General features: G+C 35.2%; 2 protein-coding genes and 1 long non-coding RNA gene across 4 annotated transcripts; all 3 read right to left on the bottom strand.

Moving 5' to 3' along the window:
- Positions 1–7207: 7207 nt before the first annotated feature.
- On the bottom strand, positions 7208–9604 carry LOC128176799 (uncharacterized). The gene is made up of 7 exons (XM_052843347.1): positions 9581–9604; positions 8769–8822; positions 8609–8671; positions 8458–8520; positions 8188–8289; positions 7772–7861; positions 7208–7294 (listed from the first exon to the last, which is right to left on the bottom strand). The coding sequence occupies exons 1-7, from the start codon at positions 9602–9604 to the stop codon at positions 7208–7210; spliced, it is 483 nt and encodes a 160-aa protein (XP_052699307.1).
- A 56-nt stretch (positions 9605–9660) lies between these two features.
- On the bottom strand, positions 9661–10362 carry LOC128175201 (uncharacterized). The gene has a single exon (XM_052840651.1). The coding sequence runs from the start codon at positions 10302–10304 to the stop codon at positions 9837–9839; it is 468 nt and encodes a 155-aa protein (XP_052696611.1). The 5' UTR covers positions 10305–10362; the 3' UTR covers positions 9661–9836.
- Positions 10363–44445: 34083 nt separating this feature from the next.
- On the bottom strand, positions 44446–48053 carry LOC128177525 (uncharacterized). Of its 2 annotated transcripts, none has more exons than XR_008242843.1 (3): positions 47632–48053; positions 46344–46628; positions 44446–45627 (listed from the first exon to the last, which is right to left on the bottom strand). It is a non-coding gene; the product is annotated as an uncharacterized LOC128177525 (long non-coding RNA). The 2 variants fall into 2 exon arrangements; XR_008242844.1 differs by having other exon boundaries at positions 47851–48053.
- Between the last annotated feature and the right edge of the window lie 12895 nt (positions 48054–60948).

Raw genomic sequence — 60948 nt, 5'->3', positions numbered from 1 at the left:
AAAACTTTCAGACCTGCAATATGTTGTCTTACAAATTCTATGAAATGTAGACTCGTTGAATGAATTCATTACCATCTTCCGTTTGGGGTATTTGAATCACGCGTGTACGCTATCCATATAAATAGTCATATAGATAAACACTTTAGGTGTTGAAATTTTAAAGGTTTTGCATATATGCAAAGCAATGCAGTGTTAAGGCTATTAAATTCGAATAATGTATTTGGCGAGGGCCGGATTGATACTGGTTCTGCTTGTTCTACAAATAGCGAATGTAAGACGAAGTATAGAGATGTTATTTTCTAAACAAGTAAGAATAGCTTTTGTAAAATAAATAGATTTGATTATTTGAATTTCCCGCTTCTGATAAAGGGATGTTTTCTCGAACGTCCGCGTTAAAAGGGTATATAAGCGTCGCATCACCAACACAGAGGATCAGATTAGTTCTGACTTCAGAAGCAAACATACGTGTTACGTAAGGTTTGTATCCTGGTAAATTCCCATAAAAGAACGCGGAACTTTCCTTACTCTCGCGGGTTATGCCGAGCATACTTTCTTAGCTACACTGAGATTGAGTAACTGAGTACTCATTTGTTGAGCACTCACACCGTTTGGTCGAGAACTCATTTGTTGAGTACTCATTGAATTTGGTTTACTGATTAGTTAAGTACGCATTCCTTGGTGTTGGTTGATATTGATTTGTTGAATGCTGATTGATACTCATTAGTTGAGTATAGTTTGTTTTTATCATTTTAATAGTTCATAAGTTCAGTTAGAATTTACGTTTTGTAGTTTTTAGCTCACCTGAGCCAAAGGCTCAAGTAAGCTTTTCTGATCACAATTTGGCCGTTGTCTGTCGTCGTTGTCGTCGTCATTATTAAATTTTCACATTTTCATCTTCTTCTCAAGAACCACTGGGCAGATTTCAACCACATTTGGCACAAAGCACCACTAGGTGAAGGGGGTTCAAGTTTGTTCAAATGAAGGGCCACGCCCTCTTTAAAGGGGAGATAATGAGAATTATTGAAAATTTGTTGGTATTTTTCAAAAATCTTCTTCTCAAAAACTATTCGGCCTGAAAAGCTTAAAGTTGTGTGGAGGCATCCTCAGATAGTGTAGATTCAAGTTTATTCAAATCATGGTCCCCGGGGGTAGGGAGGGGACACAAGAGGGGGATCAAGTTTTACATAGGAATTTATAGAGAAAATCTTTAAAAATCTTCTTCTCAAAAACTATCAGGCCAGAAAAGCTCAAATAAAAATGGGAGCATCCTCAGATAGTGTAGAGTCAAGTTTGTTCAAATCATGGTCCCCGGTGGTAGGGTGGGGCCACAATTTGGGGATCAAGTTTTACATAGGAATATATAAGAGAAAATCTTTAAAAATCTTCTTTTCATAAACTATTAGGCCAGTAAAGCTCTAATTAAAATGGAAGCATCCTCAGGTAGTGTAGATTCAAGTTTGTTCAAATCATGGTAACCGGGGTAGGGTGGGGCCACACGAGGGGGATCAAGTTTTACATCGGAATATATAGAGAAAATCTTTAAAAATCTTCTTCTCAAAAACTATTAGGCCAGGAAAGCTCAAATTTGAGTGGAAGCATCCTCAGATAGTGTAGATTCAAGTTTGTTCAAATCATGGTCCCCGGGGTTAGGGTGGGACCACAATTGGTGGATCAAGTTTTACATAGGAGTATATAGAGATAATCTTTTTAAAAAATTCTTCTAAAATCAATTTGGCCAAGAAAGCTCAAATTGGCGTGTAACCATCCTCAGATAATGTAGATTCAAGTTTGTTCCAATCATGGTCCCTGGGGGTAGGGTGGGGCCACAATGGGGGATAAATTTTTATATATAGAGAAAGTCTTTAAAAATCTTCTTCTCAAAACTATTAGGCCAGGAAGCCCAAATTTGAGTGGAAGCATCCCCAGATCGTATAGATTCAAGTTTGTTTGAATAATGGTCCAGGGGTTATGGTGAGGCCACAATGGGGGATGACTTTTTACATAGGAATATATAGAGAGAATCTTTAAAAATCTTCTTTTTAAAGACTATTTGGCCAGAAAAAGCTTAAACTTGTGTAGAGGCATCCTCGGGTAGTGTAAATTCAAGTTTGCAAAATCACAGTCCCCAGTGGTAGGGCGAGGCCGTGATGGCGGTTTGAATTTTTACATAGGAATATATAGAGAAAATCTTTAAAAATATTCTGGGAAAGTTTTCGGTCCAAAACTCAGTACTTAGTGTGAAAGCACAGATTATGCAGATTAAAGTTTGATGAAACCATGATTCCCTAGAGAAAAGTGGGGCCACGAAATGGGGGGGGGGAGGGCACTATGGTTTCATCAATATTCGTTGAATACCAATTTTCGTGGATTTCGTTGTTAAGTTGATCCATGAAATTAATTGTTCATTGAAATTCACTTTCAACAAACATTTTGTATTGATAGGATCATTGGCCACGAAATTATGTATCCTTGAAACTTTGGTTTTCAGAAAATCCACGAAAATTGATACCCACGAAAAATAATGAATCCACAGTATATAAGAATAGAGAAAAATCTTCTTACAGGTACAACAACAAAAAGGGCTTGGTATTTACCAAAAAAAGAGGTGGATAAAAATTGGAAGATTTTCAACTCTTTTTTTAGCAAGATCTATTGTACTTAGTTGCCAAGATATATTGATACTGTAATGCTGATTTGATCAGAATTAAGGCAATTGTTGCTCAGGTGAGCGATGTGGCCCCTGGGCCTCTTGTTATAATTTTCATATTGTTAGTGATTTTATTAAGTGATTTTTGTTACTCAAACGAATCAGGATATAATTGATCAAATCTTGTACATATACAGGCGGAATTATTATTTTTGCGTTGTTAAATTGTTCTTAGTAGTTCGTAATTAAGGTATCCGATCCATATTGGGACCTAATTTTTCCCAACTTGAATATCCATCATGTATTAAATACTCTGATATTAATTCAAAGCATTTTAGAGAAGAAAAAGATTTACCGAGAGAAATTTTCAAAAATATTATTAACGAAGCAGTAATTAATTGATCAAAATTACATTATGGTCTATGGGAACAAGCACATTTTCTAAAATAAAAAAATAAATAATAGGAATATCAATAAATGCTTTGGTGGAAATATGTATTTTATCATTAGGAATGCAAAAACTATTGAAAATAATTTTTTTACCGTATAATTTTTTTTATATTTTATTTTTACAGATTAAAATCAAAGAGAGGCAACTCAACAAGAAAAGTAAAAGGTCATTAATTAGGACACATTCCACTTTTACATTATGATACTAACATATGAAAATTATGTCCAAGTATACTGAGTATTAAGCCCAAACATATGTGTTATGCACCCAGATTCATTGAATCTGGTGTTATTATGGGTCGGATACCTTAAGTTCTTCTATCTATAATATCTCAAACTCCGTTTAGTATCTGAGGGATCCCGCAAAACTCAGTGTTAAGGTAAACACGTTACTCTTTTTTAAAAACTTGCATGACTAAACAAAGTATTTCATCGGAAGCATGTATTACAGCTGCATATACATTGTATGTACACATGTAGCTATCCGATTGATAAAAAAATTCAGATTGACTACCATCCGAAATTTTCCAATCAGGGGGCTACAGACAGCTAACAGACAGCTAACATTACCTTTAAAAATACATTTTAGAATTTGCCGCTGTTCATAAATTTATTAAAAAACGCACAGATTCAAGTGGTGATATATCGTTTGATATGGGATTTATGGCGTCCATGTCTATTGTTTTCATTTATATTATTAAATTTGTTTAAGCTTGTCGGTGAAATGAAAACAGTTATACATGTTATATGACGTAAAAATAACAATATTCAATGCCTTTCCGTCATTTTCAAGCAATTAAAGGACTCTCAAAATAAGAAAATAAATGCAAAGTAAACTGCATACACGGTATGGCCCAGTGTTTTCACATTGTATGATGTGTCTCTCAAAAGTTTCCATTTTTGACTCGTCCACTATAACGGTGCGTAAAAAAATTATGAATGAGACATTCTGGTGCGAAGTCCTGTTTACCCTTTCGTATTGATGAAATTTCCGTTGCTCCGTGGGGGTCGGGATGGGTATAAAAACCAATTTAATCGTTCAAAGTACGACTATATACATGTATCAGATCAAATGTTTTAGAAACGGTTTAAAAATCCAAGACACAGTCATTTTTAATCGGTTGACGTGTGAGCATGTATATCTAATGACGTCATCATGTAGGTGAGAGAGGTGTTTGATTCCGACCTCTGCTAAAAATATTCTGTTTCGAGTGATATCTAGTGATTTCTACGAAGAATATGTGACCAATCGTTGTTGTTAGTTTCATATACAGCATACTAGCATTCTATATTGTGAAAGTCCTATTTACTTTCTGTGAATCTTGTGTAATTGTCTATTCGGCACGACCCAGGATGTCGGCCATTGTGAACTCCATCTCACCATATAAAGTTTTGTTTTGCTTTGTTGTGTTCTCCTCGACAATACTGACACAAACTATGTCAAATAGTAAACAAATGGCTGACCAACCACTGTCATCTGCAGTATCTGTAGAAGAAGAAATCGATCCACACAAAAGATTGAGAGAGGACAGTAGTCTCGAGCTCGTTCTCCAGAAAGATAACTTTAAAACAGCTCTCGCTCGTATATTGGTCCCAGAGATTGCTGGTCTAAGTTCGAAGATTCAGGAACTCTTAACTAGAAATAGAGCAACACTTCAGAAGAAATTGTTCAAAAATTTCCGGAATTCCCAAAGAAAAAAAATGAAAACACCGATACGCTTGTGCTGAATGTATTTAACAACATTATGTTCAAACAAAAGCAAGACAAAATAGCAGTGAGAGCATCTCCCGATCTCATCGAGTAGGAAAACCAATCTCTGGTCGCGGTCCACGTGATAATATTGTCAAATTCATCAAGAGTGGGGAGAGAGAGAGTGGGGAGGACGAGAGAGAGAAAGAGAGAGAGAGAAAGAGAGAGAGTGGGGTGGGTGAGAAAGATTATGGGGGCGGGAGAGAGAGAGGGGGGTGAGAGATTAGAGAGAGAGAGAGAGAGGGCCAAGGGGACGAAGCTGATGTAAATCACACGTGCACTACGTGTACCAACGATGAAAAGTAGGATAGCGCATTGAAGCTTGTTACCCTACCCTAGTTGAAAAATTTAAATATCGTTTATGTATTCTTATATTTAAATTATTATATTTAGAATTAGAAAATTTAAAACTAAGAATTTCTCCCTCTCTCTCTCTTAACTTAAATTAAACATTATATAACCGTTATATATGAGACAATATGACATTTATATGTAGGTAAGAACATTTACGTAGACGTTAATTTAATTAAAACAGTTGATGTCGCTAGGATACAGGTTTTCAGATCCTTGATTAGTGAATTTAGATATTGAATCTCGAATTTTACTAGTATTTTACTGTTTATTTCGATGGGAAGTACGTCACAATATGAGTGTTCAATACCAACTTGGAAAAACTTAAACGTACATTATAGGGTGCACAAGCCTTTATTATGGGCAGTATAGATATACAAAGAAATGGAACTTATAAACCTCTGAAAAAAATAAATAAACGGAAACTGAAAATTATAGGAATTCAATCAAGGTCTAAGGGGCACAACGCTTTCAAAACTTGCTCAATCGTACCACAAACCGAACTTGACCTACATATTCGTATGGTAGATATTATATCTTTCAATAATCTTCGAAGAGAGTGAACGGAAAATGTTGATGGACAGACCGACCGACAGGTTGATATCAGCAAAGCAATATACTCTGAATTGGAAGTATGGAAAACGGTAGAGATATTGACAAACGGCAATAAAGACTATAGCCCCCCCCCCCCCCTTTGTCTATATTACCAACCTGATCGACGAAGCTCCCCCTACTTTTTAGTAAAGTAAGACAAAACCATGACCAAAACTGATTCTGTCGTTTTGTATAAAGTTGCAATCTGTGCTGTTTTACTTGCATGTAATTTCATATTGGATTGGCAAACATGCTTCCTTATATGAACCTATGTAATAGCGAAAACGTTGAATCCTGTGAACTTTTTAATTACGTCACAATAATTACGCTTTTTTAAAATGACGCTTGATAAAAAATGATTAAGAGAAAAAACCAATGAGATTTCGTTTGCAAAACAATTCGGATTTTCCCGGTAAGGTCAATCGTGTCTCATTTCTTGAAAAGAACGTAATTAAAAACGTGTTTTGATTTTTTTTAATTTTACAGCGACTTGTTGATTGAATAATCAGACAAATCAACCGATTAATATAAAAGGACAACCGCTTGATTTTTCTGTGATATTATTAATGGACTACAGAGCCACAAACATCACGGTAACGTATAGCATGGCAAAACAGTATACAAAAGTCAACATGATAATAACAAGAGTGTTGTGTTGTGCAAATGAATGTTGGACAACTCACCCTTAAGACATCTCGCCCCCATGACAACTCGCCACCAGCTCTAGACAACTCGCCCCTAAATTAGGACAACTCGCCCTCAGTCAAGACAACTCGCCCCCAATGATATAATTTATACATGATATTGTTAAATACATCGTAAGATTCAGAGTTTGCATACATTAATAAGTCGTAAATTTAAAGAATCAAAATTATACGTGTACATGTCACTCTAATTATTTACAGCGTGGTTTTCATCATAGTTTTAACTAATAATCATTAGCACACGAATGATATAACGCGATTGTATGATCGCTGATTTCATACGTTGGTCATAATTAAGTTATTTTAAAACTTAAAATAATGTGCTCAATCTATAATAAATTGTCCCGATTTCTAAAATCATAATTGCCTAAGTACATTTAAATGTATTTGCCTGAGTTTATATCGGGAAAGAGAATTTATAAATAATAAAAGAAAACATTTTTTTTTAATCAGAATACATACAACCTTTGCTGATTATGGATGCTTTTGAATAAAACTGTTCAAGTAAAACTGTGATTGAAAGTTTTCAAAGTCTGTTAAATTTCAAATTAAAATCTATCAAAAATTGAAATAAAACATTCATTGCATGGTGGTATAAAAGGAAAAAAAATAAATTTTTTGTTATAGATTTTGTCGTAATACGAACAAAAATACTGGGAGCAAGTTGTCTTAATGTTGGGGGCGAGCTGTCTTGAGTTATGGCGAGTTGTCCTAAATTGGGGGCGAGTTGTCTTCTGTTTTACTGAGGGGTGACTTGTCTTGGGGGCGAGTTGTCCTGATTCCGTGCAAATGCCGTGCCTAAAAAGTAGTCAGGGGATTTATAAACAGTGCACACGCCCCCGGGTTTGTAATCTTTGATTACACATGCATGTTTAAAACACAGTTTGCACCAGCTACCCAAATAGTTGATATTCAAGGGGGAAACAATTATTTGTGGATTATATTTATAACATTCTATACATGTAGGTCCCGGACCATGATTTGATAAATAATATAAACGCATTTGCAAATGAAACAACGAAGATTTATTCATTTAAAAATATTAAAGCTGAACAAATGGAATTTTTGTGCAATGACCGAATTCTTTCATCATCATGGCCTCCATTAGTTTTAGTTTAGCGGAACCCGAAAATTTTCTTTATGCGACTCTTGAGTATGGGCTTAGTCTCTCTCTTATAAAAAAATACAAATACAGTCATGTAATAACTATGCAACTAAAATAAATGCAATCAAAATAATAAATATATTATTTCAAAAACTAAGATTGATATTAACCTTCAGCAGTGGTTGGGGTTGGTCTCCGTAGGAAAGGCTGCCACACGGTCCATCTTTCATTTCATAAATGACTCTGGGTGCAATCTCGAGCTTTAAGGAGGAAGAATCACTTGATGAGTACACATTATTACTTTTTGTTAAATGTACAGTATAACAAAGTCGTAACACAGCACCAGGGACGAGCGATATTGATTCGTTGTAAACGTAATTTGTTATGTCTAATGAATTTACAAACTAACTTCTCTGTATGCGTGATTTCGTTGTAGGCGACCTCGGCGTAACCAAGTTTTACTGTTTATAGTAAATATTGTGAAAACGATTTCTTGAAAATTTAAACTTATTGCGATGATTTAACATATTTAAAGTATCAATGTATCTGTTTAAACATATACTGTATACATGTATGTTATATAGACTTGTATCTTTGGGACGGTTTTTAATGTCTCTACACTGTTCAGGAATAATTTCCTTGGAATAAAGTGCGTATCTTCTTCGACAGCTCTCTCATGATGATAGCTCTGGAATAAAAATAACCAACATATTTATTTTCTCTTACATGTGAATGCAAGACAGAAGAAATAAAATGCCGCGACATTACAAATATGTAAGATTTTCAAGTTTCTTCAACAAACTGTCAAAATACCAAGTGAATTATGTTTTATAACGTACTAAGTATGACATCTTACCATCAATTCAGTTTGGAGCATTTTTAGTCTTCTCTTCATTTCTTCTTTCCTTTTTATTTCCATCTAAATATAAGGATCAAATAATATATGAAGTCTAAATGTAAATTCGATTAGATCGAATTTTCCAGTACCCATAAGTATTTTCACTTACAAGCAACTCTTCTTCAATGATTTTCTTGATTTGGTGCATCTTTGTTCTTTCCTCTACCATTTCCTGTAAAAAAAAATAAAACTTCTTTGAATACTTACGAGAATGTTTTCTATAAAGAAAAAGATTTCAATGATATTGGTTGGTTGACAGTAAGACTCACCATCAGTTCTTCCTGAAGATTTTTTAAAACTAAATGGCGGTCTTGAAATTCCTTCTAAAAACAAAAATAAAATTGTGAATTTAATGAATTTATTCTACTAAAATGTATAGACATAGTGATATGTTGGATACCGTTTTTAATGCACAATAAGGGAATTTTTGATAAAAATATCATAAATATATTGCAAGATGTATTTCAATATGTTGTAAGATTCTCAATGCTACAGATGTATATCTATAAAGACGCTGACCCAACCCCAGCATTAACCCACCAACTTGCCCCCCCCCCCCAAAAAAAACCAACAAAAACAAACAAACAAATAAAATACTAAGACCCCAGGGGGATAGATATAGAAAAAACCATAAACTTTGAAAAAGATATTCCCTCTTATATACTACATGTAAGTACAAAATTTTATTTAAATAATATGGCATCCATTTGTAATATCTGCATTGACCTAGCACCCCCTCCACCACATATAGACTCAAATGAATTTATTTATTTCGCAAATTCACTTTAAAGTGTAAAATCTAGTTTATTTAAAAATGAAGTGAATAATTGCTGTGAAAAGATGAACAAGGTATTTTAATCTTACACATGTCCATACATATTTCGAAAGGGGATTGGGGGGGGGGGTGTTTGAGAGTGGGTTGTTTTATGATGTTCAGTCATTTTATCACAGGGTGGTAGTGGTATGAGTACTCTGATTTTAGTGTGTTGGACGTAATAATTTGTAAACCAATTGACAATGAACAGCCTTGATAATCACACTGACAAGTGCAACAGACTTTTAGTATTTTATATTGTAATACACCTCTCTTGGATCCACCACCCATTATTCGGTAACTGCCCTTTGCGGAACTCTTTTGAGTGAAAAAACCCAAAAAGTCAATCATCTTTGGAGATGTGTGAATTATGTTCGATGTCTGTACAAGCTTTAATCAGAAACATTTATGTCTTAGCTTTTAAAAACACCTTTATTACCGAATGTTAAAAAGTTGAACTCTCAGAATTGTTTACTTTTACAATGTTTATTGTGCTTTTAAAGCAGAATCGGCAACTTTCACTTTACGGCGCATACAACTCTAAACAGTGTGTACGATGATTACCTGCAATTCGGCGGAATCCTTCCCTGACCTTACTGGCCATGTCACCCACCGGAAATTTAATCATGTGTGTGAACACCTCAATAATTGCCCTTGCCACAGATTTTACTACTCTTCCTGCAGAGGATTCTGACACATTCAAACTGTCCCCAACAAGTCGCAGGTGTGCCCCGGTGGCCACGAATCGTAGGAAAAGGAGCACCTGGATCAGCGGGGGAATGGGCCGATTCCTGGCAGTGTCTGTCTCTAGGATGTTGTTGACTCCATCCACGATAAACAGAATGGTTTCTGTAGAAAACCCGTATCTTTGATACACTTCTTCCTCATCAAGACTTTCCAGAGGATTACTTAGGTCTCGAAAAACACGAGGTCGCCTCACTGGAACCGCGTTCTGTCTTCTGCGACGCCGACGTCTGACAATGGCAGCCATTTTGTTTGCTTGAGAAAATTCTTAAGTCTACTTTTTTGTATACTCAAATATTTGAGAATAAAACAGAATTTGAGAATTTTTAATTTGCTCAACTTTTTTATGGCGGCGGCTGAGTCTGAGAATTGGGGAGTTGAGAATTTTTCAGACTTGAGAACATTCTCAGACTTAAGAATGTTTTATGGCGGCGGACCCAGTGCTTAATGGTTTCAAAAGGAAAAAATGGTCTCCCATTCCAAATCACCTAAATCATAATTCAGAAGACGGCTCCAACTTGTTTTGAATAATGGTTCGATTGAATTTTCTTTAAGAATTTTGTATAGATCTCTAGAATGTTTTTGCACTTAGCAGTGAACATATTTTTTGAGTAATACATAGCGTACACACTTTTGAAAGAGGAACCAGATTTTTATTTTTTAGCCATTCTCTTATAGCTGCATCAGCCCATTGTATTAATGAAAATTCACATCAATGCCATATATCAAACTAAAGTGATGCAGATTCATTAAGGAAACTACTTCTCTCAAAACACCATTAATAGAAACAATGATTTTCTTAAACAATTTTTTTTAAAATTACAAACGCGTAGAATTCACAATCTAAATCTTTCAGCTGTGAATCAGAAGGGTTAGGAAGTGATGCAAAAAATGTGATTTAAGGTTGGCAGTAAAAATGTTTTTTAAAAGATATATGCCCTTTATTCTTTTATCCGAATTTTTTTTGTTTATTAGATATTTATATTATGCATTTATTCACATTAAATTTTAAACTATGCAGTGCGTTGCTTGCAACCAAAACAGATTTTCCACCTTTTCGTAAAAAATACAAAAAAATTCGTATAAAAAATTAAAGGCATATATCTTTCTTTTTACAACGCAATGTTCCTTCAAAAATGGTACTCGAACGATAAATAAAATAAAATTTTGGTGTAGCATTCCACCTTAACTGTATTCCACCTGTATCTCAAACGACCGAGTATTTAGCGACGAGCGCACTAGGGTCCGTTCGTCATCGAAAGCAAAATTTTTGTCTTGCTTAGATGACCGAGGGGTTAGCGCAGTGGCCGCTCACTTCTAGGAAAGTGGGTTCCATAGTATGTAAGTTCAAGCTCCAACCGGGGCGGAGGTGTGGTTTAAATAAAGTGATCCCCCCTCCAAAATAGTTCCCAGTCGAAAGATACTAGTAGTCGAGTTGACAGATCGACAGTTGTAAAATTATTTAAACGTTTATCCTCTCTACCTGGACATCAGCTACCCTATATACATGTACATGTTATTTATCAACCCGTCAACCTATTGAAAACCCAACCACCAATTGGCCGGACGGACGAACTGTAATCACTTCAACTCGATAACCTCCCGATTTGATGTGTGAACTTGTATTGATATATAAATAATAATAATAATAATTTGTAGTGATAATTGATAATCGTAGAAGTAATGTTTAATATTTAAAGTTGTTTTAATACATATTTATATCAAATTTAAGAATAAACTGATACTAGTATACTGATTGTCATGTTAAGGGAACTATTTGTGTTTGATGGTGAATTTGACAATAAGCAACTATAATATCAACCTCCTTATTCACCCAAAATTCATTTTAGAAAGAATTGGATGCAGTTAGAGCAATTTGGAATTCCCATAGAATGGTTCGTCCAATCATAAACGAAAATGTACCACAAAGACGACCTACTTTTATGTTCTAAATGCCAGAGTTAATTTCATGAAGACTATTTTCAAGAGAGATTATTAATATATTGTTAATATTTGCACGTCAGAGTGTGTTTTAGAGGAAGATCTACATGTGATCCAGAAATGTTTGAACTGCTGCTAATATACTCTCCCAAAAAAGAAACGCAACTTGTAGTATCATTTTTGCAAAAGAAATTTTTGTATAAAAAATAACTGAAAGCAAGTTTTGTAATGATATGCTTAGGTTTCCATTTTACCAGGGATGAATTTAAATGGCAAAATTTGATGTGCGATCAGCCGTAACTGTTGCGAAATTAAAAATAGGAACATTGTTCGAATGGTTTGTTTTTTTGGTTTTTTTTTTTGTTAATTTTTATGTGTGATGTGTGTTAACCAAAAAAAAAGACTATCGCATGAATTAAATGTTTGCCCTTGTTCGCTGTAGGACGATTTTTACGTATGCCTAGATTAGACATAATTTCGCGCAATATCGCAATAGGGAGTCTCGAAGCTGGGGAGTCACAATATGTTGTTGCTCAACATTATAATGTCCACAGGAGTACAATCGCTTGTCTCTGGCAGAGATATTTACAGATTGGGACGTCAAATGATAGGCCGCGAACTGGTCGATAGCGTATTACAACTGTGCAACAGGATCGCTATATATGTACTCTCCATCTAAGCAACAGGATAGTTACAGCAACACAAACCGCTTCAAGCCGACTGGCCTTCGCAGAATATCCGCACAAACAGTGGGCAATCGCCTGCGAGAAGTTGGACTGCGAGCCAGACGACCTTTTTTTGGTCCCATCTTGGGGAGACAACATCGGCGTGCACGGGTCGGATGGTGCAACACAGTTAGGAACTGGACTCTAAGGAATTAGAGAAGAATCTGGTTTAGTGATGAAAGTAGATTTATGCTACAGTACCGAGATGGCAGAGTCCGTGTTTACAGGCGAAAAAATTAACGTTTTGCAAACAACTGTGTGGTAGAAGTTTACAGATTCGATGGGGCCAGTTTTATGATGTGGGCGCTATTTCTTACAATCAACGGACGCCACTGGTTCTTGTTCCTGGCAATTTAACGGTGCAAAGGTATCGCGACAAGATCCTCCAGCCTCACCTTCTTCCAGTCATCAACACACAGAGAGAGATTTTTCAACAAGACAACGCCAGACCGCACACAGCACGTGCTACTGTCGACTTTCTTGCTGACCACAACGTCACTGTGTTACCCTGGCCATCCAGGCCCTGGGGCCATAAAATTAAGATTAGCTCACTTTTGATCTCAGTCTCACTTTTACAAAAGGAACATATTGTGGAAAAGTGAGACTTGGGTCATAAGTGAGCTCGTCTAAGTTTTATGGCCCCAGGGCGAGATCCCCGGATTTGAATCCTATTGAGCACCTCTGGGATCAGTTGGATAAACGTGTGCGCATGCGTCAACCAGCCCCGAAAACTCTTCTGCAATCACAGCGGGCACTACACGAGCAATGGTAAAGAATACCCCAGGTCCAAATTCAACGTTTGATTCAATCAATGCGGAGACGAGTTACAACAGTTTTGCAAGCAAACGGTGGCCACACAAGATACTTATGTATTTGTGCAAATAAACATTCGTAAAACCTTTTGTTTTGAATTTTGTCGTTTAGATGATTACAACTAACACAACGGCTATCATTATGCTAATTATTAAACGGTTCACGCAATGTATTAAGTATTTAAAATTTATTTTTTTACCTGACAAAAGCTTGTAAAATAATACATGTTGCGTTTCTTTTTTGGGAGAGTATATATATGACGGAAAACAATTTAGCTCCACCGTGCGTGAAGGACTTGGATTGTATGAAAAACTAAGGACCTAGGTCCTTACTGATTTACATCCTAACATGTAAGCAGAGAAGTTAGAACTTTTGTCTTAACATGTCTACTTTTGAAGACTATATGTTTATGCATGTTTCTGATTCTTCTGATTAAAAACAATATGTAAACGAGAACTGTTTATTACGTATCAAGATCAATAAATTGGTATAAATAATGCATCAAAAATCAGTTGGTATGTGAGAAAACAAGTACACAACTTCTAATAGAAGGTCACTCTCGAAAGTTATCAATACAGCGTATGCAATATGGACGGTTCAGTGTCATTTCCTTTGACAAAAAATAATTAAAACAACCTGTCATCGAAACCAAACATGCATCGAGGTAAAGATTTGTAAAATGACATATTTATATTTAAAAGACACTATCAGACTCAAATAAAAAGATGGAATCATTGTTTTGAGCTTGTTGTCATTCAACTCGATATTATTAGATCAAATACTAATTATTTGCTTAAGAAACATCAAATACTAAAACTAGCGCAACAAATAATTTGAATTTAAACAACAAAGTCATCAAATAATGACGTATGCATAAAAACGATAAGTATAAAAACATGTATGCTTAAAACGAAATTCGCAATAACGCTGCTGACTTCTTTAAGTTTTGCTTAAAACTTCTAGAACATATTGTTTGAATGTTTTTGATTATTCTTATCACGTTATGGAAGGACTTTTTGATTATCATGTTATGGAAAAACTCTCTGATTAGACAAAGTCCATTTGCCAGTATCTATTCCTTAGAAGTGACTAAAAATCAGATTTGAATAAGACGTATGGATCCTGGGAATAGCTTTGAGAAACTTCTAAAACGCATCCGCATGTGTGAGACGGATGGGCAACGCACATATTATAATTACTGGATACTGGATGGCTTTCTTTACATCGTATTTTTCCAACGCATTATATATTTCATCCTTGTCAACAGCTTCAAAATCTTTAAGGGCACTCTCTATCACACTTCTGTCCATCGCTGAAACAAATTTGAGAAAGGAATCAATTAGATCCGACTCAGTGCAAGCACCGAAAATTGCTGCATGAAAAATAGGAAATAGTTTTATGGGAAATACTTTCTCCTGATAGAAACCCATTCTAATTACGAATGCAACTGACTTCCACTGTACATCTGTCATATCGTGCCTTAGTTCGGGTACTTTGTACGTATTTCCCTCTGTGTATTGTAAATAAAAAGTGTCACAAAATTCAGTAAGAGAATCCTGCATCAGCCCTCCGTTATCTTCAGCGGCATCTGGTGTACCATCTTCTTTCAGCATGTTTCTTTCGAAGACTGTTGAACCATGCGACGGAATAGTTTCCTGGGAGAAGAAATCTATCAAATCAAGAGTCACTCGTATTCTGTGAACCGTAACTTTACACACCAGTGGTAAGATTTCGTCTAGTTCGATACTATCTGCTGAAATTTGACCAAACTGAACCACGAACTGTCTGATTCGGGATCAATCGACGCTCCTCTCAAAAAGGCAGTCACACTTGCATCGACTGAACTAGAGTCAGGCAAAAAAGACAGATCAGGACATCCTCGGTACAAATGAAAAGTGTCTGATATGTTTCCTTCATGATTCACCGCTGATTTTATGTTTGAATAAAAAATACATCCACTTCCTTATGAATTCACCAAAATTAAAATATCTAGGTGATTTTTTAATAAAAGACCATGACACAGAATTAAATTCTTTTTCAAAATCCACCAAGAGGAGCAGACCAGGTATTTTTTCTTCCTCTGTATATTGCATAATATCATATGTAAGTCTTAAATTTCAGTTATAATTCCCCCTCGTATAAATCCTGTTTGGTCATCTTGGGATATCTTATCCAAACATTTTTAATTTTATTAGCAATTGAACCGGATGCAATTTTATAAACAGTATTTAAAAGTGAGATTGGTCTCCAATTTTTTTTTAGAGACGTTTGGGTTTGTCACTCTTTGGCAATCATGTAATTATTCCATGTCTTTGAGTTATACTTAACATGTTATGTTCATATGCATAGTTATTAATTAATTGATCGAATAACAAAAACATCTATATTTTTCAAAAATACTTAAAAAAAACTCTTATGTGAAAATATCAGAATCTGGTGATTTATTTGATTTCATTTTATAAAGTGTTTCTGCTGCTTCCTACAAAGATATATAACCTTCTAGCGATCCTTACTCTTCAAAAGAAAGCTTCTTGATATTTTGATAATTAAGATCCTCATGAAGGTCATATTCTTCACGGGAATTGTTTACATTTCTATACAAATTTTCAAAGTATCGTTTAATTGTTTTCAGGATATCCGATTGTTTACAAATAAAATCAACATTATCAAATTTTATACGAGATATTTTTTTAACTAAACCAATTTCTTGATTATAAGTAACAAAAATAATGTGCAGATTTTTCACCCTCTTTCACCCATCTTGCCCTTGACTTTATATAAACACCAGCCAATTTTTGTTCTCTAAAATCTTCCAATTCCCTTTTTCTTTCATCAAGGGTTTCTAAACTGGGCAAAAACTAATTTCCTGGATGATCTTGACCCTATATTACTTATGTAGCCATAGGAGATGAACTCGCATAAGGAGATGATAGTTATGTTACATGTGACGAAGGAGGCGTTTTAAGCGGCGATGAGAGCCAAACAGGTACATGTATATACATGTATTGGCTTTCATTAAAAGGATTGCTCCTGATCAATTTATTTATAGGTTTTTTTCTTAGATTTATAAAAAAGAATTAAAATCATATAATAATCATGTATATTTAGTAGCAGACAATGAAATCACACCATATGAGAGTGCTAGCGTCACCGTAAGTCAAGAACGTGGCATAATAAGCGATGGCAGTTGTGGAAACAATAATGAAATGGGGGCTAATGGCGGGGCAATACCGGTGAAGGGAATTCTGACGGTTAAATTGTCCAAACAGAAAATACAAAGCGCCATACCCGAAATTCATCCTGAAAATATCGGTGTGACCTCAAAGAAGAAAAACATCACCCTCAATGTCAGTGAGAAGGTAATGCAACACTCTAACAGTCACAATGATGACAAAGGCTAGTCAAAAGATTTGATTACTTCTTGGCACAAAAATAGTCTACACCAAATATTGATTGTGAGAGTAAACTATAGCTAATAAAGATCTTAAATTTGACTAGATATAAACTGATTAATGATATCAAGCTAGCCAAATACCGTTGTCATGTAGTATTTTGATACTGCAAAATGCTGAATCAAGGTTCAAAATATTATGCAATATTCTGAACCTATGTTCATAGTTACAGTATTTTGAAACACCCTCTCCAATAACAAATAAATTTAGGATAGTGCCTCAATATAGGCACGGGGTTCAATTTTTATGTGTGGGGATGTCAATGTTACGCGGGATTTAAAATATTGTATGAATCCGATATTACACCGATAAAGTTCATACATTTTAGTAAATGTCTCGAATAAGGTTTTGTTCAATTGTCTCCACTTTCTTAATATATGTATATTCACTTTATAAACTATCAAAAGGACTCAAAGAAGAAAGAGCCCCCCGAAAACCCAACACCGACTATGATCCACTGATGACTACAAGATTCTGCTTTAACTCTCAACTTAAGATAAAAACGAGAAGCCCGAAACTATCTCTCATGGAAGAGAGCATTGGGTGATATAGAGGGCAAGAAGATATCTTAATTTAAATCGATCACAACATTTTTTTTAAAGTTTTAAATATATAGTTTCAAATAGTTTAATAAATTAAATTCCTTCGTTGTCTTCCTTTCATAACTTGGTAGTCTAGTTGTGTTTTAATTTAATTTGTTTTCGGATTTCAATTTTTTTTTTACCCAAGTTTACTCCTAAAAGAGGCGATCAACACAGATCCTCTTTCAGACAAGCAAACTGTTTGCAGGATCACAGTATGATTCAGATTCAGACGATGTCAGATATGGTGTACATCGAACTTATTCTGATCTATCGCCACCAGATGAAGACCTGGTAAGTTTAAAATTTTCAAGAAATTATAAATGTTTAAAAATATATATACTACCACTATGTGTCAATTTAACTTTTTATAAGGCACTTAGCAAACAAGTGAACAGTTTCAAAATATTGTATGACTCCGGTATTACACTTATATAGTTCATATGTTTTAGTCATTGTCTCAAAGAGGTTTTCTTCACTTGTCTCCAAGAAAAAAAAGATCAAGTTGATAAAGTCCCCCGAAAACCCAACATCGACTATGATCCAATGATGACCCCAAGAGTCTACTTTGACTCTTTAAACGAAGACGATATAAACAAGGAGCAAGAAGCTACCTCTCGTGGGAAAGAGCTCTTAGAGGATATAGAGGACTTCAAGAGGATATCGTAAGTATCAATCACAACGGTCATTTTTTTATAGTTTGAATATATATCTTTTTAAATAGTTTAATCAATTAAATTCCATTATTGTCTTAAATTTATAGTTTAGTTGTCTAGTTTTGGGTTTTTTGTTTATTGTTTTTTTTTTTTTTTTTTAGTTTTTTTTTAAAAAGAAGTTCACATCTAAAAGAGGCGATCAACACAGGTCTTCTTTCCGACACCAGCAAACTGTTGGCAGGATCGCAGTATGTTTACATTGATTTTATACTACATGGATACATCTTAATTTGTTGATCTACTTTATTTGAAGAGGGATTAATAGCGCCTTTACCATTTTTTTCGCCTACACCTGTGTTTGTCTGGTAACAGGAAACCAGAAAGAGGCATTTGGATTTTTGGCATTTTGGCATTCAGATGATATCCGATATGGCGTCCATAGAACTCTGATTTACCGCCACCATATGAAGACCTGATTTGCATAAAATATATTCCCCATCATGTGTTAACTTAACATTTTATACGGAACTTAGCAGTCAAGAGCACATTTCTGTCTCAAGATAAGAAGTCGACATATATTAATTTGAGATAGAGTTTGAATTACTGCATACGGGATCATTGTCACCGTGTTATTTTCGCCTTTATAAATTGCAAACAGTTTCGGGGTTTTTTTTTTGCCCAGACACAGTTGTATTTAAAGGGAGATACTATAGGAAGTTTAAAATGGGCCAGTCTTAAATTCGCCAACCGATAAAGTGGGCAAAAATAAAACAGGAGTGAATATTTCCCGCTATTCAGTATCATGTCATTCCAGCAAAAAGTTCTCAGATATTTATAAGACAAAACTTGTTCTTATACTGAGTCATGTGACCAACCAGCTAATCAACGGTAGAACATACAGTTCATTTTCTCGTGCTCATCCTGTGGCACATACATGTAGGATCCATTGCCATGTGCTTATATTAAAGCACACAACTAAATCGATATCTTGTGCACTTCCTAGAGCACATAGAATACATATCCCTGTGCTCATCTTGGAGCACACAGCAAGGTACATATTGTTACGATTCCTGGGTTGAGACTATATCATCATTTGTGTTAAATATTTGTGTGTTGTTGTGACTTACTTGTTTTATTTACATTGTTATATAAATCCTTTTATTCCATTGGAATACAGACTTGTTTACTTTCGTTCGGACTAACCGCCATGCCTGCGGTATATTACGGACTTTGAGCCCGATGTTTAAAACTATTTAAACTCTTAATAACAAAATAATGACAATCGAAATGAACGATAATAATTGATGTTATTTAACTTTATGAATGGTAATTTTGTATTATAATGTAAAAATGTTAAATGTCATGTATTTTATGTCGGTACAACGTTATCATATAATTATTATGAGATAAAATGCGCCAAGTTAGTTGACGCTTATGACGTTGACGTTGTCAACGTCTCAGCATAAACATAACAAGTTAGGGCATAAAAAGACGGTGTTTTGAAAGCAAAGTCCAGTTGACGGTGAAGAGCAACTCGCTTGACAGTGGTATGTATTGACATTACCAAGTCTTTTAGCTATTACGGTAAAGTAATATAACTTTTGTATTAGGGCGTCCTGGATTGGTTCGTCGCTATACTTATAGGAGATAATAACGTTGTACCAACCGTACTGTATAATAGTAATAATTATACGTGTTTTTATATGGAACCATTCGTTCGTTGCAATAAATGGTAAAACTTTATACGGAGTATTTAATTTAGTTTCGGCAAGTTGAATATAATAAGTGAACCAACGATTTCTATAAACTGTGACCAAAGTTAATTCTTTTTGAACCTTGACGCAAGATAATAATTAAACAGCGGCCCATAATTAAGTTTAAGCGTTTACACGTACCCTCGGTTCGTTACATTGGTGGCAGCGGTGGGATCAACTGTTTAAAAACTGCAACACGTTTACAATTACGACGATGTCAAGGAACGAAGAAGAAGTTATGGAGGAAAACGATCATATTGAAGAACCTCACCAAGGACAATTTTGTTCTGGATTAAGAATGCATACTTGTCTCCATACTTTATTAGTAAAAAGCTACAAAAAACAAATGAATTGTTGTTACAATACACATACATTTACAAAGATAATAACTATGACAATAATGCGACTCCATACATTTCCGTATACAAATGTATTATTGACTGGAACTGCTTTCCATAGATTTAAGTTTCATCAGCAACCACGTGTTTTGCAAAACCTTCCAAAATTACAACATTAACATTTACTTATACATCGTAAATCTGCCAAGAACTTATACTGTATGATAAAATACAGACTTATATTGTATGCTTATACAATGAAACAATTGCATGCTATGCAAAATAATGCAGAAAGTAGGTCCTGTCGGCCGATAGACATTGGAGAGAAATACTCAACTATCATGAAAATGCAAGCTTATGCATACTAGAATTTCACTCAAAACTCTGGAAAGATACATATACAATGCGATAAACATACACTTACACTATGGCACTGCACACTTCATACAAAACGACATAATGCTCTGTAGCAAAACAGCTCGGCTCCAGCCGACATGTGAAACTCAAAATGTTTACTCAGTAAGTCGTACATAGAATGTTTCTTAAACATCACACTCCCCGCCTAATATCCCAAGGATATTACAATTATACAAAATTATAAATCATATACACAAAAATCTAAACAGTATGTAAGCTAACTAAAGCACACTAATAAACTGAACAAGTTAGTCAGTCAGTAGCACCAATTCCGTTATTGGTCGAATGTAGGTTGTGTCCTTGCCGTCTTTGATCACCCGAACTTCAACTGTTCTCACTTTCTGATCGTTGCCACTTTCGAAAGTCTTCACAATCAAACCCATCGGCCACTGTCCACGGTGCAACTCCTTGTCACGTAATAGAACCACGTCACCTTCCTTCACGTCAGGACGTTCCTCACACCATTTCCTTCTTGCTTGGAGATTCTGTAAGTATCCATCCTTCCAACGCTTCCAAAAGGTATCGGAAAGGTGTTGTACATGTTTCCACTGAGCTTTGTAGATTTCCTTTATGTCACCACAAATCTGTGGAGGAATGTCTGTGAAACCTTTCTGGGTAAGTAGCATTGACGGACTGATGACATAAGGACTGTCAGGATCACATGACAGTGAACAAATAGGACGGGAGTTCACGATTGCACACACTTCACACATGAATGTGCACAAGACTTCATGGGACAACTGTTTCGCATTTGGGTTCAACAACATGGCGTCTAGTATCTTGCGAGAGATCCCAATCATCCTCTCCCAAGATCCTCCTCTGTGTGATGCATGGGGTGGATTAAAGGTCCATGTTATCCTGTTGTTGCGAAGGTAATCTTTAATAGGTCGTTTCTCTGCATGCATGCGCTTGAATCGCGTCCAGGGCGCCTAAGAAGTTGGTCCCTCGGTCCGAACGCATCTCCTTCACTGGGCCACGTAGAGACACAAAACGTCGCAGTGCATTTATGAATGATGAAGAGCTCATCTCTTCTATGACTTCTATGTGAATGGCCCTTGAAGTCAAACATGTAAAAAGTACCGCCCATCTTTTGTTGTGAGATAATCCTCCTCTGGTCTTGCGCGCAGCTACAGTCCACGGGCCAAACACGTCGACACCTACTGCTGAGAAAGGAGGACCAGGCGTCAGTCTGTCTGCAGGTAAGTCACTCATGCGCTGGTGTTCCAGTTTTCCTCGGAGTTTCCTGCAGGTAACGCACTTGTGTATAACTGAGTTCACAAGTGTCTTACAGCCAGTGATCCAGAACCCACCGGACCTCACTGCACCTTCTGAGATAAGTCTTCCTTGGTGATAAACTTTGCTGTGGAAATGGGACACAAGAATTCTTGCAACATGAGATTTTCCAGGGATGATTATTGGGTTCTTCTCATCAACAGGAAGGTTAGATTGGTTGAGACGTCCGCCAACACGTACCGTGCCCCGTTTGTCCATAAATGGGTTCAAAGTCACAATGCAGCTTGAAGGGGGTACAGGTTTACCGTCTTTCAAAGATCTGATCTCTTCCTTATAAAAGAAAGCTTGTACTTCCTGCAGGATGAAATGCTCAGCTTCTTGCATGACCTCAACATCGAATGCTGCTGAATCTGCAGCTCCTCTTTTCAATCGGCAAATCTTCTTCAGATTATAAACAGCACGCACCAAACTTTTCCAAGTTGAAAAGTTTTCAAATCTTGCCACAAATGGTGTGTTTATTTCCGTTTTCTTTACTTTTACTTCTGGACGTACATTACTGTCTTCTTCAGGAGAGACCAAAGGAAAGGTAAGAACTTCTTCTTTACTATGAGGAGATCTGAGTAAAAGTGGTCCTCTAAGCCAGTCACTCTCTGCTAGCTCTTCTACCGATGTCAAACATCTAGTCCCTATGTCTGCTGGATTCTGCGCCGTTGGTACAAATTTCCACTGTAAAGGCTTAGAGCGTCTGTGGATGACAGCCACTCGGTTCGAGACATAGTTATAAAATCTGCGAGTTTGGTTGTTCAGGTAACCTAGTACTACCTTACTATCTGTGTAGTACGTCGCTGCATCTGGGTCAATATCCAAGTGTTTGAACACTGTCTGAGCCAACTCTGTGCCCAAGACTGCTGCACAAAGTTCAAGACGCGGGATAGTTGTAGTCTGAAGTGGGGCTATCTTAGATTTCCCAATGACGAATCCAACGTGGATATTACCAGAGTTGCTGATTGTACGCAGGTACACCACTGCTGAGATCGCTTTCTCAGAAGCGTCCGAGAATATATGTATTTCCCTCATGTGAGTACGGCTTAAGGAAAGCTGCGTAAACATTCTTGGAATGTGCAAGTCTTCTAGAGAGCTGAGGGAGTCCTTCCATCTTGTCCACTCTTCCTCTCGGTCACTAGGTAAAGGATTATCCCAACTACTGTTGCACTCACCCACTTCTCTATACAGAATTCTGCCATGTATCACTATGGGTGCAATAAAACCCAAAGGGTCGAACAAGCTGTTGACAACAGAAAGAAGTCCTCTCTTTGTGAAGGGTTTCTCTAGAATGCGTGTGCTGTATGTGAAGCTGTCCGAGTTAATGTCCCATGACAGGCCTAGACTGTGCTGGACAGGCAAATCATCAGATCCAATGTCCAGTGACATTAAGTTCTTTTCCAAGTCCTCAGATGGAAAAGCTTCCATGACTTCCACATCGTTTGACACAATCTTATGGAGTCTGATTCTTGCATTGTTCAACGCAACCTGAGTCTTCTTTAGCAATCTAATGGCTTCTGCACTAGAGGGCAAGGAGATAAGACCATCATCCACATAAAAGTTCTTCATCACGTAATTCCTTACATCACTATCTTCGTTCTCTACTGTTTTCCGTAGACCATAAGTGGCCACTGCCGGTGAAGGTGTGTTCCCAAACACGTGAACCTTCATTCGGTACTCAATAAGTTCTTCATCCGAGTCGTTATTCTTGTACCAGAAGAACCTCAAAAAGTCTCTGTCCTCTTCACTAACAAGGAATGAGTAAAACATCTGCTGGATGTCCGCCATGATGGCTACTTTGTCCATACGGAAACGTAACAGTATACCAAGCAAGTCATTCGTTAGATTAGGTCCTGACAGTAAGACACTATTGAGAGAGAGACCTTCATAACTCACTGATGAGTCGAAAACTCCACGTATTTTGTCTGGTTTTCGTGGATGATACACTCCAAAAAGAGGTAAAAACCAGCACTCTTTTCCTGGAGGAACAGGTGGTGCAATCTCTAAAGCGTCACTTTCCGTGATTGATTTCATAAACGTGATCATGTGCTCCCTCTTTATAGGGTTCCGCTTCAAATCCCTGTCTAGCATCAGCGCACGCTTTAACGCTTGACTTCTGTTGTTCCCTAACTGCGGTCTACGAAGCTTAAAAGGGAGTGGAGCTTTCCATCTCCCGTCTTCATCTTTCACAAACTCATTGTCCATAATCCTGAGGAATTGGCGATCTTCGACAGAGATCCCAACTTCGTCATCATCCCTGTTCCGCTCGAAAATGTGGAACCCAACATCGTCTCGACAGGATGCGATGTCCTCCTTTAGATGGAAACTGTTAGGACAGGGTTGAAAAATCGACTGACGTTCACAGGTAACTATGTTAGTCTTGAGCACATTGATAGTCGATGGTTTATGCGACTTGTTGATACATACATCTCCAATGACGACCCAACCTAGTTTCAGCTGCAACGCAAAGGGCGAGTTCTTAGGTCCAAGTCTCTGAGACAGCACATAATGGGCCTCCAGTAGGTCACGTCCTATGAGTAGTAGAATTTCCGCTTGTGGATTCATAGGAGCTAAAGGTAGGTCTTGAAGATGTGGGTGATGTTTCACTACATCAAGGGTCGGTATTTCATGTTTCTCATTGGGAATTTCATTACATTCTGTAATGGTAGGCAGTTCCATCACAACAGAACCATCAGTCGTTGCTACCATCAGACCTGATATCCTACGACCACTCGTCTGTATGCGGCCCGCACATGAGGTAAGTGTAAAGAAATGTGTCTGTGAGTGAGGCACATTCATAAAGTCAAACAGTTCTAATCTTGCGAGTGTTGTGTTGCTCTGGTCATCAATCAGAGCATAGATGCGTAAACGTTGTGAAGGGGTTCCTTTCGGATATACGTCCACAAGTACAGCCTTTGCACACGAACGTCCAGTAAACTGTTCACCACACACCGCCGTGCACTTAGAGAGGATGTTTGCTCCCTCCCCGCCATTCTGTCTCTGGCTTTCAGGTGGATGAAGAGCTGTAGGGTGCTGTGAACTTTCACATTCCTCGCATCTTATATCTGCGCGGCAGGTCTTGAACGTATGCGTGTCTGATCCGCAACATCTGTAACACAAGTTATGTTCTCTGAGGAATAATTTCCGGTCACGAACGGATTTCTTCCTGAAAGCCCTGCACTCATTCAAGGTATGCTCAGCATCGTGGATAGGGCATCTCTTCCCTGTGGTCTTAAAGTCTGTTCCTGAGTCTTTAAAATCAGTCTTCTTGACATTCACTGATTTTGCAGGTTTGAAGTTCTGCTGCTTGTATCTTGGTGTCTCTTTGACAAAAGCCTGAGTCACTGTAAGCCAGGGTCATTCATCATGGTTGACATTTCCTTCACAAATTCACAGAATATAGTAAATGGAGGGTAAGTAACTCCATGCGTCTGTTTGTACTTCGAGGCTTTAGAAGTCCACTTATTCTGCAAACCAGATGTTAACTTCTGAACAATGGGAAGCACTCCTACTGATGAGTCAAAATAACTGAATTGTTGATTGTATTTTGGATTTTCCTTTAACGCCAGTGTTTCGCTCAAAATATCTGAAAGTTCATACAACCGTCTTGGTTCGTTCGCACTGAGTCGGTGGAAATTCGCAAGCTTGGTCTTAATTGCTGTTTCGATCAGTTCAGGTGAGCCGTATCTTTCCTCCAGTCTAGTCCATAAGGTCTCACAGCCTTGTGTAGGATTTCCTATTGATGCTGCTCGGATGCTTTTAGCGTGTTCCTTGGAGCTAGGGCCCAACCATCTGATGAGGAGATCGAGTTCTTCTGAGGGCGAAACTGATGCCTCCTGAATAACTGACTTAAAACTGGTCTTCCAGGGTACAAAGTTCTCAGGTTTATCGTCAAAATTGACCAGCTTATTGATCATGAGTTCTTTCTTAAGTAGAAAGCTTGAAATATCAAACACAGTGTTCTTGGATGATTCCAATCCCTTGGGAACAGGTGTAGATATTCTCGTAACTGGGTTGACTGACTCGCTGTTAAGTTTCTCTGTTGCTTTGTGGGATTCCTCGTTCAACATTTCTGTCAGAGGTTCCTTTAAGGTTGTCTCTACTGGCTGTAGACTAATCCCTTCGACAAAGTTTCTTGCCCGTTCAATCGGATCCTCGACTTCTACGACAGGTTCGGCCACTGATTCGGAGGAAACAGATATGTAGTCCGGTTCCATGCTCTCAAGAGCACGTAGCTTTGCTTCTGCCACAGCAGCATCTCTTTCGGCGTCAAGGACTTCCAGGTCCACTTGAATAGATGCCTGCTCTTTACGTAGTTTGGCTTCCTTTCGTGCGTACTGCAGTTTAGCCTTGGTCTCCTCCGCTTCAAGACGCTGCTGCGCCAAGGAGATGGAAGAGGCAGCAGATCGATGAGACCCAGCGCTTCTCCTTGATCGAATAGACTTTCTGTCTTCATGTTCCGCAGGCTTTGGGGAATCCCGAGGCTCCGCCTTTACCTGTATAGGCTTCGGAGTCTTCACTTGGACAGGATTAGGGCTCCTCATTGTCACAGGCTTGGGACTCATCACAAAGGACGACATTTCTGAGTCTAGCCCGCGCACAAACTCACTAACTTTGTCCATGAGTAAGTCTGTCACTACGTTCTGTGATGCTTTCTCTCTCTCACTCTCCTTTGTATTAGAGCGTTCCAGAAAGGCCAACAATTCTTCCTGAACTCCGCAGTACTCTTTAGCGAGGTTGATCAGTCTATCTCGTTGGAGATGGTAAGATTCCTTAGAGTCTGTAGCCATTTCTTTCATCTCTGCTTCTAACTTCCTACGCACAGTTCTCAGTTTTGTCCAAAATTTTGAAACAGACTGTTCGAAGAGAGCTCTTCCTGTCTCTGTCAAAACGATCTTCCTTCTGGGACGACCACTTGTGTCCTCTTCTGTTGGATTCATGGTTGCCATGTGTGCTTGTAGAGCCAGTCTTTTTACTGTTCTGGATTAAGAATGCATACTTGTCTCCATACTTTATTAGTAAAAAGCTACAAAAAACAAATGAATTGTTGTTACAATACACATACATTTACAAAGATAATAACTATGACAATAATGCGACTCCATACATTTCCGTATACAAATGTATTATTGACTAGAACTGCTTTCCATAGATTTAAGTTTCATCAGCAACCACGTGTTTTGCAAAACCTTCCAAAATTACAACATTAACATTTACTTATACATCGTAAATCTGCCAAGAACTTATACTGTATGATAAAATACAGACTTATATTGTATGCTTATACAATGAAACAATTGCATGCTATGCAAAATAATGCAGAAAGTAGGTCCTGTCGGCCGATAGACATTGGAGAGAAATACTCAACTATCATGAAAATGCAAGCTTATGCATACTAGAATTTCACTCAAAACTCTGGAAAGATACATATACAATGCGATAAACATACACTTACACTATGGCACTGCACACTTCATACAAAACGACATAATGCTCTGTAGCAAAACAGCTCGGCTCCAGCCGACATGTGAAACTCAAAATGTTTACTCAGTAAGTCGTACATAGAATGTTTCTTAAACATCACAAATTTATTGATGGTACACCAAGCAGAGAAGTTCTTTTACGGGTCAATAACAATAACGACCACAGCATAATAGGCGATAGTACCAGTGTAAACCCATGTGCGCAAGATAGTTTGCGTGTGATTCTCGACGAAATAAAATCCTTGAAATCACAAATGAACTTGTTACAAAATCAAGTAAAACCAACCAGTGATGACAAGCGACCGACAGACCAAAATAATGTGCGTTTTGGCATCAATACCATGTACGAGGACGAACATACGCACAACGCATATCAGCCGTACAGAACCACATCTATGCCGAATTCGTACGATGAATCTCGTAACTATGATTATTCCAGAACAAGTTCGTCATATCCAATGACATCAAGAAGTTCTATTAATCACGGGAACGACGAATTTCGCCCAATCATGCGTCCATTTGAAACTATTCAAGAGAGAACGCACGATCGTTATGAACACGACGTACCTTACGATGGCTACTCAAGACGAGCACCGGAACCTGAATTCAGACGAACACAGGAACCGAGAGGAAGAAAACCGGCAACATTTGATGGTACTATGAATTGGAACGATTACATAGTACATTTTGACATGATCGCTGAACTCAACTACTGGAATGACGAAACTAAAGCACTAGAGTTAGCTACGAGTCTACGGGGACCGGCATTAAGCGTTCTGAGTGATCTAAGACCAGAGTATCGATACAGTTTTCGTCACCTCGTTTCTGCACTATCGGCAAGATTTGAACCAGAAAATCAGAAAGAGATTTACAAGACACAGTTAAAGAGCCGCGTACGGAGAAAAAATGAATCTATCACGGAATTAATGCAAGATATCAAGCGACTTGTAAGGATGGCTTACCCAAACGCACCCCTCGATTTCCGCGATCAGATAACTAAGGATTCGTTCATTGAAAGTTTAAATGAGCAAGAGATGGAATGGTCAGTGTTCCAAGGGAGACCTAGAAATTTAGAAGATGCAGTACGACTAGCATTGGAATATGAGGCATTTCAACAAGCACGTGGAAGACGAAACAGAGTCGCGGTACGGATGCAGAGAGAAGAACCGATGGATGCAAATATCAGAAATGATGCACACCAAATAGCTCTCATCAGCCAGAACACAGAAAAGAAGTTCAACAAGAAAGGTCCATGTTTCTACTGCAAGAAAGATGGTCACATCAAGAGTGAATGTAGGTTACTACAACGACACCTGGAAGCAGAGAAAAACAAGAGTCAAAGAAAATCGGGTCACACCAACAGCGTAGTGACCAAAGTACCAGAGAACCAGGAAAACGTGCAGTAGTTGACGCCAGCGGCCTAACGTCAACTACACAACAAAAAGGGCCACAAGTTTTAGAAATAAAGGGATCAAGTAATAACTCATTAACACTTGATGTCTTTGTTTACAATTTGAAAATAAACTCTATCATTGACACTGGTTCGTCGATCACAGTCATTCATCCAAAGAAATATTATGAAATAGACAGATGTATGAGACCAAAGTTAGAACCAAATTATAGTAATTTAAGAATGGCAAATGGTGACCTTGTTGTCCCAGAAGGTCAGACTGTACTACAATTCAAAATCAAAGGGGAAATAATCGAACACAGAGCAATAGTTGCTGACATTGATGCACAAATGATACTAGGCTTTGACTTCCTCAGAGAACATAATTGTCAGTTACACCTAGGGGAAGGAACTCTTACACTTGGTGACCAGAGGCTAGTATGCAACACTGTCAGTGATCAAAGTAGTGTGTTTAAAATTTCTATTCAAGAGACTTTATCTATTCCCCCAAGAAGTGAGATGATAATTGAAGGAAAAGTTCACCCAAATCTAAATGATAAAGAACTCCTCATAGATGGAACGAAACGTGACCTTCAACAGTCCGGATTGTTAGTTGCAAGATGTCTAGTAAAACCCAAAGAATGTAAGGTACCCATTCGTGTCATAAATGTCAGTGACCAAGAGCTGAAAATTTACAAAGATACATCTGCAGCTATAGCTGAAATAGAACCAAATGTGAGTGAAGTACAAACCAAGAATGACACCAACATAGAGCCAGATGTAGACACAAGCTTTACAAATTACATGAAACCATTATGGGACTCTTGTACCAAGAACCTTTCTAAGGAACAACAAGAATTGGTAAGGGATCTTTTGCAGAAGCACATTAAAGTATTCGCAAAATCAAAGACAGACCTAGGGAAGACAAATATTGTGTCCCACAAAATTAACACAGGAGACGCAAGACCAATCAAGCAACAGCCTAGACGGATACCTCTTCATAAGAAAGAAGCAGCAAGAGAGGAAGTGCAGAGAATGCTTAAAGCAGGAATTATAGAACCATCATCTAGCGCTTGGAGTGCACCAATCGTACTAGTAACCAAAAAGGATGGTAGCATTCGATATTGTATCGACTATCGGAAACTCAACGAAGTAACGCAAAAAGATTCATACCCTCTACCACGTATAGATGACTCACTTGATGCATTAAGAGGATCACAATGGTTTAGTTGTTTAGACCTAGCAAGCGGTTACTGGCAGGTAACGATGGACTCTAAAGATAAAGAAAAGACAGCATTTGTTACCACACATGGTTTTTACCAATTCAAGGTCATGCCATTCGGCTTATGTAATGCGGCAGCCACATTTGAGAGGCTAATGGAAAATGTATTAGCGGGTCTGAACTTCGAAATTTGTCTCTTATATATTGACGACATAATTGTTTATTCCAAAGATTTCCACAGCCATGTAAATCATCTAGATGCAGTACTGCAACGATTACAAGAAGCGGGATTAAAGGTTTCTCCGAAGAAGTGTGATTTCTTCAAAGACCAGGTAGCTTTCCTTGGTCACATAGTTAGTCAAGAAGGGATATCAACCTCTCCAGATAAAGTAAGCGCAATTAAGGAATGGCCTGTACCAAAATCAGTCACAGATGTGCGAAGTTTCTTGGGTACATGCTCATACTATCGAAGATTCATAAAGAAGTTTACAGATATAGCCCGACCTCTACACAAACTGACAGAGAAAACAGAAAAGTTCAGTTGGACCCCTCAGTGTGACGAAGCATTTAAAAACCTAAAGATAGCCCTCACATCAGCACCTATCTTAAGGTACCCGAACCTGAACTTACCCTTTGTGTTAGACACAGATGCTAGTGCATTTGCTATGGGCGGAGTTCTATCTCAGATAGAGGATGGAATAGAGAGACCTATTGCATACTTTAGCAAGTCATTTAATAAACCAGAGAGAAACTACTGTGTTACTAGACGAGAACTTCTGGCAGTTGTGAGTTCAATAAAACATTTCCATCATTACTTATATGGAAAAGACTTTCTGGTTAGAACCGATCATGGAGCACTAACCTGGCTCCTTATCTTCAAAAATCCAGAAGGACAAGTAGCCCGCTGGCTAGAGGTACTACAAACATACAACTTCAAGATTGAACATCGACCAGGAAAACAGCATGGTAATAGTGATGGACTAAGTCGTCGTCCATGTTCACCTTGTAATCACTGTGATAAGAAAGAAATAAATTACCAGAGCATAGAACCTGAAAGTAATCCAATACTGAAGTTAAGAGAAGATCAAACGAGCACTCAAAATTGGTACATGACGAAGTCACCAGAAGATCTACAAAAAGAGCAGAACACAGACCCATCATTAGCCAAAATCATCAAGTGGAAGTTGGAAGATAGAAGACCAACCTGGCAGATTGTTGCAAAAGAGTCGACAGAAGTTAAAACATACTGGTCGCAATGGAAACGCCTAATTATAAGAAACGGCGTGCTCTACAGGACATGGGAAGAAAACGAGCAAACCTATCACCAGATAGTGGTACCAAGGGTCTGCGTCACTGAAGTAATGAAGTTAGTGCATGACAACCCCACAGGTGGACACTTGGGAGTAGCCAAAACCACTGAGAAAATCCGAGAGAGATTCTACTGGGCATCCTATAAAGAGGATGTGGTGAAGTATATCAGATGCTGTACTATATGTGAGGCACGGAAGAATCCGTCAAGGGCAGCAAGAGGAAAACTTGGTCAGTATCTAGTTGGTGAACCTCTGGAGAGGGTAGCCATAGACATCCTTGGTCCTTTACCACGGACTGAGAAGGGTAACAAGTACATTGTTATCATATCAGACTACTTCACAAGATGGATAGAGGCATATCCAGTAAAAAACCAGGAGGCAATAACCATTGCAAAGGTTTTTACAGAAGAATTTATCTCGAGGTATGGAGTTCCACTCCAGGTCCACACTGATCAGGGCAGGCAATTTGAGTCAACATTATTTCAAGATTTGTGCAAGATGTTGCGAATAGAGAAAACAAGAACTACACCATACAACCCTAAGAGCGATGGATTGGTCGAGCGATTTAATCGTACCCTGGAAGACATGATTAGCAAGTACGTTCAACCAAACCAAAAGAATTGGGATGAAGTTTTACCTTTGGTGATGCTCGCATACAGATCCTCTGTGCACCAGACCACAGGATACAGTCCAGCCAAATTAAATCTGGGAAGAGAGTTGAAACTGCCAGTTGATCTTATGTATGGCCATCACCCAGGGGAAGACCAGTTATATGAAAATTACCACGACTTTGTCGAGAAAATGAAAACCAATATAGGAGTCATCCACGAAAAGGCCAGGCAAAAATTGATTGTAGTAAATGAAAATCAGAAAAGAAAATATGACACCAATACAAATCAAAAGCAGTATACACCTGGACAACATGTATGGATCGCGTCTAAAGCCAGAACCAAAGGAAGAAGTCCGAAACTTCAAAACCATTGGACAGGACCCTACATAGTACTAGGAGCTGTATCCGACCTCGTGTATAAAGTCAAAAGGTCAAAAACGGAAAAACCAAAATATATTCACCATGATCAGATGAAATTATTCCGAAGTGGAATAAATGAAAATAAATCCGAATAAAGCGCGTTCGTTAAAAACGGTTATAATTTATTTTTGTTAAAAATTGTGCGTGAACCAATCCAGTGACCTTTGTTTCTGATAACATTTTATAATATAACCAATGAAGAAAAATAGTGATGATTGTGAAGTGACAATAACTTTATTTTATTTCAGTACCAATGATGTTGTCTTGTAAAACCTGCTTCAGGATGTACCCTACATGGCGCCAACTTAGCAGACACATCAGAGATAAGCATGACAGCCAACCAGTATTGTGCAAATACTCCCAGTATGGATGTGTTTTGGCCATGTCCAGATCAAGAAAGAGCCAATTACTGGCTCATGAAGCAAAGTGCAAATATCACCCAGTCAATGGTGGACCGACAAGAAACCATAGAATTCATCCGCAAGTTGAGAGAGATATGCCAGGGACACCAGTTCAGGATGAGCGGCCTGCAATCCAACTGGTTGAGCTACCTACCACCCCGTCACCGAGGTCCTGCATATCATTATTCAAGAACACCTCACCTCTGCTTTCTCCTCTAGCTCAGTCGCCACAGCCAAACCATATTCAGGATCAAGATATGAGGGAGATTGACGCACCAGCAACTATCATCAGCTCCATGGATCAGATGAACGAGACAAATGAAGAATGGAGAGATCTGCAACCTATGGATAAGGAACAGGAAGGAACAAATGTCTATGACCACCTCCATCTGGACCCAAGATTTTTCTTCTTGGGTGCTCCATCCAGTTACAGAAAAGAACATTGTGCTGAAGAACTTATCAAGGTTAGGGAGAGATCCATTCGTACGGGGACCAGAGCAGTATCATTTTTTCCCCCAACCCTGGATCACATCAGGAAGGAGGAAACAGCCATCCTACCTGATGGGACCACCTACCAATTGCGTTCCTTCTGGTATCGTACATCGACGACATCTAAATGTACAGCAACCCAGACAGAGAAGACCATCAACTCATTTTCATCTGTGAAACGTGATGCGCAAACTCAGTGTTCTGTCCATTTGCAACTTGCTGATTGAGTGAACCAAGTAGAAACGAGGACGTTTCATTTAAGAGGGGGGTAATGTTACGATTCCTGGGTTGAGACTATATCATCATTTGTGTTAAATATTTGTGTGTTGTTGTGACTTACTTGTTTTATTTACATTGTTATATAAATCCTTTTATTCCATTGGAATACAGACTTGTTTACTTTCGTTCGGACTAACCGCCATGCCTGCGGTATATTACGGACTTTGAGCCCGATGTTTAAAACTATTTAAACTCTTAATAACAAAATAATGACAATCGAAATGAACGATAATAATTGATGTTATTTAACTTTATGAATGGTAATTTTGTATTATAATGTAAAAATGTTAAATGTCATGTATTTTATGTCGGTACAACGTTATCATATAATTATTATGAGATAAAATGCGCCAAGTTAGTTGACGCTTATGACGTTGACGTTGTCAACGTCTCAGCATAAACATAACAAGTTAGGGCATAAAAAGACGGTGTTTTGAAAGCAAAATCCAGTTGACGGTGAAGAGCAACTCGCTTGACAGTGGTATGTATTGACATTACCAAGTCTTTAAGCTATTACGGTAAAGTAATATAACTTTTGTATTAGGGCGTCCTGGATTGGTTCGTCGCTATACTTATAGGGAGATAATAACGTTGTACCAACCGTACTGTATAATAGTAATAATTATACGTGTTTTTATATGGAACCATTCGTTCGTTGCAATAAATGGTAAAACTTTATACGGAGTATTTAATTTAGTTTCGGCAAGTTGAATATAATAAGTGAACCAACGATTTCTATAAACTGTGACCAAAGTTAATTCTTTTTTAACCTTGACGCAAGATAATAATTAAACAGCGGCCCATAATTAAGTTTAAGCGTTTACACGTACCCTCGGTTCGTTACAATATCATTGTGCTCAGCCTGTAGTACTTTGGTTACATCTCTTTGGGCTTTTTGTGATTGCCCTGTTAATGTGTAGAAGTTGAAGGGACTCCTATAAGACTGGACCTGCACAAATAAGTTTAAATCAGAGCCACCGTTGGATTTTTGTCCTTCTTCGTCCGTTTTCTGTCATTTAGACTGGTCCCTGGCCCAGTTTTCTTAACACAAGTTTTTTGGAATTCATTATTTCTTTGGTTGTTCTGTTAGCACGAGATGTTGAACCTAGTCCATCCAATAAGAACTGTCACATTTCATGCCTAGTTTCTCTTAATCTAAAATGCTTAAAGCTGCACAAATTTATTTGGTACAGATTGGACTCTAAACAAATATATATACTGTAATCTTTAATAATGTTGGTTTGATAGGTTTAATATTTGTGCGTTTATAATGATTTTCAAATTCTGTTAAGGAGAACACGACAATACAAGAACATGTGTATGCTGCTTTGCTCATGGATTTATTTGCCTATATGACTGAGGTAGGATATCAATGGTAAAATGCCCTAGATGTGTGTAACTATGTAAATTTGTTTAAACAGTTGTTTACATTATTTCCCAAAATTTTCATTTCAGGTGTCGAGGAGATTAAAAAGACGTCATAAAATCAACAGGATGGAACGCACGGGACAGCTGCATGTGTGATATATTATGAAAACAATAATTACTTTTTTGCGGATTCTTTCATAAATAGTGATTCATTTATAATATTAGTGCATTTTGTTGACAAAAACACTAGAATTCAAACAGCCATGGAGAGTTCAGCCACAAAGAAAAGCTAACCAAATCATTTTTTCATATTTAGAAGAATGAAAGATTCACTACCAAAACGACAAAAATTTCACAAGCTGGAAGATCTTTAACACTGAGTCTGATTTGAAGTAAAAATTTTCAAGTGTGGTTCAAGAGCATTAATCATCTGATACAGCAATGAGATCGAATGTGGATCATCATAAAAGTTGATGCATCAACTAAAATACATAATAAAATACATAATTCTGGAACCAACATTGAAATAGTGAACCTTTTTCAGATTGAAAGTATTTAGAATCAAAATATTCCTCAGTTTGACTTTATGTGAACGTTTTGACCACAAATGGAACAGTTTTTGCCAGTGCTAGTCATTGCATGATTTTATCTGAAAACCTTGGATTATTGATTTAGATTTCAGTTCTAAAATTTTCTAAGAGCTGGACTTTACTGCACCACTGTTCAATGAGATATCACACATGCACCAGGTAAAATTAACATTGAAAAATCAACTTTTGATGAAAACTTCAAAAGGTTAAACTATATATAGTCAAGATGATTCCTCAAGTTTTTACAAACTTTTAAATTCTGGACTTAAGTTTTTGAAACGGAAAATACAAAGATTTTGACTGACAAAAAACTACATGTATGTGGTTTTGAAAATCTAACAACCCAGGAACCTTTGTCTTTATTATTGCCTCCAAACCATCGATGTAATCAACATTGCCTCCAAACCACTGTTGTCCTCAGTATAACCTCCAAATCATCGATGTCCTCAGTTTGCCTCCATACTCCTGATTTCTTAGGTATTGCCTCCAAAGTACTGATTTCCTCAGTATTGCCTCCAAACCACCAACGTCTACAGTATTTCCTCAAAGCTACCATTCTTTTCAGCATTGCCCCCAAGCCACTGTCTTCATTATTGCCTCTAAACTACCGATGTCCTCAGTATTGCTTCCAAACCAACAAGAATCAGAGACTGGGCTACATTAGGTCAACATCAAGTCAATATAAGTACAAGTACTTTGATTTTACCCAGATGATGCAATATTCCATTCTGCAGACTAATAGAAAGACATCCCAAGCATCCCATAGTGTGAAGTGTACCACCAATGAGACGTAAAAAACAAACTTAAAAAAATCTAACCTTTTTCTCTTATTTAAGTCTCAAAATTTGTATATTAGTAAAGGCATCCAATTTGACAAAAATCAGAGATGACAAATTTCTTAGTCCTGGCGGAGAGGTTGAGGGTAGAGGTTCATGTATTCTATATAGATATTTTCAGCGTTATGATAAATAACCCCTACCTAGACCCCCTTGATACCATGTAAGCAAAATGAATGGAATTATGGCAGTGATCAGAATGCTGAGGTAATCATTGTTATGAATATTCTAATACAAAGCTCGATCATTATGTAAAGCAAATAAATAAAAGAGATCACCCTAGAAACTTACTATATAATAATGAAAGAGAAAACAAGTATCATTGGTATTAATTTTTCAGTGATTGGGATAAGCAATGGGCTAAATGTGACAATGGCACGTTCCAAGACAGTGTCAATGTGACATTTCTTAAATTAATGCGCCAAAAAGGAAATGTTATGGGACATTGTAAAATGACAAGTAAAATATTTGATGAGTTTATGAAAGAGTACAGTAAATTGCACTTGCAGAATTGGTTTGCTGTTGTCCCAGAGTTCAAATTGCAACAATGATGACCCAGTGGCATACAGAAACCATAATGAATCTGTAGAAGTGTGGACGCTCCAAGAGATGTCAAAGCAAAATCAAAGAAGTTTGTGGGACCCATGATTCTGGCTGTGAGTCATTAGAATTCCAGATATATTGCAACACCCCTGAAGTGTGCCCCTGACTTTTTTTTTTCATAAATGGCTTGACCTATGGTGAGGACAACTATGGAGATGTCAAATGAGTATAGCAAGATGTAGTACCGGAATCCTAAAGTCAGAACCTTTTTAGAAAACGATCATTTAGATGACAGTTAAGGTACATGTAATACCGGTACGTGTAACATAAAGTGTGTCTTCTTGTTTGAATATTTTGTTATAGGTGTTTTACCAGTATATTGCTTCTCGATGTTTGATGGATCCTGTTGACAAAAGACATCACCAGTTTATTTAAAAGATAACAACCTTATAACCTCATCAGGATCATATGCCCTCTGCCTTCCTCGACAGGATACATCCTATATCCCCCTTAAATAAGACGTGCACTACCTCTACCCTCGTCAGTAGGATATGCCCTTAACCATCCCTTGACTCAATATGAAGTCAGCGCCTTACATGTATAAGGATATAGTTTGACATATTGAAGAAGAACAAACTCGATCTTTCTACCATGGCCATTAATAGTTAACAGAACTTGTCAGGGTGCAGAAAAGATGACAGAATTTCACCCTGATCTCAGATTTTCATAGCTATTATTCTGAAATGGGTTGTAAATCTAGATTCTATGGCAGTTTTCTTTAAAGTCATGGATAAAGAAGAACACATTACCAGAATGACTGACTTAAAGAACGGTAACTGGCATCATCTCAACACAATGACATCAGATAAAAGGAAGGATGCCAGCATATGTATGTATACATGTACATTGTACCCATTAGGATGTACTTTGCAGTAACATCATTGTTATTGTTTATACCTGTAGAAAGTTTCTACAGGTACATTAATGTCAACCGGATATATGCTGTACTCAACTCTGCATACTAAAAGACAGGTATCCAAAGAGAAATCACCACAGAACAAAGTTGTTTTAATATAAATGGTGTGAATATATGGTATATAAATGGTATAGGGCCTATAACGTTCACAGTGATATACAAGTAGGGTGAATAACCCATGCATCGGACACACCTTACCTTGGATCGGACAACTTTGGTTACAGGCTACATGTAAATATACAAATAAATGTGCATGCACTCATCTGTTGTTTCGTATTTTCATGAATTAGAACTATTGAACTTCATCATTAAATAAGAATTCGACACTCACATTGTCAAAGAAATAGCAGTATAGGCATCGCAAAATGACGTCAAATACGTCATCATTGAAAATGTAGTTATGAAGATTTTACACTATAACAAAAAAAAAGCATTATTAGAATGTTGTGCATTTGATTGAGAATTAGCACTCTCTGCGTAAAATAATTGAAAAAAGCAAGTTTTGAAACAAAGTTTGATTAAAATAAGTCCAAGAAATTCGAACAATTAATGTCAATGTTGCTCAATATGTTCATTTCACCATGGGTCAGACACAAATTAACCTTGCATCGGACAGCCGGTGTAACGAAGAATATTGACCCGGGTTGAAAATTGACCCGGGGGTCATTTTTCAACGTTGAATATTGACCCGGGGGGTCATTTTTCAACGTTGAAAATTGAGACCAAAATCGTGAAATTTATACCCGGGGTCATTTTTCAACGGTATGAGAAAGATTTTTCTAAACTCTGAAGACATCGACACGTTGAAAATTGATCCTGTTGAGAATTGACCCCAACCTCAGAGTTTTGACCTGAACTGGAACTTACTCTACACCGTTTAAATTTACAATCATGCACATATTTGAAAGTTTTAGTTTTAAAATGTTCATACTGTCCGATACATATGCGGACGGGCTAATTTCTTTTAGGTTGATAGGTCCAATTAATCATTTAATTTTGAGACTGAAAATATGATATCCATTTATTATTATTATACTATGTAAATAAAACTAAGAAAATGACCGTTTGCTTCGGAATGGAACAGGCGAGTAGGGTTAGAATACTTTTTGACATAGATGACATGGTCTTCATTCCCTCATGTGACAGAATTTTAAGTTTCAACTTGTCATAATCTCTGATTAATATATCTAACAAATGTATTGCCCGTTATTGTCACTTTTAATGCAATTCAACAGAGCTCCATTCGACAAGCACCTGGCATTGTATTTTCTAATAATTGAAAATATAACCTCTATACTGTTTTATTGGGTAAAGGGTATATATATTTATATCAAGACAAAAGGATATAATGTCAGATACCTATATAATGCTTAATTTGAAGAAGTCAGCATCCCTGACAAAAAATAAATGAATGGTTGTCATATTTTTATCTTTTTTTATGTATACTGTATTATACATATATACTTATTAATAACAATAATTTTTCATAAACTTGTCCGATTAACTTTATTGAAGCACCATCCAATTTTCTGCATATGCAGAGTCATAGTTCTTTTTAAAAAAGGCAATTTATTTAGAACTATCATTTTGAGTTTTCAATTCCATTAATTACCAGTAAATTAGAAACACAGGCAACTGACGTAATATATTTTCCTCAAAATTAAAAACATATGGCATTCAGCAAAAATGTTATCAATTTAAAAAAAAGAAAGATTGCATCTAAATATCTAAATATACAGTCGGAGGATCTAATTATATGAATGGTATACATGAAAAGGCATGCAAAAAGTTATATAGTAAGATTACTCAAGCATACAATTGATAGATAAACACTTGTTAAAATTCGGCTTTTATCAGACCTAGACTGGAATATGGTGATGTTGTTTGGAGCAGCTGTATCAAGGAAAATCCGATTTGCTTAAACATGTACAAATTGAAGCAACCAGGACAGTGACAGGGATCAGAGTTAATTCTTCTAAAATCATTTTATATTGTGAGCTTAATTTGGAAACCTTACAATCTCGAAGGGATAAACATAAACTAATTATATTCTCCAAGATTATAAATTGTTTAGCACTACAAGATATGTTAGATTGAATTCAATCTTATTTTCTAACTGAACATACATATAATCTTAGGTCGAATGACCTTTTTTTCTATCTACCACTATATACTTATTACAATAGCTTTGCTCCGTCTACATTTAAATTATGGAATAATCTTCATGCAGGAAAGAAAATTTCATCAACTTTATCTTTCTTTAAGTCAAAACTTAAAAAACAAAATATACATAAAGCTTACAAAAATTTCAGTTAAGGCAATAGGAAATATTATTTTACGTCAAAAACGGAATAAAGCTAGTAAAGCTTACTTTAAGGATATTTTAAACTGATGGGAGTCGATGTTTATAGTGTAGGTCTGCATCTGAAGGAAATGTGATTTTTCCTCCTAGATATCCAAGATATACTCAACAAAGAGACGAACTTTTTTAAACAACTTATTGACATTAGTTTATCTTTTTATATGAACTATATACTTTATGGTAGTTCTGATTTTTCATATAGATAAAATTGTAAAATTGTTTCCCATGTTTATATTTATATTAGAGCTCCAACGCGTTTTTTATTCTCTTAGGTTACACGGTTTAAACCTATTTAAGTATTATACATGTATACATGTATTTACTTAATATATAGTCCCCTTTTATTTACTGTTCTTTTGAAATGGGCTGGATCATGAAAATGTCATTCTTGTGTTTGTATCCCTGCAGGTATAAATGAAGGTGATAGGTTTGTTAATATAGGTGTGAGTCAACATGTCTACCAACAATATGTCATACAATCATATATGATATATATTCAGATAATTATTTAATATTCAAGTATCCGCTGTCTTATATGCACATAATATCAATAATATGCTGTAAACTTGCAATACTATATTCTTATGACTATAGATAATTTCTTCTTGACTTTGTATGTTTGAAAGGGTTTACATAGGCTATGACTCTTATCCAATCCATTAAATGATTTGAACATTTCGTTCAATAAAACACGTTTAAACTGAATTAATAATGTAGGTGGCTGTGATAGGAAGGTCAACCATCTACTCCAACGCTGCTGTATGATCTTCTTCTACATATTTCTATTAAAAAAATGCAATTTACCTATTTATTGACGAAAACAATTACTGTTAGTATTTATGATAAATTTTTGTAATCAAAGCAATTTAGAAACAATTAAAGCAAAGTTATTTTATTGTCATCCTGTACAAAAATTAGGTTGTTAACTTGCTACAGATTCCATGAAGCAGAATTGTTTATGCCTAAAAAAATCAGCGATTTGACGATATTTAGTTACCCTAGTTACTACGTAACAAATAGTATTTTAAAAAAGGCTTTCAAGATATAGTTACTACAGCATTATTCATGAAATAGTTACTCTACATGTTAGCATATCATCATTTTGTACACTGTTATTGGCTGGATAGGTGTGAATACAAAATTCAGATAATCACAGTTTTAACAAACTGAGTGGGTGCGAGCACAAAAATCTCAATATGACATACTCTAAATTTTGTATTTGCACACACCTAGAAAATCTACAATGAACAATATCAAAGTTTCAATTTACTGAGTGAACGTAAAACCAAAATTAAACAATATGATGTATTAAAGTAATTTTTAAAATATTTACATTTGTACACTTCTCCAGCAAATTTAAAAAATGGAGTTTATCTGCATTGAATATTTTAACGTGTAATTATGTATATGTCAAGGGGTAATGATATATAATATTCTGGGAACAATTAAGAACTCCAAGGCCTTGTGGAAATGACACTGAATATTTATTGTTGTATTTGTATATCGAATAAATGGTTTCCTCAAGTACAGCTAGGTGATCTATAATCATATACAATTATAATATTACTAAAACACTCTCATTCTCTACATTCACTCATTAAATTTATCTTTAGTTAAATAATATTTAAATTACACAATATTTGATTAAAATAACTCACCAAGTATAACAGCAATATGAACTAAGATAATAGTCGGGTTGACAAGCTATGAAGCTTAATAATTCAACCGTCTGTCTTGGGTGGCGTAATCGTGATATTAAATCAAAGTTCGTGCTAAAATTCGATAATGCAAACGGACATGCGCACTCACTCACTTAAACCCGAAAAACCAGTCTAACACACCAATTCATTCAATGATCCACCCGCCAAACGTAACCACGTGACCTCTCGTACTACTATCATACTATGAATGATTGTATGAATGAATGAAGCGGTGTGAATGTAAACAAATGAACAATGGGAAATGAAAACAAGACAAGTTGAAATAAGTGAACGCAAATATGAATACTAATTAACTAAAATAATTAATCCTGTGACATATACAAATAGTCTTAAAAAACATATATTTTTTAAGAAATATATAGATATCACACAAAACAGCAATTATAAGGGAAAAGTTTATTATAAATAAAATAGTTATCACATATTTAAAGGGATAATATGTAAATTAAAAAATGTTCATTTATAAAGTTTCATTTTTAACCCCCCCCCCCCCCCTCAACCCCCATTGAAACATATAAATATAACGAATAAATATGTATAAACTGATAATTTTTAATTAAATAAACTCCAGTTATAATATTGATTCCTTATTTTGTGCTTCTTTGCTGTTGAATTTTGAACCGGTTTCATGATCAAAATTCCACGATGCGGGTCAATTTTCAACGGATTAGGGTCTTTATTCAACACCTTTCGTCTCATTATTCAACGTTGAAAAATGACCCCCGGGTCAATTTTCAACCCGGGTCAAAATTCTTCGTTACACCGGTTTTCAGTGCATGATTTCTTCGAATAATAAGAAGAGTATGTGCGCATTCCTTGTGATATACTCTAAATGTGTTTAAAAAAGAATTGATACAAATATCTTCGTCAGACCACTTAAAATTCGAGTTTTACGTACACAGCTTTTTTAGTCCAAAGTTCCTGTAGGAGCTGGCACGATAGAGAACCCCTCAGAAACACCAGTCTAAATTCCTACATGTAGATTTGAGGATTTACATTAAAAGAAATCTGAATAGCAATTGAATGAATTTATATTTCCGAACCTTTGTACTTTAGCATTAAAACCAGAAAATGTTGTTATTGTGGTATTTACGTCGGGCTCGGTGCCACTTAACAATAGAGCTCAATTACACTGAACACTAATCAGGGCCTTTATTCCCTTGTCCTGGAGACGTTCAGACGTTTTTCTTAGGATTGAGGACCTGGGCCATCTACTGCTGACCTTTTGGTAAGCTTTAGTATAGATATATATTCACAAATATAACATTATTTTTAATCTCTTTTGTATAGCTGTCCGATTCTTGGTAAAAATATTGACCGATCCATGGTGAAATATTTCAACACTTCATTGATTTGCTTTATTTTCAACATTTTTAACAATTTCACAATTATTTCTCCAATAATTAAGCAAGGGGAGAACCTGTAACTATTGAAACAAGTTTTATTTATATTTGAACGAAATTTGATGCATGAACAAGAGAAAAAAACCCAAAGGTGTCCGATGCGTGTTGCTAAAACGCGGAACGGAATTAAAACGGAACAGAAAGCTGAACGGAACGGAAAACGGAAAATCTTTTCTCATGTCATTTACTTGATAGATTGTTAATCATGCTAAAAACATTATACTTTATTTAATTTTTTTTGAAAGATTAGCAATATTAGATTAATTATTCAAGAATAATTATTTCCTCAAAATCAACAGTACATGCATTGACCACTATATTCTGTCCCAAAATATCCTCGATTCACAATATGCTGAATAACTCGATATTTATATAAAAAACGGAAAATAAAGAAGTCTACAGAGTTTTGCATTTCAACAGACACGGTTGATAACGTTGAAAAATAGTGTAAGGTCTTCTAAGTGACTCCCAAATGGAGAAAATATGTCAACATTTCCCATTATATAACTGCGTAAGAAATCTGTTTTCGATCCTGTGAATTTTTCCGATTATAAAATGATAATGTGTCAATGAAGATTTCTTGGATATTTTCCGTTTCATCATGTTCAATTGTATCTTTTACAGGTGTGTGTATTTTTTTTCTAAATCGTGCAGCATGAATATTTTGGGATCAACAGACTATAGTCCAAATTTATAAACGGAAGATCGAACCCGGCAACATCTAGAGCTCTATATTCTGATCATATGTATCTAGTTGCAAGAGTAAACAACTGCCAAGTAATGCAAAAACAAAAGTGCATTGCTAAAAATACTAGTTTCACGAAGTACCGGGTATTTTAATGTTTAATATATCTTAATTTTTCTTTTCTTAATGATACTGTATCGTCGGTATGATTTAAGATCGTATAGAAAACCGAAAATTCAAGGTTGATGTAAGATATACATCATATTTGAAATATGAAAATATTCATAAAACGCTTTCACCAACTGCATCACGCTGATATGCCACTAATACCATATAAGAATCAAAGTACTGAAAGTACTGATAGGCGTAAGCATGATTGCAAGTTGTCAATGTCATAGTGTTATTACAACTATTTTCTTTTTAAGAATTAGTTTGATAACATAAAACACTATTCTAATATGTCAATTAAGGTATATACATGTAGTAAATGTGGAAATACTCTGTTACTGCACCAGATTAGTCTGGATCATGCCTTAAATAAAGATTCAATGAGAAGAGCAATTTAAACATCAAAACATTTGTTTTGTGAAGTACATTCGTATAACAGTTGATACTTATATGCAAGCTGAAATTACAGGAATACATTTTCATTTATTATGCCGATTTATTAAAAATGTTCATTTTGATATCAAAATGATGAAAGAATATTATAGATTTAGTAAACTGAACTTCTGAAACTGTAGTATTTTATTCTTTACAATAATGTTTCACAAAAATGCAGAAGTTACATTTGTACATCACTTGATTACAGTATTTTACAGAATCAAGTAGTATGTGTGTCACTTTGCTTACCTGAGAAGCAATAGCCATTGAGAAATCAGCTTCATAGAATAATACACAAAATATCTGGACAATGTGTTGTAAAAAAGGTATTCAATAAAGAGATTTTGATGTTTTCTTAATATATTCTCAAGTTTAACAGTAACAGAATGATTTCAAAGTCATTTTATATGTGGAGAATTGCAGACCTCTAATTGATCCTCAGATTGCAGTTCATATATTTTGTTGACAAATGTTTAAAACTTAGAAAGAATGTATTTAGTTACTGTACTGTATACCAAACACATTTCACAAAGATCAAACATATATGCAAATGTTGAGAATTACAATACAATGTAAAAGCCCAGTAATTTATGGATAACTATATATTGATATTCAATAATGTACAAATTATGTGTCCTTTACAATTGCTTCATATTGTACTGTCAAATCACAGGTCTCTAGTATTGAAGACATTTGAACTTTTAACTTTTAAGTTTTTATTTTAATACTAATGGACTCTTCAAGAGAACTTCCACCATTACAGAACATAGACTTTCAAAGAATCCCTTTATGGCTGCATGCTGTAATGGTGTTTTTGGAAAGCGTGTTATCCTGGAGTGTGCCATTTGTGGTAACAACAATTTCAATTCACTACTGTTGTCTTGCATCCATTATACCAATGAAAACTGTCTCTTTCAGCAGGATATTCTAAAATGTGTTGATGAAAAATGAATAATGGATATGTTATCAAGCAATATTTCATTACAATATACTTGACCTCCAATAAAGAAAACATGGATTTAAAAAAAAAATTAATCTATAAAATATTTTGAATTCATATGTGTTTTACCTTAAATAATTTATTTTCAAAAGTATACATGTATTTTGCAAATAAAGGATGAGATATATAAGAAGATCACACAATATGAATTATCAATAATTGTAAGGTTATTTTGGTATATTACATACAAGTAATGGAAAATATAGTGATTGAACTGTAAATGAAAGTTTAATTTTTTTTCTCCAAAATTCTTCAGTTTTTAATTGCATTTAGTACAAGAATATTTACTATATTGTTAAAGATATGACAACAAGATATCTGTGAGTCAATGCTCACTAGTGATACCCCTGCTCTGATGTGTATACAAAAAAGCATAGTTAACATTACATGTAATGGGAAGTTGACATTAAATATTTTGAAAAAATCCTACCGAATGGCATACCTTAACAAAGACTGAGTTAAAACTTCAAGCATCTGCTATTGTTGCTGAGATATCTTTGACAAAATTTGTGTTATAGACAAACAGACACACAAGGGTAAAACAATATACTCCCTCTCCTTCCGAGTATGGGTATAATTAGTTCATACTTAAACAAAAAAACCACGGGGAATATTGTATTTAAATTTAGTTTTATTTACTAACCTTGAAAATGGCGTTAAGGCCATTAAGATGAGGATTCCAGCATATTTCAGATGCCCTGCTTCCATTTAGAAGTTGCAAACGTGCAATGTTTGTCCCTCTTTTAAAAGTGCTAAACTGGGGAGCCAACACCGCATTTTTATAGCATCCGTCTTTTTCTTTGTTTTGCTTGAATTTAGCTGTGCAACCAAATTTAGCAACTCTCCCCTTCACCAGAGATGAAGAATGATGTTGAGCTCTCATTGTCTCCTCTTGTCAGTTAATGTTAATCAGTTTCTTGACATTCATCTGAAAGAACATATACATATAGAACAAATAGATTTATGTTAGGTTATTATCTATAATCATTGTCAGGTATATAATTGAGTCTTTTTGGAATTGCAATTAATCATGAACATGGTAGATCAAAGATATACTGGTATATAGTCCAAGTTCTCATGAATTGGAAATTTTAAAATTTAAAAACAAAAGATGCAGTCATCAAAATTATCATATAAATTATGATGTAGAGAAATTTCCACAGGAAATTTTAGTCACTTTTATTATAGAGTAATGATAAGGTAATTCTGAGATACAAGTAAATACAGTAGGTAAAAAGATAAATCATATTAATTTTTTTTAAATGTTCAATTAAATATCTTTGCAATTAATAGCCTATCTGGAATATTCATTATATAAACCAATGAATTGTATCTTGTATAATACTTAAAAGCTATATTTGAGATATTTTTAGAGAAAATTCATTTGCATTATTCATGAGTCATTTTTAAACCAAGCTGAATATTGTAATTTTTTGTAAGCAAAATGAATAAACCCTATATCATACAGTGCAGTTCGTAACAAATTACAAAATCACCATATGAACATATAGATCTGCAAAGATGTCACAAAATATTAAAGGTTTAAAAAAAGGAAATGTTATCATCCTTTATATGCGATTCCATTGTGCTAAATTTTAATCTTTCAAGATATCCTGTAGGCCTCGCCTTGTACAGTATTCATAACAAAAGACCGACATTTCAGAATTATCGATGAATGCCTAACACAAACAATATAAATTCTTTCATAAAATTTATCTACTTATCTGAGATTTCTCTGATTCTAACCCTCGCTTTTATATTGTGACATGTCTCCTCCGCGCGTCACAATATACAAGCGCGGATTAGAGTCAGAGGAATTTCGGATTAAGAAAGTAACAGCTCCTCGATCAAGATTATTGTAACATGAAAATCTAAAATGATGAGGCAAACGTTTATACAATGAGAAATCACACATTAATTACCTAACTTACCTTACGTATGTCGAAGATGGACAGTCACCAGCTGTTCTCAACGTGGGTTTGTTGATAAAAATTTTACACCGCATAACGTACGTAATGCAGTATTGTCTGAGATTACTATGCGAAACGTTGGTATGTTTACAAATAATTTATAGGCATTGTATCATTCAAATAATCTTTTTTAAATAGATTTGTACACACCCTTGTTTTTTTTTAAAAAGCATTCATTACCTGTTTCCCTATCATTTTTTCCTTCTGTACTCATAAACACGCAATTTCAAATTTAACTATTTTTTTCCTCGGAATTTCATCTACAGGCATCAGACTCCGTGCTTATCCTTTGTTTATGTCGCATACCATCGCAAGAGTTATCGTTCGTTCCTGTACTATCAAAAACGTTATTTATCTACCACTTGCTATCTTTGCTATAGGCATTTTCAATGGATAATTAAAAACGATGAAGTAAAAATTTAGAGATATACATGTACCACAGTTCTATTATCAGAAACGATGTTTAAAAGGGGTCGAACAGTGGTGGGGGGTATAGAGTTGTGTGCCCTTAGTTTAAATAACATCCGATAGTTTACCATGAAAAAGGGCAGGAATTTGACCTATGACGTAGAAGGTCATAAATGCAATTGCAATAGGCGCTTCCGCCTAAAAATTAGTAAAATTACTCGTTTGATATTTCACAATTCGTATTCATTTGATTTTTTACCGTTTCCTCTCTCAACGAAAGCCAATTGAATGCAATGCTATATTTGATTGACATTTTTAAGAATACCAATAGGACAGCATCATTCATTAGATATGAATAAATGATAAAAGGTAAATCGTTACCCTTTTAAAGCTATAAACGATATATGATATTTTCCGTCCCGTTCCGTTCCGTTTTCCGTTCCGCGTTATAGCAACAACCTGGTGAAATCTCCCTAATTCAATAAGCTTTCCTTTTTTATGACAGGTTTACCATATGATAATGCCAAAGTCAGTGGTGTTGTTTCTGTCCAAATCCAGGATTTGAATGAAGACCCAATTTCTCCCTCTGATGTGAGGAAAGTGTTTTCGTAAAGGATGGAAGAAGTACATACACGGTATTATTGTTCTATGAACAACAACAGCATCAAGACTTTGATCACCTGGATGACTGAAAACCAAAGTTCTCACCTGCAGGCATGTACAGAATTTGAACAGACCAACTTAAGCTATCATGATTTCGCAAATTCAATTTTTACAGTATATAGTTTGAAGTTCAGTATTGTGAATTATATGCACTCAAATTATATGGGATAGAATGATACGGAACTCGTCAATTTTAATGCCCCCCTTCAAAGAAGGGAGTGCATATTGCTTTGCTGCTGTTTGTCGGATGGTCGGTCGGTCGGTCTGTCGGTCGGTCCACCAACAGTTTCCGTTCATTTTCTTCGCAGAGGATGAACATATTGAAATGAAATTTAGTATACATGTTTATCATGATAATATCTGGGTCAAGTTTGATATTGGGTTCGATCAAGCAATTTTCGACAGAGTTATGGCCCTTGGACGTAGAAAAATTCTAGTTTTTTGTAGTTTCCGTTCATTTTCTTCGCAGAGGAGGATAATATATATTGAAATGAAATTTGGTATACAGGTTTATCATGATAATATCTAGGTCAAGTTTGATTTTGGATATGATAGAGCAATTTTCGACAGAGTTATGCCCCTTGGACTTAGAAAAATTCCAAATATTTGCTGTTTACGTTCATTTTTTTGTGAATGTTCCCAAGGGAGGGGGGCATAAGTGTTTAACAAACATCTCTTATTTAGGTTGTGTTAACCCTTTCGCTGCCAACGTAAAAGTTTGAATTGCCAAATATGTAACGTCACAGGTATGACGTTTTTAAAAGAGTTATGATGTTACTTGCGGGTTTAATTTCGCGTTCGATGCGTAAAACGCAGAAGCTACGCAAGATGGATATTCTATGGAAAAGTCACCTGAAATATGTCTTGTATTCTCCCATTTCATCATTTTATTACACAAAATATGATTAAAACTTTAATTTGTAAGTTGATATTGAACTTTTACAGAGTGTAGTAAAGATGTGGATTTACAAGTTTTCTTTTCACCAGATTAATTAAACCCCTTTTTGTGCATTAACAAATAAATGTACATTATGGAAGGGATTGCAATTTTTGTTGCAATTATGTTGCAATTTTTCCAATTTATTTTCTAAATCGTTTAGTGCACCTATAAAAGAAAAAAAAAACATGGGTAAAGCTTACCGATATTTTATAACATATTAACATCATGCCAATCATCTTAGTCAATGATTTTATAATATACCAAATATACTCTTGCTTTGTGTCTAGCATGAAGCTTTATAACACAATATTAAAAATGAAAATTCGCTAATAAAGGGTGGACAAGCCACACCCTTCTTGATCAAACTTATTTACAAATCATCATGCTAAAAATTAGAACAAATTAACTTTAAACGTGAAAATTGCGCATCAAATACATATGTAAATTCCCAGAAATTGTGTTCACTAAAGAATGTTCTATTTTGCATTCAAAAAATGCTTTAAAATAAATTTCAATCAATTGCTCTACACTATTCCTCCACACACAAATGCTGGTTTAAACAAAGTGAAGGCCTTTCAAACATCTCGTGCACTGAGTTCTGGATCACCGCCTTTGCCCTCTTGCTCTATCAGAGCATACGACGCAGTCCTTTTCTTGTCTGCCTAATAAATAAAAAAATGATAAAATATGATAAATGAAATATAATAAATATTTTTCACATTGTCAGTCATTATATTCTTTTCCTTATTGTATTCTTTTTTATTTCAAATACTGATTCTTTAAACGCACAGTCTGTTGGCAATCATCTTGGATTTACTCTCTCTCTCTCTCTCTCTCTCTCTCTCTCTCTCTCTCTCTCTCATCTGACTTGTTAATTTTTTATGTCGGAAAATCTATACGTGTATATGTGGTATGAAGAGTGAATGATATTAAGATAAAAATACATGTACAAAAATCACCGCTACATGGATCGAGGGGACCAATATCTATTTTTAAGCGCATGCGCTAGCGCTTATTAGGGATGCACCAAATCTCATGATCTTTTTATAAGCGCCACCTAGTGATCATGCTGAGGGACGCTCGAATTCTTAAAATAGCAAGATAATGTTATCCTTAAGTTTCTATCAAGATCCCAGGGTTTGCAAAAGAACGTCGAGTTGTAGGTTTACTTAATCGAGATCAGAACTCAACAAATGGCAAACTTTTACAATATCAGTAAAGTCTAGGGTGCATTGGCGATTACACAACTAAACATGCCATGCGACATTCCATGCTGCTATTATTAGATGCATGTTGGGTGACCGCTGTGCGATGTAAACAAAGGATGGCCAGTGGTTCGGATCTCGGAGTGTCAAAGCATGCGATCAGAGATATTCCCTTGTCTTGTTGCTATACCAAAAGTTACATAGAAAAGAATTTAAGACCCTCAAAGGACGACAAATCAACGTGATATTTTAAAAATTATTTGTTGTGTAACTTTGATCTTTTGATTCATGTCGTGATTTTTTCGTGTAATTTGTCGATTTTAAATTCAATGACATTTATTCATATTTTACGGTCTCAATTGGTGAAAAGGTACAGTTAGTCTTGTTTTCACTCACTTAGCAAGTGTATTCAAAACTTGCCGTACACTGTATATATTAACAAGGTTAGCATTTAAAAAAGGAAATAAAGTCAGCCAGCGGAATATTAATTTTAGATCAAAATTGAATAAACAACCTATAAAAATACAAGATATATAATGACCAGAACAATAATATTCTGCGGGTGTACATTGAGTTTGCACGCTTTACTTTTATAACTGTACGGTAGGAGCGGGCGTGCAGCGGTACAATGTATGACTTCACACCAACTTTAGTTATTTATAATTATATAGACTTTTAAAATTGCAAAGATCGCTCTCTGAATTTTACACCACATATCCTCTCAAATTCGAGAAATGTATATATGCAGACTCCGGAACCCAGGGACAGTCAGTTTCATAACTTCGAATTTCTTAAACGAGGACTGTCTAATTCATTCCCAGAATTCCAATGTACAAAAGCGCAATCGAATTTTCATCCCAACTTAGTTGTAAGTGAGCTGACTAATCAGTTAATATACATTACAAACTCCTCTCTTCAAATTGATTGAAATGGTATGGTCAGGATCTCATACATATGATGCATTTTCATGAAACTGTTTTTTCTTTTACTTTCTGTATAGTTATGACTTTAAAATATTAACAAGGGTTTGAAAAAAGTAGCATTGAGGCTGGCTTAGCGCGTTTCAGTACTTTGAGTACTTTGAGTATAAAAATCAGATTGAGGGGGAAAGCTTTTCTCATATCCCAGACCACATTTCTACCTTAAGTTTTGTTTTAACCAAAGAAATATCATGAATGCGGGCCAGTTTTTGAAATTCAACTTCGGTTTTTAACATTTATATTGGAGGCAGATGTAAAAAAAAAGTTTTATTAGATCAACATACAAATGACTAAAGAAGAATAAATTGTGGTTTATTAACCTTGAATGTGTTGGATAGTAACGTCCCGTCTCCTTTGCCTCACGCCTCTGACGGGCTGGCGTGACGGCTGTGATGCTCTCCTCCATCTCCGTTGTGTTGCCCTGTTCATATAAATGTCGTGGGACTGGATCCTACCAAACTGATGCCTGTGGATCTCTCTCCAGCTTCCATCGTCATAAATTTCCCCCACTATCTCGAGTCTAATCCTTGTTCCGGGCAGCAAAGGATAAACGTTTCTTTCTTCGCTCATGTTGAGTGATTAATGCAGACGATCGATTTCAGAGAATGCGTAGGTATTTAACTGGATTTTCGGACAGGTCCCATTCCATGTATGAATGTACTTTAGAGTCATCACTTGTATATTCACGGATAACAGTTACAAGTAAACAAATCCACAGGTTAGATAGGGTCAAAATTTCCATTGTTTCGTTTAAATATTCCCCCTTTCCATCCATTTCATGCAATATACATGATCCTCAATTTTACACAAAACAACTTATTTGTTTGGATTGCCGAAGGAAAATACATTTAAGTCTTAGGTTATTAAACCTAACCAAATTTCAAGACTGTGTGTGTATGGTTTGTAAATGTGTGTAAACGTATCTGTCAAATGATAGTCTGGTAAGTGGTTACTTGCTTAATTTTAATCTATTAAATTATCACTTTTATTTACGTTCTGTTTCTTCACAATTTTCATAGAATACCACAGTTGAGTAATATTACAATAGCAACGGTGAACTGTTACGGGCTAGCAGCTTTTAACAAACGTCAAGATGTTTTAAATATTATAAACAAAAGCAATACTCTATTATTTGTTTGCAGGACACCCATTTTATACATGAAAATGAACCATTCATTGAATTCCAGTGGGGATACAAAATGCGTTTTTAATTCGTATTTTTAAAAAAAAATTGTCAAATTTAAGAGGTGTCTGCATACTTTTTAAAAACAATTTTGAATTCAAAATCCTAAGAGAACAAAATGGACACAGATGGTAACATACTTGCATTGGATCTAATCATTGATGAAAACAAGGTAAATCTTATAAATATATATTAGCCTAACATGGACACCATTAGTTTTATGAAAATATAAGAGATATATTTTTTAGAATTTGACAATGAATATTTCATACTGTGTGGTGATTTTAATCTAACTCTAAATCCTTTGCTTGATACTTGTAATTACACTGGAATTAATAACCCTAAGGCTCGTAGTAAAGTCTTAGAAATTATGGAAGATTATTATAGAGTTCTAAATTCAGATAAAAAAAAGTTTACACATGGCGCAAGAAAAATCCTTTAAAACAAAGTCGTCTTGATATTTTTCTTATCTCTGATAGTCTTTCAAATTTAGTTGAAAACTGTTCTATTACACCGGGTTACAGGTCTGATCACTCCGTTGTTTTGCTTGAGATAAAATTTAATCCCCTCACCAAAGGGTGTGGGCTTTTGGTTTAACAATTCTCTTTTGTCAGACAAAGAATATGTAATAAAAGTTAAAAAACTATCCAGTCAGTTAGTAGACAATATCTAGATAATAAAGAGAGTTGTGATTTTCAATATAAAAGTGGTATTGATGAAAGTCTTTTTTTTGTAGGTATTAATGATGGAAATAAGGGGAGGTGACTATTTATTTCTTATTCAACATATAGAAATAAGGTAGGAAACAACACAGAAAAAAATCTTGTACAGGAGATAGAGTATATGGAATCAGATTCTACTGTTGATATTAATATTTTGGATGAAAAGAGTGCTCTTGAAAAACTACGCAAGGAAAAGTTGCTTGGACATATGATAAGGCCTCGTGCACATTGGATGGAGGAAGGCGAAAAACCTTTAAAATATTTTTGCAATTTGGAATCTAGAAATTATATCAAGAAACAATAAAATTGAAACTGAGGGTGTTGGAAAGGTATATGAACAAGGAAAAATACTAGATTGTGTCAAGAAGTACTATGAAAATTTATATGCAATTGTGGACACAAATTTAGTAAGGATTGATTTAGATAATTGTATTTTCCCGCGTTTCGTCAGTATAGCGGGAAAATGTTGTATTCACGGTAGTCATGTTTTACAAATTGTTATGGTCCAGTATTGACCAATGGGCGGCATGGAATTGTTATGAACGTATTATGAATTACTAGCGTAAATCACTTTCTAGCCGTCGCTTGTGATCGATAGACCAAATTTTTGAAAATATTTTTTGTCAAGAAGTTGTTTTACCCATGTTATTATTTAGGGAATATAATAATTAAAAAATTATATTTGTTATGTGAGGTCCGTCACACCCTTCTTGCATCATTTAGCATTGGCAACGGATACAGGTTTCCTAGAATTTTTTCACGATTCTGCATCGTTTTTTATTTCTAGGTTTTTCCTGGCTGGCTATGATGTATTTTCATAGAAGGAAGGTCATTGTTGGTGATATAAAAAATGTCATTGTTTATTTGTATGAGTTTAATTATCAATGTTGAAAGGTGTTATATAAAAAATACAAAGTTTTATATTACATATCACATAAAGTTAACACATGTACCTGTAGTAAATGTGTAATAAAATTTGTATGGCGTCCAGCATACACGGCTAGCTGTATGCAAGGTATATATGTGTTGTTGTTATTTGTTAATAATGAATATAGTAAATACTATTATTTTTGGGAGTTGATTTTTAATCAACTCTCCTATGCAGTCACTCAAACAAACCGAAAGTGAAACAGTGTTTGGACCTCAGCTCAAATCATTGCTCCTAACAAGACTTAGTTCTTGAAAATAATTGATGAATTCGATGTAATGTATGCTAAAGCATTGTTTTTCAAGGAAACTTATTTACAAATACCCTTAAAATAGTCAGATTTTAAATGGTACGAGCAATTTAAATATTTTTTGTAATCGTTTGTATTCCTACGCCAGAGTTCAATATAGTCTCGTTCAACTCGACGCTCGGCTGTCTCCGTTAACCCTTGTCGAAGATTTACGGTGTCTGCCGAGCGTTTGGTTGAACGAGACTAGAGTTCAATATAAAATAATTGCTTGGATCCATACAATTTTCGAGAAATATTTCTACCACTGATACATAGTTTGATTGAATTAATTTTATCTTTAAATATTATTTAACATGATTCATATGGAGGTTTCTCGACATTTTAGTCGAAAAAGTTCAAAAATTTGTATTAGAAAAATGTGCGTAATTCAAATTAGAAACTACGTAAACATGTACTTGTCATGCAAAATATCATATCATTGATTTTAGAATAAACATCAAAATCAACTCCCGTCAGTTCTTCAGTACTTTGATTTATACAATTCACCTAAGTTAGAAAATGAGTTGTCAAATGGTCTAGAAGAATTTTTTTTTTTAGAAAAAGAGGTATCAAATGTTATAAAACATATGAAGAACAACAAATCTCCTGGAAGTGATGGGTACACTGCTGAATTTTTTTTTTTTTTTTTTGGAAAGATATGAAAAATTTTGTTGTGCGAGCCATTACATGTAACTGATTAACTGTATATGTTTGAAGAAGGAACTCACCATCTCACAGAAACTTGGAATTATCTCATTGTCTACCTAAAGATGATAAGCCTGGACATTTAAAAAAAACTGGCGACCAATTACTCTTTTAAATGTTTTGTATAAGATTATATCAGGGTGTGTAAGTTTTAGAATCAAGAAAGTATTATATTACTTAATATCCGATACACAGTCTGGATTTATGAAGGGAAGCTACATTGGAGAGAATACTATATATATATATATATATATATATATATATATATATATATATATATATATATATATATATATAAAATAAAAAACTTTTTTAAAACACTGTTTCAAAATATTTCGACCGTGTTACCGGTCTTCATCAGTCGGTGTTTATTGTCTATAACACAACGCAACGTAGAACATATACTATGACGTCACAATGTGAATACAGTCTGGCAAGTGACGTCATACAACAATATTGCGCCAAAAACATATGAAATATAGTTGAGAGTCTATAGAAAGCACTTTGATAGCCGTAATTAGTACATAAACAAGTGATATATGAAAAATGTATAGATAACGGGACATAAAATAAAGGAAATGTCTATACAAACTAGTAATAATGTAGTCTAAGGACAATAATGTTCCTTTTTGTTGATACCAAAAGGCATATAAGTATTAAAATATTTTCTTCCACAAATTCTCTGAATTTTCTGTAAGTTTCATCTTTGTACAATTTTTCGATACCTATTACAGAATAATCCTCAACTGTATGTTCGTCAGTATAAAAATGCATTGCTACAGGGTCGTTAGTTTCTCTCCTGATCAGTGACAAATTTAAAACAAAATTTGTCTTTGATATAAAGTCATCCCCGTTTCCCCAACATATACAATTTTGTTACACTTTTTACAAAACACCCCATAAACAACATTACTTGACTTGCAAACGATATGATTTTTAACTTGATACGTTTTGCCCTTAGAATCTTGAAATTGGCCAGAACAAATAATATATTTACACAGAACACATTTTTTGCACCACACGGCTCGCATAAGTGTTGTTTTTTTAAAAAGAGGTTATTATGTTTCTTATAGACCAATATGTCTTTCAAGTTTTTGTCTCTCCTGAATGCCACTATAGGTGTTTTGAAACGCAAGTTTTAGGCGGTCGGAATTTTCGAGAATTTTTTGACGTTTCTTTAATATTTGATGAATATTTGGTAGTCCTCTGGAATAGTTTAACACAAACGGAACACGGTTACACTTTTTGTTATTTTTTCTGTAGTTCAATAAATCCGAGCGGTTAAATTTATCCACCTTCGCCAGCTGATCCTCGACCTCCTTGTTGGAATATCCACATTTGCATAAATTAGTTTTAATTTTCTCCCGTTGTTTGAAATATCCCTCATCTGTTGAGCAGATTCGGCGCGCACGGATACCCAGTCCAAATGGTATAGATTTTTTTGTAGATTCAGGATGGCTGGATTTTTTATTTAGGTACATGTGTTTGTCAGTGGGTTTACTGTACAGGTCGGTAGAAAGAAATCCTTTTTCTAGGAACTCTATGCTAGATTTAGAAAAGCGTAGATCAAGCTGAATATTTGGGTGTATACCATTTGCCATTTTATGGAAATGTAGAAAATCGGCTTCTGTTCCTGACCAGGCCTCATGATCAGGATCATAAAGCATTTTTAGACTTAAGTCTAAATTGCAATCTTTTATAAAATTAATATATTTCATAAAATTACCCTTAAATTTTGTAACAATCAACATAATATAGAGGCACTTTTCAATAGCATATCATTTTTCGATGCTGTCAATCGCAAGACAATAAGACAGTGTATAAAATTTGACTTTAGTCTAAGACTGCTTCATGATCTTGGGGCCAGATTCCAAATATGTCATCGATATATCTAACATAAAAAAGAGGTTGTACGTTACACTGTTCCAAAAGAATACGTTCCCAATCCCCCATATATATATACACGCATAGTTTCTGCAAAGTTTGGATCCAATAACAGTTCCTTCTGTTTGAATATATTGTTTGTTGTTAAAACTAAAATTGTTATTTTCCAGGACAGCATCCATCATCTGTAAAATGGTATTTGTGTCAACTTCTTTTTTCTGTCGTTGATTTAAAACTTTTGCTATTACTTCCCGCGCTTCTTGTCTATATATATATATATATATATATATATATATATATATATATATATATATATATATATATATATATATATATATATATATATATATATATATATTGGCTTTGAAGAAAATGTTTTTCAGTGGATTAAGATTTTAAATACAAACTTCCATGCTGCTATTATTTATCGCAACAGTTTGTTGTACAAAGAAGATGCAGGCAAGGAGACCCTGTCGCTTCATAATTATTCACCATGTGTGCAGAAATCTTAGCAATAATGATTAAACAAAACAAAGATATTAAAGGTATTTATTAATGATATTGGCCATAAGATATCACATTATGCAGATGACACTTCACTAGTCATTGATGTTTCACCAAAATCTCTTTTTGCAGCTCTAGAATCCATAGAATTTTTTCTAGTTTTTCTGGTCTTCAAATAAATACATCTAAGACAAAGATTATTTGGATTGGATCAAAAAAAAAAATTCCGATCAGATTTATCATCACACAAGATGGAAATTGGACTGGGGGTCAACAACATTCAACCTTTTAGAAACTCAGTTCTCAGTCAATCTTCATAATATTGCCGATATAAATTATAATTTGCAAATTCTAAAAATTATAGCTCTGGTTGAGCAATGGAAACGACGAATTCTTGCTCCCATTAGTAGAATGACTGTTATTAAAAGTTTGCTCATACCGAAACTAATTCATTTATTCATTGTGTTACCAAATCTAAAGAAAAAAACAATATCATACCTTGATATTTTTTTTTATTTCTGTGGAAATCTAAGATTGGTAATAATAAATAATAAATAATTGCAAGTTTTTATATAGCGCTTTTAAATTGCAATGCATTTCTCAAAGAGCTTTACAATTATTACCCCAGTAGACCTTAAAGCATTCCAGAGCCTTCTCAGTGCGGCAGCCGTTATGGCGCTCAAACACTCACATTCTGACAATATCTTTCACTGTCTATAGCCAGGTACCCATTTTACACTTGGGTGGAGTCAGGAAATACATGTAAAGTGTCTTTCCTATGGACACAACGTCGACCTGCCGCGGCTAGGATTCGAACCCACAACCTGAGTCCTGCACCTTAACCAATCGGCTACCGACGCCAAGTTAAGAAATCACTCATTACACAGGACTGTTCAATAGGAGGGTTGAAAATGGTTGATTTATTTATGGAAATGAATTTTTACAGAAATTGTTTGATTTTGGTGATAGTTTTGTAATCGAATATTTACACAAGATAAACAATGATATTTTGTAAGATATGTTAAATTCATGGTTATGTTTTATTATTACCTACAGTGATCACCCAAAGGCAAAAGATTATCTTTCAAATACTCCGGTGTTGTACAATTCAAAAATACACATAGCAAATAAAAATGTTTTGATAAAAACCTGGTACAAGAATGGTGTAAAGGTCATACAAGATTTTTATGATGAAAATTGAAATTTTTTAGGTTATGAAGAATTTAAATGTAAATACAATCTCAAGAATATGTGTATAATGCAATAACAACAGTGTTAAATCAGCAATTTTTAAGTTTTTTAAAATGTCTAACAATGACAGGACTTTTGTTAAAAGAAATCCTAATCCATGTATACCATTTTCCCCCAAACAATTATACTCCATGAAAAGTGTACAAAAATTATTTAAAATGTTTTTAACGAAAATGTGGTTGTCCCAATTTCTGTAACCAAATGGAAAACAGATCTAACAGATTATAATGTTGAAGATCTTACTGTATATGACATTTTAAAGATTTGTTTTAAAACTACAAAAGATTCTTCTGTACAATGGCTTCAATTTAGAATTGTACACAAAATTCTTCCAGTTGGATACTACCTTAAAAAATCAATATTAAAAATACTGACAGATGTGGGTTTTGTAAAATTAATGTGGAAACAATAATACATGTTTTTATTTCCGGTGAGAAAATACATACCCTGTGGGGTGAACTTAGTTTATACATTTATAGAAAGACCTTTGAAAGAATTGGATTTAATATGTCTAATATTATACTTGGCTCCCATTGTCCTTTCATGACAAAGTCATACATTTTATAATTCTGTATATGAAACAATATATTTTTGGTTGTCTTGTGTCAAATAAGATTCCATGCTTGATTGGTTTCCTTTGTCACTTAAATTTATAATACAATATTGAAAGATATGCTGCAATACACCTTGTAAATTACAATATTTTGAAAGCTTATGGGATAGTTGGAAAGGTATCTTTGCTGCTGATATCTAATTTATTTGATTATTATGGATATTTTTTCTATTTCTTTTTTTTTTTTTGGTTTGTACTTAATTTTTTTTTCCATGTAGGCAAGTAACCACAAAATAATACAATTTGGTGTTCAGTCATAAATGTGTATGTGTGTGTGTATGATTAAATGTCTGTTCTGCATGTCTGTTTCTTTGAAAAAGAAATAAATTAAAAAATAAATAAATTCAAGGCAGGTTGAGGTCTTACTGTATATCGGGAAATATTCGCCCCCGTTTTATTCTTCCCCATTTCGGCCCCGTTATCTGAGCAAAGGAATTCCAGTGTCTCAAATTGTCTCTCTTTAAACACAAATGTGTCAGAGTGAATTCAAGACGGGGTATACTGTATCCAGGTGTAGAATAGCGAAAATTACACAGGGCGGAAATTACTCTGTATATAGTAGATATTAATTGTGACTCCATACGCACATGTAAATGTAATTTGGTGTCTGTCAGATGGGGATATCGATCCTACATAGGGCAGTCTGAGGCGGAGTGTGTATAGGCCAAGTTACAGTCCTTCAATAAAGTTTGTAAGATTGTGATGAATAAGATCAGAGTATACATGCACTTCTATAATAACAGATATAATTTTTCAATGTCAATAAAATCATTCTACAAATGATAACATTAGACAAATTACCCAAAGGCATTAATAATTTTGATCTCTTGCGGTTAGAAATATTGGTGGCCTCTAAAAATACTTGCTCACTTTTGAAATTTTTTTGGATTTGAATAAAATTTATGTAAATGTATAATATGGTGTGAAAAACTTAGTCATGAAAATGAACATGTAAAAGAAGAAAAAGCGGTGCAATTAACAACAACAGTATCAAGACAGTGAA

The sequence above is a fragment of the Crassostrea angulata genome, chromosome 3, assembly GCF_025612915.1.
Source record: "Crassostrea angulata isolate pt1a10 chromosome 3, ASM2561291v2, whole genome shotgun sequence".
NCBI lineage: Eukaryota > Metazoa > Mollusca > Bivalvia > Ostreida > Ostreidae > Magallana > Magallana angulata.
The sequence above is the reverse complement of the archived record's forward strand: the minus strand, read 5'-3'. Positions and strand labels throughout refer to the sequence as shown.

Bases quoted from the DNA above. Each gene is read 5' to 3' on its own strand.
- LOC128176799 (XM_052843347.1), bottom strand. From the start codon at position 9,604: ATGGGTGGTGGATCCAAGAGAGGT. The intron at 8,672-8,768 runs GTGAGTCTTACT...TTTTTTTTACAG, and splicing joins ATCTTCAGGAAGAACTGATG to GAAATGGTAGAGGAAAGAAC. The intron at 8,521-8,608 runs GTAAGTGAAAAT...CCTTATATTTAG, and splicing joins TCATTGAAGAAGAGTTGCTT to ATGGAAATAAAAAGGAAAGA.
- LOC128175201 (XM_052840651.1), bottom strand. From the start codon at position 10,304: ATGGCTGCCATTGTCAGACGTCGGCGTCGCAGAAGACAGAACGCGGTT.